Source organism: Anopheles moucheti, chromosome 3, assembly GCF_943734755.1.
Source record: "Anopheles moucheti chromosome 3, idAnoMoucSN_F20_07, whole genome shotgun sequence".
Classification (NCBI taxonomy): Eukaryota; Metazoa; Arthropoda; class Insecta; order Diptera; family Culicidae; genus Anopheles; species Anopheles moucheti.
In genome coordinates, this window is record NC_069141.1 from 1,731,649 (window position 1) to 1,787,295 (window position 55,647).

The window sequence follows — 55,647 nt, forward strand, 5'->3', positions numbered from 1 at the left end:
GCTGATGCAAAATCAAGCACCGTCTTCCACGCCGCACATGGATGGAGGGTTTAGAGCTGTTATATTGTCGGTACATCCTCCGGTATCCGGTGCGAAGTGTGTGTGGTTGCGTTTTTTCTGGCATTGGAAATCGTTATGGTGGGTCCAAGCAAAGACCAGGCTAAGAGAACCGATGTGTTTCGTTGGGGGTTTTTCCTATTGCCGTTGTTTCGGAAAATTCACCCGAAGCCGGGTTTTTGCCAGGTAGGTCGCGTAGTGCTTCGGTTTTGGCTGTCGTGGGGCACAGATTGCAAAGGAAAGCAAGGGGCGACGCTTTGGGTGGGAAAACGACAGCCGGAATCAGTTGTAGTTTTTCTTCACCGACGCTACCGGGGGCGATGGTTTCGGTTCGATCGAGCCTCAGTTTGGATGGCAACGTGAATCGGTGAAGTGTGACGGTTTCGCGTGCGAAAATCGCTTTCGCTGCACGTATCTAGAACTCGGGTGTAGAATGTGTGCAAAATTATGTGGAAATTCCCATTGATCTTAAGTGCCTCTATGCGAATGAAACGGGAGGCGTGAAAGATTTAGTTATTGCATAGTTATGATGTTTGAAAATATGCTGCTTAGGTGTTCACCAGCTGGAAGAAACATTGTACTCGACTTATGTGATTTTTCTTACAGTTAAATGAATTACAAACGTTCTAAACGTTACAGTCACGTTCACCATGTGAATAACCCTTCCCAGTGCAAACAGTAACAATGTTGACTGACTCGGTGTTCACCAACAACGCCTCTCCAATTTATTGCTATTCTTGTTCAAGCTCTCGCCCAGTACGCAATGATGGAAGCTTTTCCATAAAACCAATCACCACGACGCAAACAAAGAACCATCACGTCCACCCATCGTGTCCATCGGATTGAAAAATTAATTATCGATGATTTATTGATACCGTCGAATGGTCGGTCAGACGGGTTGGGTTTGACGTGTCAACGTTCGCTGTGGCACGGAAATGAGAGCAAGTACTAAAACCCACTAATGGCGGGAAGTAGAGCAGGATTCGTTCGTGTCCTGCGTGTTGATTGATGGGTGACAGTGAACCAAACGGCCTGCCCAGCCGGTGTAAGATGAGTTTGAATGTGGTGAAATAGAGAGAAAGCTGCTGGATGATGAATGCAAACAGTTTTTGGGGTACGATCGATCAGCTGTTGGGGCGCGAAGCACAGAAGCAAAGCGGGCAGGATTCGCTAAAGGTTGCCGGATGGCTTTCGGCTTATGCAGGGGTGCGAAAAGCGACCGGTACGGGGTAAGTTAAAAAAGTGAACGAATATTACGAGAAATTTTTGGCTCTACCTTTCGGAAAATACTTTTCATAGGATTTAACATCCATTGCAATGTTTGATGTGTGGCAGGTGACTTGATAGTACGAAGGTTTTGTTTGTCAGTCAAGACAGTGAACTATAACGGACATTTGTATAACAAATGAAAGATATGTATAAACATTTGTTTGTGTCAATCAAGGCATGATCAAGTTTGAGAAGCTTGTAGCTGCAGAGAAAAATCAAAAAATACCTACATAAAGTTTTTAAATTCAAGTCCACCCAAGAACTTTTATGAATTCGTCTAATACATTGTCCAAACCTTTTCGTCGTGAATCTTTTTTTATATTGTGGGTGTACTATAACGTGTACTTGTGTTAGATTAATATTATTAGCACAATGTGTTACAATTTTAAATACGCCTAAAAGTATGTAAATGGTTCTTAAACCAGAAAACAAATTTGTGATTTGTAGTGTAAATTTCGTACACACTGGAGCGTTCACTTTTAAGACTATCCAGTAGCAAACAACTGAAGAAACATGACTTATATGACGAATATGACTTATAAGATGACAAATAAGATGTGAACATGCAAATGACGTACAACAACTTTGTTTACAGTTATTAAACTCGGGAGATGAATTTTAGAAATGTGTGTTAAATTTATCAACAAATAGTTTAACATGTATGTATGTTTCCCAGTATCGAAATGGGAATTATGTTCCGCATAAACTTTACCGCCCTTGATATTGATAGCCTGTTTCATATTATTAAGGACTTACGACTCACACTCAAACAGGAGCATTGACCTAAAACATGCCATACCTATTTGCCGTGGAAGTGCAACGAGCGTAGTACGATGCAACGGTTCAATATTGTGCCGTTGTTGCACGAAGGTTGTTGGTGTGTTTTCTGTAAGACAGGTGATGCCAAATGTGAACATATGTGTGTCATTGCGATGCATCCGAAGGCTCTTGAGTGCTGTAAGGACTACTGCTGCGTGGGTAATTGCGTGCATCATTGCAAACATAGTATAGAAAAGGACCTGGAACGTTCAATTTAGCTTTCACACAGGAATCAATCATCTGAAGTAGTTGTTGCGGTTCTAATCTTACCCGAACTGAAGGGAGTTTACTAAAGCACATTTGATAGAAAGCTGCATAATCAACTGTCCATCGGCACGCAACCGAGCACGAATAAATAAAAGAGACACCATACTAAACCCTTCCAAGGATCGTATATCCCGCGGGTACATCCTAGATGTCTAGGATGTGTCAGCAGTACGGGACCTGATCGGATGTTTCTCTGTTTAGCGCCTTGGTACGGATGTTCGCCAACACCACAATGCGCAAAATATGCAAATGCAAAAAATTCTGTCCCGATCCGAGCTATGACCTCCGAGTGAAGCACATATGGCAATGCTATGCGTACCATCGAGATGGGTGCGCTGTCGTTCGAACGATTTCCAGTGTCCTTCAGAAACCAACTGCTGTTCCGTGGTTGTCGCCTTGGTGCACGCTTTTGATTGACTTTCCTTCAGATTTGCAGGCCAAAGAAGCGGGAGAGCATTATTACGCTTTGCTGGGTGATTGTTGCCAACCAAGTGCCCACCACCAGGTCCTTTTATCACATTCTTGCACTGTGGCAGGTACCACAAATTCGTGTCGAAACCGGCATAATCCGGCATGGGAAACACACCGCCGCTATATATATTTTGTCGATATTTCGTGACATTGGAAGATATTGGGGCCGTTAAGTGTGCGGATATGTTATGGGTATGATAATCGCAATAAAGTGAGATGTATGCGTCGTCTGCTGTGTTTGCTTCGGTTGGCAGAAGCAGACAAACCTTTCCCCAATCCTTTGGTATGGGCGAGCGAACCCATAGCGGGTGAAGTGACTCCAAATAGCAACAAGTTGATGCGTTACCTACCGCCACCGTCTTAAGCATAAGCCAACCTGTTTGGTGATTACAACCGTTTGCTCGACTAAAGCTCTTAAGAATCGTCGTCGGTTGGAGGATTACTGCAGACTTGCGAAAACGAAAAGCAGGTGCAAGCTTAATCATCACTGATTGTTTCCTGTATTTTATTATCTTGTAAATTCGCTTAATTTAATGGACGCTTAACGAACGAACGAACAATAATAAATGTATCAAAAATGTAGCCCACCTTAGCTAGGATACTATACAGAAAATGTTTACAAACCCATTTTTACATTTACAAACTACATTTTTGGAGAATAAAACTCATACTCAATTTTTTACGATAGAGACGATGCCGCAAACTATGGTAGTGACGGGTTCAGCGGCCTCCCTGGCAGAACTTCCAGTTTGCCATCGATTTTCCCGAGCGGCAATCAGCTGATTCATTCCGACCAGGACGGTGGTTTTAACGGGGATGCAACCGCCAACGGGGGTGGCAATGCCGATAACGCGACGGTCGGACGCAATGGAGGAAGTCGCAAAAAAGTTCGCTTCCGTAAATCAAAGCTTCGCCAACTGTACGACGTGGAAGTGCTACCGGTCGAGTACTTGGGGCCAAAGATCGAATACAGGTGAATATGATTCGACATTAGGCAGACATTCATTGTATTTTTTTTTTACATAAATTGCATTAGGCATTTATTTAGCCATTATTTAAAGATTGTTGAACTGTCACTTTAGTAAACGTAAATTCTTGAGTTAGCGTTTTTGTATGAGGATGAGGCATTTTTTATTACAATTGTAAAATAGATGCAAAAGATAGAAGATTGTGAGATGGAATTAAAGTTTACAAAAAACCATTAAAACGTAGTGTAATATATTGAGCGGCCGTTTTTGCTGGCGAAATCTATGCTGTGCTATAATATCGAAACAGTTGCTATAAAATGTAGGCTTTCGAGCAGATGGTAAAATCTTTTCGAGCACCTAGCTCGACTTGACGTTACGCTCACGGTGAGTGTATTTTCACTCCTATTAGGACAGCAATTCTATTTTTTGTTTGCATAAAACGTGCTGCATTTAAATGTATTGAGTTGAAAGATGTATTGTATTGTATTGAGTTGAAAACATCAAATTAATTTCGTGTGATCAGTTTATACTTGTGTTAATAAAAGTAGTTATTTTTATAATTATCTAGTGCTAATATGCTGTATGCTAGCTGTAATGGTTGCAATCACATTCTTTCATAATTTACGTGATGGACATGATTCAATCTTCCGCAATCACTTACTGCCACATCACACCAAAGAATGTCTAAACTTTCTCAGTTTCAGAGTTTAGATAACCACCGAACCGTTCTTTAGCATTTGCATACCTTTAGGCGCTTTTAATCCATTGTAAAGCTTATTTGTTTAACGCGAATAATGGCCTCATTTATGACTTATGTAACGTGAGCGTTATACATGAAAATTTTAATCATATCTCAGAAAGCTTTAATCGAATAAACTACATTATACACGTTAGATACCGTAACCTCTTTAACACCTCATTGTACCCTGAATGCGGGATAAGTCGTTGTAAATGGGATCATTTTTCTTCTTTGAGATTTACAACACGAAACAGTTGTTTCCTCAAACTTTACAGAATTGTATGCGCATTCCGTGTGTAGGCACCATAAAATAAACTTTCTTACTTCTTTCACACAATCACCTAGTATACCTCGTTAGTTATGGCACACTTCCTTAAAAAACACAAGAAAAATCACCCAAATTAGCCGTGTACCTGTCAAGAACACATCAAGCAACCACCTTCGGATGGTGTGGTGACAGGAGTAAGGAGGAGTTTTGACATGCTGATGACGGAAATTGGATTTATTGGACCCGGGATAGATGATGTTGCACTGTGCTTGTTGTTTGTGGGCTTCAACGCGTGGTCAGGACAAAGTTTTGAGCTCAGTCTGTTATCACAAGGAGCTCCGCTGACACGACCGTCTTAAAGCCATCCGTAACGTCCTTGACATTGGTTTGCCCGTCTTGGGTGCAGTAAGCTATCGAACCACGGTTTCTGGTACTGATTACATCAGTAAGTTCCGGTCGGTAGGTTTGAGCTTACGGCCATAAAAGCTTGTAGTTTGCCGTTCGTGATTGATTTGATTCGATCGAAAATGTATGCTCCCCTGAGTGGTAGCCACGGTACACACAGCGCGGGCACAATGTTGCAATGTTCGTTGGGATACGGTGGGATTTCCGCTTTGTGAGCGTATCGCGTTTTGGTGTTGGCGATTGAAACGTGGGAGAAATGGTCTGTAGGAAGTAGGTTGCACTGTGTACTAAAGCTAAAAGCCTATAGCCAACGGATTTACCTTCCAGCGAACACGTGCTGGTGTGGTTGACGTTGGGAAATGTAGGGCGGGACAGATAGTGATGATTTATTTAAAAGATATTACGGACGATAGCTTACAAACGGGTTACACCAATTGATTACACACTTGCAGGAGATTATGCATTTCTGGAGCTGTCATTCATTAATATGGCACCCACTTGGCAAGCCAATTGTAAGATTTAGGCAAGCGCAATTCATTGAACGATTAAACAGCGCCCAAAGTTAGTTAGTTGATATTGACACTGAAATTTCAACCCTTGAAGCAAGATACTCTTTTAAGGTGCGCGAGAATTCAAGAACAAGAACATAATGCAAAAAACACTCTTCGTAGGTTATTCAATAAATATAATACTCTCCTCAGTATCTGAGGAACAAACTAAAACACAGAATGCCCCCACTCTTGACCTTGATTACGTCGTTACCAGTTCGAGGTTCCTCTATTTTATTGTGTCAAACTGTCATAAATCAGGAGCGGCACCTCATCGGGCCGATGTTCGGCACCTCTTCAGGCACAATACGGTTACAGATGCGCTAGCCATCACCATCTGATATAACTACCACGAACCGCGTGCCACCCAAGAACTCCTGAAGGAAGGAAGGTTGAGCTCACCGTTCGACTAGGCGAAAAGTGAATTTATGTCTTGTTTATTTCTCCAACCATTCACATTTAGCGCACCTGCTTCGTAGCGGCGGACAGTATTCACCTTCGCAACAGAGCTCCAGTCCTGATCCGCCCTTGAAACAAGGGTGCTAGATACTTTGTTATCTTCACCCGTCGTTCGTTTTGAAGGGAGAGCGGCACAAGAACAGGAACTCCACCACCGGCAGTCGTTTTACACTCGGAGCGTTTAGATTATCAGATTGGATTCTAACAGGCAAACGGTTCGTGTGACCCATTAAGGGTCGAGTTCCTCACGAAACGTGTTTGGAACGGGCTGGCAAAACGAGTGCCAAATTGATTCTGGTCGAGTTTTTCACCCCCTATTCTGCTTCTCTCCCTCCTCGGAGCCATCCGCTCATTGTGATACATTCTTTTCCTTTTCTCGTGTAGCTCTATCCAAACCCAATCCCTAACCGATGAGCCTCGTTTTATGATTCGCGTTTTCGGTTTACGTTTCTTTAGCCTGGGGTTGTTCGTCTATTTGTTTGTTTTGTTTTCAGCCCTTTCCCTTTCATGGCTCTTGCTTCCTTGCCGTTAGTTCCTTCCCGCCGCTCGAATAGGATATTTTATTTATTTCGTCTCCACTCGTTTTGGCCTTTTTGTTGCCTTGTTGCGGTGTTGAATTAGTTTTCCTCACGTCAACTACCCATCAGCACGGCATCCATTCTGGTGGGAGAACCTTCGACAGAGGTCTAGGGCTTGAGGATGTCCTTTGCGCGCTTGTGTGTGTGTTTATGATCCCAAACGAGGTGAGAACAAAAAAGAGGCGTCAATGGCGCTTGGATGGTGGTAAAGATTCGGTTTTTGACAGTTTGGCACCAGAGTCCTGAACGGTTGGACGTAGTGTGCGTTGCTTTGTTGCCTTTAGAAAGAATTTTACATTGAAGGCTTATGGACGTGGCCACGCGAGTGAAGTTGGCGGTAGGATGTCAGCAAAACAGCTGATAGAAGAAGAGAGACAGGATATCATGACAACCACCTGAAGCACTAATTGATAAGTGGAAGTGGTTGTTATATACCGAGTTAATGTGTTTATTTGAAGCAAGATTTATACGATGATCTTGTACGATGTGTAGTAGAGCATACAAGTATACGTGGAGTTTGGGACTAATGGCAGGGCAGATAAGGACGTTTTGAAATTCAACTTCTTCGTGATCTCCGTTTTGTGCTACTCAACTAGAGGTGGATCTAATTTAGTGACAGTGTTCAAGTGACTGCAAGAAGGTAGCGAGCTTCAAAATGAAGAAAGCGAATGTTGCGAAAAACCAGCTGGAGAAGATGATGCTCGAGGAGGACTTCACATTCTGCGAGTGTAATTTCGCGGTCAAACCAACGAGACGTCAGGAGTAAGTGTTTGAGACACAGGCTTAAGTGCAGTGTTAATTAATAAATTGAAATGCAAATTTGTAACTTTTGAAACCAAATTCTGCGCACCATTTTGTGCATGATATTTAGAGAGGTAGTTGATAGACTTTATGGACTTTCCAACGTAAAACTTCAATAAACTTCGTCCAGCAAATGACTAATGGATCTAGAAGTTACGGAGAGCATATTTTTAACCGTATTGCGCTTGCCAGCTAAATGTTGGACAACATTTATTTTTTACTCTTGCTTATTTTATTGCTGTCATAAGGTGCACGGGGCAGCTACAAAGTAGTGGAATAGAAATTAATTAATTAGCTTAGTGAGCTTCCGGACGTTGAAAGCGATGGGAAAACTAGTTTCAAAGGATAATAAAAAAGAAGATTTACCTGAGGCTGTGAAATTAATGAAAGCTTATACATTCCTGTTACGCAAACCTTCCTTTTTATATGCGTTGGATGCCGGGATGCACTACGAATACAAAATCAATTCAACCAGAGGTGGACAGAAAAAAGCGTTGATTGCTATTACGATGATTAAAAGCAGAATGCAAAACTATGATAATGTATCACAAAATGGAATTATCATAAAAGTTCACTTTTTATGGTATTGTTTGCACTTTCTCTATATCTCTTCTATGAGACTTAGTTGTTAAGGAATGTTAATTATCCGTATGACCCACATCGCGTGATAATGATATCATTCGCAGTTCCACACACGAGACGGTTGCAGTTTTTAATTAAAATCAGTAAAGCCGGAAGTAAAATCATAAACCTCAGCCGCATGTGCAAGCGGTGACGCTGGTGGTCGATACTACTTTTTCCACACCTACCTGTGCCAGCTGTTGATGAAAATAAATTGCCTTTTTTCCTGAGCCCAGCAAAAGCACGCGGAGGGAGTTAAAATATCATGTTTTCTTCCTTTCTCCCGATCAGTGGGAGTAATGCTTCGGATAGGTTAACTTCGGTTAAACGTGTCGTACGTCGTGTTTAAACCTACGCAAACGGAAATAGCACAATTTGGGCGAAAGGAATGCGATTGACTGCTTCCCAACATCTAAACTACCGTTTTGTTCGTTTGCTAATGGGACGAGACCTATAGTGTCAGGTGTAAATGATGCGGCCTCCCAAGGGACATCGATGAAAAACATCCATCAACAAGATAAGATTTGTATCTGACAGGTTACATTGATTATTAGCATAATAAATTGCCTATTGATATATTCTGTTTTTTTTGCTTAATATGGAAACTCTTAATTGCAAACTTACTTTTTAATCTAATTTGGTGTCAGTTTTATTCGAAATATCCTTAAAAAAGTTACAGGCTTTTCACTGTAATGTATTGCAAGTAAATGTTAATTTTTGCAATTTAAAATAAATGGGATTTTTCTTTCAATACATATGTATAACGTATATTTTATAACGTGTTTAAAATAAAAGCAATCTGAACCATTGCAAAGGAGATCCTGTATGGGAAATGCAGTCAGATTGTTTAGACCCAGTTTTATATGTATATATATTATATTTGAAAATACGGCACTGCCGTCATACTATAAATTAAATAAAAATAAATATATATTATATTTATAATTTTATTTATATATATATATATAAATATATCTTTGTTAGAATGGCCAGGTTGTATGAGTTAAATTACCACTTAGCCGGATAATCAATCCTAGTTGTTAGATTGTTTATAGATGGGTCAAATTATAAACTTCGATCATAGATTCAATATTTTAAATTATTTAATTCAATTTCATGCATAGAATATCTACAGAACTGAGCGATGGTAGAAGAGTATATGAGCTGTGAGGGTAAGATTATAATTACTTTGCATGTGGTATCATTTCGCACATCGCATGTCAAAATCACAGTCTGTAATGGTGACAGCTGGTGGCACGCTCAACTATGAATAGCGCGCATCCATCTGATTGCCCCAGGCCTTCGCAAGACCGAGCAACCGAAAATATCCTCCTGCAACAGCTGCCCTTATTTCACATATCGCATGCACCGCAGCCACAGCGTGTATATCGTGAAAGTGTGCAGCAAAAAGAACGATACGAATGTGTGGAACGTTCGTGTAATGTTAATGTTCGTGCTGGAAAATGGCTACAAAATAACGCGACAATGCAAAGGAATTTTTTGTTTTGTTTTTGGTTTAGATAGTTTTGCACAATGGAAGAACGCTAATTTCGAGCCTTCGTGATCGTAACGTTGCGGGCAGCCATGAGGAATGCAAAGCATTCGGCCGAGTGTGAATGGTTATCTTTTTGCTTGGCGGCTTTTAGGGTAGACAGTTTGCTTTAAATTCCTTTCTCAGCTAAAAATGGTAACGTCATCGATCAATATCGACTTCCATGACCAGAAGTCATCTGAATGCTGTGCAATGTCTCAATCTGTGTGCCGTTGAGGACAAGCGGCGATCAAGCGAATGCAATGGATAGTTGGGTTGCCATCGGTTGTTTGAATAATATTTTATGCATCCTCTTGTAAGCCTACCGTATCGTTTCTCCATTCTCCTTTGGGGTTCGTTGGAAAAGCGATTTAGCTGGCCTTAGTGCCGGGAGAGAGTGTGGTCCCGATGGTTCTGATCGAACCGTTCTCCACTGTTCCGTCTCCGGACGACATCGGTAACTGTGTTTATCAATTTTATGTACATTCGATGCTTCGATATTCGATTTTTGTCCAGCTCTATTTATATATGATGGTTCCAGTGGGGGTCCTCGCTGCACACGTTTGCTGTGCTGGAGGGAAAATCGAAATTCCGCACCCTTTCGCTCCCAGCTGGTAACCGAAGCAGACGAAGGCTGTTAGCTTACTGGCGAAATCGTTTTACATTCGGAAAGGGAGCTTTTAGGCACGTCTGTTGTCTGGCAAACTGTCGACTACCCTGGGTAATTCCTGCCTCACCAAGCCTTGAGCAGCAAACCGTTCCCATGACCTTCGCATTCGGTAGCATCGCAAAGGACTACATCCATTGGACGAGCGCTACATTAATTGAACGGAATAAGCGTACGTTCCTTCATAAATATGGTTTCCATTTATCGGTGGACATGTCGTTGCTAGGCGGCAGAAAAAGCCTTCCTTCGGTTAGGTTTAATTTTAATTTGTTTCCAGTCGTGACCGGGCCGTCGCTGTTGGTGCTAGTTGTGTACAGTGCGTTGCTATCGCGGAGGTCACTTCACTTTCACGCGAGGTTTTGTCCGAGTGCTATTAACGTTCAATTGTTTTTCTCACACCCTGCTCGGTGTTGTTGGGGCGGGCAATGGAAGTGAAATGAGTTGAATAAGGCAACATGAACCAGAACTTTTTTCACTAGTTTCGAGGTATGTAGCTGAGAATTCGTTTTAGAAGAATGCATTTTAAAAGTAAGCGCTTATTTGCATTGCCTACGTTTAGGCGCAAAGTTAACGTCGAGTTTAAATTGCGGAGCTGTTTTAAGCAGTTTCTTCGCGTAAAAGTATGCTATCTGTAAATTTTAGTTGCCTTCTTGGATGTTTCAGAATAAAAGCTTGTGATGTGTGTCTTGTCTTGGATTCTAAATTGTCATTTGAGATGATTTGCATTCAGCCAGGTGGAATACGCTTCGCATCATCTATATTAAACTGTTCTTATGTCTAATTTGACTAATTTGTTTTCATTATACGGTTTTACTGGAAACTTTGAATATGTTTCAATGTAGTAAAAGAGAAATTAATGTTTAAAAAACTTTTAACCTAATAGCAATAATAATGTTCCAAATCGACATAAAACTGTAAAACATTTTCCCCACAGAGCCTTTGGTTTCACCGGGTGTTCTGTTTGGTTGTGAAAAATATCGCAACTATCGTTTCGTTTGCAACAATTTGCAAAAGATACACTCCACAGTGCCGGCTACCCAAATGTGGGGCTCATCCGGTCCCTTCATGCTTCAGCAAATCCACCATTTTTATGGCGTCTCGTAAAAATATGTTCACGATTATTATTGCGTTGCCTGCTGTTGGCTGGAACGCTAGCGTTACCCGGTTAGGGTTGGTCGGCCTCACGTCCTTTGCCTTGAATCGGTAAAGCTCTCTCTTTGCTCAGTGGCAATCGATTTCGTGTTTCCCTCTGCCGATGCCGAGCATGCTGTCATCATGGAATTTGCTCACCAACGTACCACGTGGACTTGGGGAAGATTCGAGGGTATGTTTTGCCAAATTTTCCACGTGCGCCTTTAGCTAGAATCGGCATACAGGTTAGGTATGTTCTTTTTTTCTGAGGAGGGATACGTTGCTGTTGTTTTGATTTTCTCTTTTCGCTTGTAAGCGAGAAAGCGAAACATAAATCGAAGCTGGGCCCCCCTATTGTGCCAAAGAGACGTCAATATCACGATCGGCTGTCACGGATTGTATTGTTCTTTTTCCTTGAAACAACAGCAGCAGGTTTCGATTTTCTTGCTTGCAATCGAGAGCTCTCGATGGTTGAAAAGGGGTAGAAAATAGTACTCCACCCTTACCTAGGTCTACAGTAGCACTAGCGTACTTCACTTTGCATTTCGTTGCTCGCTTGACGCCGTGCAATGTTTGGAACCGAAGCATTAGTCAGAGTGCGCCATCGTACACCAACGGACGGCCAAGCTTCCGGATTGAGTGTTTCGTTGTCGCTAGCCCGGTCTTAGCCAGGAGTGTCATTATCTGAGCATTGCGTTAGAGATTGTCCATTATTTCCGGTTAGTATGTGAAGGTGTTTGGGTGGTACTGGAAGGTGTAAGAGATCGGTGCGAATTCTTCGCTCTGCGTGATTAATGTGTCCATTTACGCTAGTGCTAAATGCGCTGTTGGTACCCACATTTTCACCACCATGCAAACTACTGTTTGGCCGTTCGTTTCAGTGTGAACCTGCCCCGAGTAACCGCGCAACTGGAGAAGTTGATGGGAACCAATGTGGTCCGGCTGACGGATCGCAAATATATGCAGGAGCTGCAGCGTCGCATCCAGGAAGACTACAATGTCACGCTGGAGAAGCGGATCAGCGAGCGAGAGGTAAGTGCAGCAGAGCTTCGAACAAACCGTTCGGACCATTTTGGATAATGATGGATGCCTTTTTGGGAATTGGAACTCTGTGGTATTGGGAAATGGGGGGTGCTGTCACGTTACTGTGGTTTCCAAAGGATTGTTTTAATGATTCTCGTTAGGTTCACACACTCCATCGTTAATTGACCCATCCCACAGGTAGGCAAAAACTTTGTGATGTGCCTAACATCACAAATCTTCAAATTCACCAGAGAAAACACGTAGTTCACAAAGTCTAGAGTACGTGAGGGTACCTCTACCATTATCAGATCTCATTTCGTAGTCATTTAATTTGCTAGCATTGCTTGTCTCCTAGCGCTTACCATGTAGTATTTTACGCGTTTGCAATTAACATGTAACCTTGATTGCAGAGGTTTGTTTGACTGTTGGATGATCAATATCCTTTAATCAGATGGCGAGGTTGACGTGGGACAACTTCAAGATATCCGTAATGTGCTTTAAAAGTTGTACAAGTAGTACCTTTACATTCCTAATGTTTAAAAATCATCGTGAATATTTTCTACGTCGTGTCTTTCAACTTTCTCTGTTCAGTTCAGAGTGTTTACATACGTGGAATCTGTTCCTAAACAACTACAAAAAGGAAAATTGTCGAAAATTGTTATCTTTGCACGACTGCGAGCTGATTATCTCCGAAACCGCACTATGAAAACAGACCCGGCATATCAGCCACTGTGCTCAGTACGAACTTCAGTTGAGTTGTCCAAGTGTGCCGCCAGCAGAATGTGCGCAGTGTGGGAATAGGTGTGCTTCTTGTGAAATCGATAACCGTTTTGAGTGATACCTCGCACATAACACTAAAACACACGGTATACACCAAAATCAAACACACACACACGTTCGCACACAAGTATATCATGGCAGAAGAGCACCATCTCCCTTCGACACAAGGTAGCCATCGCGGTAGGGTTGTTAGGCACACTGTCCTCCAACGTGATAGCATGTTTAGGTGTCTCTTTGGAGTTCGTTTCCGTTTGTTTGTTTGGTGTTTTACTTCGAATGTTGCCATCCAATGAATGTTAAATTGTGCCCGGGGCGTTGATGCATCGCCTAGGAAAGCGGGCTTATCGGTACAGGGCGCGTCCAGGGAGATCGATAGTGGTAATGGTGATAAGCTTTTGGCACTAATATACTACTGATAACAGCGTTTGCCATCCGATTGGATCGGTAAGTGTCCCTACTTGTCACTTTCCGGTGCAGATTAAAGCATCGAATGAAGCACCAGAAATGGGTCCAGGGGCAGAGTTCACCTGACGTTCAAGATGATGCACCTTTTCCTGATGTTTGCTCGAATGGGGAGTGTAAGTTTCACCATGAGCGGAGACGGCTCCATTTCCCCATTGGTTGACATTCAAAACTGAGCCGGTTGACAGGTTTGACACAGTTTTCCATGATAAAGGTGGGGGTCTGAAGTCATCCGGACTAATCATAGTATATTTGACCTCAGTTTTGACATTAGTTTTGGAGATGGTAGCTCTTATTTGAGTGCTTAAAGCATTCTATAAATAAGTGTGGTAAAAATAGTACTTGTGAAATTGTTTTTGGTCAATGGTAAGCAAAGTCACAGGTTAAGAAGAGCATTAACATTCACGTCTAGACTTGTTGTACTAAACCGATATCCCAGCTTTTTCCTTTGCGTGTAGTCTTTCGGGTGTGCGCTTTTAAGAGGCCATGTTCACAGATCTGTTTTTTATTTCGAACTTTACTGGAACTTACGGAGTGGGTAGCAATGGTTTGATTTTCTTTACCGTCTTTCCTGTACGTGTTTTCTCTGACCGCGTTGACGGTGTGGCTACCAGCTTAAGCACTCCGTAAGAAAACGACGAACTGTTATAGCAGTGTCTCTAGGAAATATGGATAATGTGGCATTTAATGTGATTATCATAATCGTAATCTGCGTTCGCGCATTTTATGCTACCGATTTTACGACCGGAATGTGTCGGATAAAGCACATCCGCACGCACTCGCGAGCGTGAAGTTTATGAAGAATGTGAAGTTTGTTACGACTTTTGGATTGTCTTTTTTTGTTTTGCTGTCTTGTCTCTGGTGCACATCCTGGTAAAAGGGAACACACAGCCTGATCCTTGCAATGAACTCGGCTGCATACGTGACTGCATTTCGCATATCGGCAATCGGGCAACGTAGAGAAAACGAAAGCGCTTCATTGCGAATGCTCCCATTGCGACAGGTTCGTAGATATTTCAAGATTATGTGAAACCTGAGTAGGTTTCCTGAATGGGTGTCATGGTGGCCATCTATGCGGGAGATGAAATGAAGCATCTTTAGGGCATAGTGCATTACAGTTTGCAATCGAGCAAATTGTAAAAGCCACTTGCAAAGGGCAACATTTGTCGCATGGTATTTTAATATTTTTGAGCAAAGTGTAATGAAGAGCATAAAATTGTTTGTGGTACAAATTCAATTGCGATTGTGTTTCTACATTTGGCTGGCTATCTCTAGATTGCACCTTGGTTAAATCATCCTGACTGTATGCGATGTATTCAATAGAAATATTAGGTACAAGCTTTGAAAGCTTTTAGTGAAATAAAACTCACAAATCATGTGTAAACAAGTAATTTTCTTCAATTTTCTATTTGTTTGGGTTTGAAATGTTGGTTTTCAACCGAGTAAGCTTTATCAATTGCATTACTCCATCATTGTTCTTGAAGCTATTGCAAACGCCCCTCATTTATAAACCTTTATAACGCTATAATTTATTTTATCATTTCTGTTTCTCACCACTGTGCTTATGAAAACTTGTGTTCAAAACATACATTCATCAACCCTCACCCACGGTCATACACTCATCTTCAACGCATCTATCCATTGCCTGGCTGGACCGTCTCACAAACTTCCTCACATCGTGGACATCCGTTCCTTACCATAACCACGCGCACATCAATCAAATCGCGGAAAAACAAAACCGTGCACCGTAATGAACAACTGAAACACTCGTACTCATATCGTACCAGCACCGAGAATGGCAGCGACAGAAGCAACTAATCCTAGACGGCAAGTATGGTCTCGAAAACTGTCCTCGGTCTTTGATTCCTCTGCACAGTATCGTGCTGGTAAGCCAAAGATATTTTATTGAGTCTCATAAGGAATCTAAAACGCAAGCACGACGGGGCAGGAGCGTGTTTAAGATGCTAGCTGAAGCAATATTAGCAGAAAAGAACGATATCCAAGATCTCATATAGCGTCCATTGCGCTTCGCTACGTGTTGATTATGTTTTGCTTTCACTAACTCTTCCTTTCACGGGGTTTTGTTTTTCACTGCTTATCGGACTACCGGTGCTGCCATTCTTCAAAGGCGAAGGAAATCGAGCGTGAGCGTAACCTGATCCTATCCGGAGCGGGCGATAGCATACCGGAGGAGATGACCAGCTCGGTGTTTCTGGTGAATCAGAAAACGAACGTCAACATTCTGAACAAGCGCGAAAAGGTGCGTTCACGGAGGTTGAGAAAAGGTTGAAAACTGTTGAAAAGAAAATCCTTCGGTCACTTTTTCCTTTACATTTTGCAGTTGAAAACGATCCGTGAGAAAAATGCTGAACGATTGATCAAACAGGGTCATCGCTGGGAACGGGAGCGTCTGCAGATGGAGGAACAGAGTCGGGAGCGGGAAATTGAGCGACGCACCAAACGGGAGGCACTGCTCGAGGAGGAAAAGCTGTACATGATAGAGGAAAACGATCGTTCGCTGAATCTGCTTCGAATGAAGACGAAGAAGGGTCCGTGTCGCGATATGAACCTGCGCTCGATGTTGATGCTGCAGCGCGAAGAACTCGGCCGAACGATTCAGAAGCGTGACTTCGACATGAAGGACGAACGGACCGGGATGGGCATGGAGCTGGAAGGTGGCAAGGGTGATCGACGGCGACAGCGACGGGGCATGCGCAAGCAACGGCAGATGCAGCGCCAGAGCGAAGTGAACGAGTACCAGGAGTCTTCCTCACCCGAGGAGGGTTACATCTCCATGAACAATGCCGACTCGCCCGAAGATCTGGAGACATCGATCGCGATCAAGGTGGCGAAGGGGGCGAGTAAAGATTCGGGCGACGAATCGGAAGCCGAACAGGACTCGGACCAGGCCGCTCCGGAGAGTGGTGCGGAATCGAAAAAGGATACAGTGGAGCCTGAGGATGGAGCATCCGAAAGGGAAGCACTTGCCGAGTTGGAACAGCAAGAGGCCACCGAAGCGGAACTGGAAGCTGCCGAGGAGGCGCGACTCCGCGAGGAGCTGGACAAGACGTTGATGGAGAAAAAGAAGGCTCGTCAGGTGCGGAACGAAGATCCCAAAATAACCAAACTTAAGGATGCTGACGTAAGTGTGTGGCGATTGAATCACAATTGCAAAATCAGCTGATACCCAAATGAGATATTTTATGGGGGAGGGTAACCTTTTTGTTTTATTGCTCTTCGTTATTTGCAGACTGTGGCAGATATTTATAACGTTGCCGATGAAATAATTGTGCTGGAGAAGAAGAAAACGAAGAAAGGATTCGGGAAGTAAAAACCACTGTTATAAGTGACCCACACGGTTCACCAAACCACCGACTCTTATGTGTGCATGTCGACGAGATGAAGAAAAAATGCTGTTTTTAATGCCCCGGATACATCACAAGCTATATCTGTGATCTGGTTGTTTCTGGCTCTTTTCTTGGAGTTTGTAATCCTACGGTTTCCTTGGCATCAAAGCCAAAGGCTTGGTAGTTGTTTTTGTGTTTATTTTTCTACCTAAATATGCTGTGTGTTGAATGCACTTTGTGATAAAAATGAGAATGTTTTTGTAGTCCAAGCGAACCGTCTCAATAAACTGTTGCCATAAATGAGTAGTAAAGATGCTGTTAATAATCAGCGTAATGTGAATTATTTTAAATACTGTTTTATTGATGATGACAATTCTGTGGGATGCAGTTCGAAAAGTGTTTAAAAGCTATCTATATACCCTACTCCTAACCCATTACATACCATCGTATGAAATTTCATGCACAAACAAACACTTTTTCAAAAAGCTGCATGGATCCATCTAAAAATGACAGCTTGTTATAAATGATACCATGATAAGTTAAGAATTCCTTTAGCATTTTAGAGGTTATCATATTATTATAATTTGTGATTACATGATTAAGGACATCCTTAAGCATGTAGTTTTCCACATAAATAGAAGAAAAGTAAAGTAAGAAGTAAGTAAAAAATTTAAAAAAAACTAAAAAAAAAACTTTGTAAATGCATTACAAAGTTTCATGGATTATGGAACAAGTTTTCGTACCCCAGAGATGTAATACAATGTAATATCGAACACGTAACACCGGAAAGCGGACACATGAATGCAGTTTATAAATAATATGTTAACATGTTTAAAGATCATTGTAGATTAGCAGTTAAAGTAACTGCATGTTTATAGATAAAAATAAGAACAATCATAATAGCAAAAGCATATCCTTGCCTGTTCGCCCGAAGTGTCCCGAGTTTCGATGAATCCGTTGTTCATCGTGTCCCGAAAAACACCGAATGCAGTTGAAGGATTTGCGCTCGTACCGACTGAAACGGCATTTTATGAATGAAAACGCTTCCTTACTATCCGTAGTAAAACCCTTCGTTCCTTCACTACACAAACCGCGTCCGTGTGGGAGTGGTACAGTAGGGACAACAACATCAAAAACCAAACACTCACACAACACTCTATGGATAGTGATGATACCCAAGAACAGAACTTTCACAACGAGCAGCCAGTCGAACGGTGAATCCTGCTGCTGAGGTACTTCGGCGCAAAGTGACGTCCCGGTTCATCCGAAACGAAGCCGAACAGTCGTGGTGGAAAATGAATTTTCCCACAGCAGTGCATGTGATGGTGCGAAGGAAGGGGTTGCAACAGGGAGCGGGGAAAAGCTACGGAAAGCGAAATCATTTTGTGCCGGCAAAAATATAAAAGCCAGTGACGGTGGCGAAACTTCCGTCAAACGCACTTTCAACAAGTGGTCGTCGGTTGGACGTTTCAGAGGGGTCGTGCTCGTGTACGAACAGTGAGCTTGTGTCATATTGAAAGTCAAGAGGTGGGAGGGAAAAAAGGAAACCGTAGGTTAGTTGACCGTTGGTAGTACGAATTGATGTGATGGAGAGTGTCAAGTTTGTGGAATTATTTTTACATGAAAAAGTTTCATGATTCGTTCGGACAGTTCGTGCTGTGAGCTTTCTAATGCAAACGAAATTAGTTTCAAATGAAGTGGAATTTTACTAGACTGAAGGGAACTGTCAATATAGCTAGCAGAGAGTGTAGAAATATATTATGAAATGTGCTAAAAAGTGAAGAATATTAAATTATAAATCGTGCTACGAAAAAAACAATACACTTTAGTGCATAAACGCGTATAGACAACATTCTAGAGCACTGAATAACTTTAGACACTTCTCTGGAAAATAAAATCAAATTGCTTTTCCGTGCGGTTTGTTTGATCTTAAAAGGTTCAACCAGAACGCCAGAACCAAACTGTAATTTGTGCAAAATAGAATCATCCGACAGTGCAGTGTCTCGTGTGCGCGGGTGAGAAAAGATTATTAGATTTCGACCGTCACCGACGGCTAATGGACAGTCGACCAGCGAAAAAATAGCACCACGGCCGGACGGCGTTGGATGCAGGATGGAAACCGATTTATTGATGGTGCCTGCATAATTCGATTCGTTTTTAACGCCATTTGGAGGATGGTACAGATTGGCAAAAAAAACCCTACCTGAAAGCAAAACGAAAGAGAAGTGTAATTTTTGTTTGACGAAATACGTAAAAGTATAGGTGAACTTTTTGTGTGACACTGGTTCAATAATAGTACGAACTGGTTCGATCCTGTATTGCTGTGGCTCTATTTGGCCACAAGGGGGAAGGCCCCATTCCTGCCGATGGTCCATCCATTTTCCATAACCAATATTTCCTTATCATTCGTTGCAGTTCAGTGGACAAACGCATAACGTAATAAAAAAATAAATTGCTAATCATTTTCCGATAAATCGATACTGTAAGCGATACGATAGAAATAGAGAATGGGAATGTATTTTCTCACATTCATGCACGGCAAGACCTTAGCGGTTGGTTGTATCATTCTCTCTGATGGGCGTTTGGCGGTGCATTATGGCGAACCACCAGCTCATCGAACGTCCGTGATCGGTAGAAGCGCGTTCGATTTTTTTCCATTTATTACACAACGATTCAATGCACGCTTTGAAGTTTTGCACCTTTGCAAGCAGATGCCCCAAGATCTCAGGTCTGAGATCTGAAGGGCCTAGTGCAGAAAGCTAGTGAGTGTTTCTGTGTGGATTTGTAACGAATTACACGTAATAGCTGACGACATTTCGCAAACAGTACGTGCGCTATCTGGCTGAAGGTTTTTGTTGAATAATTCAAATGTATCGGTATATGTTAGGCGCAAAAAATACACGTTACACATTACTGTTTCCACTGTAATGAGCAATTTGTGCAGTGAAGAAAAAAAGATAAACGCAAAACATGAGACATCATTATCCTGCTTATCGAGCACAAAGTCAGCACAATATGAGTACATTAAAGATACATGCTTCCATTACGCATAGAATGTATTATGAGATTTTTCCATTTTCAGTTTTCGATTTTTGAAAGGTACAGAAAGAAGCTTGCATTTCCCAGATTCTACCAGTTCCAGGGTACTGCTTGGGTAAAACGAGGTGTATTTTTTTCTCGCATTAAAATTTGAATCCTATCGCAGCAACCCATCTCTAGACAGCGACAATTTATTAATTTTTTTCCGGCACAATGTATTCAAAACGGTATAAAGTCCATTAACTCTTTGCCGAAAATGACAGCTTTTGTGAATGTTAATGGACCTTGGGCCATATTTTGCCTTCATTTAGCATTTTCGAAAGAGCGATAAAAAATGATAAGCGATTGGCAGCACAACACAATGACGACTACTTGTGCTATGATAGATAATGAAAATGTGCAAGCTGAAACATACAAAAAGGTTCAAACAATTTTTGGGCAATTTTCACGCCGTAAGCCTTGCATCACTTGCAGTAGGATGGTGCTATTCGAGCGTTTTTGATAATGTTTTTCCATCAGTGTCATCTAAAGTGACCGTATGAAATAACTTTGAATGATCCCACGTTGTAGACAAAAATCCAGATTGGTACAATAAGTTTTCATGAAAATTGCCTTGACGCCTACGGTCAAAAACAGAGAAACGTACACAAACAGGCTGTGCCGATCGTAGTTGGGCGATAATGCGAACTTAACGAAGTGTTACTTATTTCAGCTTTGTTGCTTCTCCCACTTGACATAGACGCCACGTTGGAATTGAGCTCATAAAACTATTACAACGGTTCGTTAGTGACTTGACGAAAAATGTAGAGCCCACTCTGCAACTCGATTCTTTTTTTTCCAAAGTACTACAACTTTGTTGCTGCTTCTCGTTTATATCACCGTTCGCAAAATGTGATATTTCCGGAGTGGAGATTTTTGCAAAGGACAACGTTCAGGTTGGAATAATTACCGTGTCCAAAATTTTCACTCGTTGCAAATGGATGTTTCCGCGAAGTTTTTATTGGCCTTTGAATGTCGCAAATTACAAAACAATTTATACAATTTATGTTCTAAGCACAGTTCAGAACAGCTTCCGAACGCTAAAGGGGTTGCAAATTGTTACTCATTTATTCAATGTAAGCGTTGAGTTTGTAGCTTCGTGGAAATATTTTTGGAATATTTGAGTTTGTACCGTTGTGTTAGAAGATGGAAAAAAGTCATGAAAAGTTTAATATTTATAAATATCTAGAACTGCGTACGCTGGTTTGGAATAGATAAATAATATAATTTAATTTCAAGGGTTGCACTGTACCCACACGTTATTACCCTCATGGCTTTACAAACAATTGAAAAGTTTACATTCCGTTCTATTTCAAGAGTTAAGTAAACATTCCTTGTGTTTTCCTGTAACTGTTAACAAAAAAAGAAATTCTTATGTCTATATCCTTCAAACATATTCATTTAATTTAGTGCAGTTAATGTAGCATTTTCCTGCTTCAACACACTATGAGAACAGTAAACCTATGTTAATTGTTTCAAACTCATCATGATAACAATCAAAAATAACTAGACAAATAAATCTGTGTCCGAAGGACTGTATGGAGACCAACACCATTCTTACTAAACCACCGGGCGCCTCCATCGAAGATCGCAATGATTAATTTAATTTCAAGAGTTTTAATGGTTTTAAGTTAAACATTATTTTGATAACTGCGTTATATTTTTAAATAATTAGGAAAGTATGCAATACGACATGGCCGTTTATTTGAATAAAAAAAACATTCATGCAGATACGCAGTTCTTTTATACGCGGATTACCCGATACCCGATTTTAGGAAATTTGACAACTGAGTTAAGGTATTGCGCAAATTCAATGAATTATTTGATTTCTCTTTTATAGCTTAAAACATTATGTTCAGAATTTAATTACTCACAGCTATGAATCATATGATTCAATTGGGTTATTCCCTTAATAAAATAATGCGCAAAATGAAACTGTTTTGCATTTGCTCGTGCATATTCACGCTTACACAGATGCTAAGCTTTTATGAGATCGAAATGAACAGAAACCCTACCAAATCTAGATGATGGCTGCCGAGTATCAGTTTTCGGCAGTACTCCATGCACGCGAATTTGAATGGGTTGTTCTGTAAATATCCTTCCGCCGAATTGAATTTGGACTAACGATACAATAATCAAATATCGCTGCCCGCGATACACGGCGTTTCCCTATCTCGATCATCAGTTAGCGAGCGTAGGAAATTGGCCATATCATCCGCTTCACTGGTCCAATCTCGACACACTTCATCGGATGGGTGGGTGTTTCTATTCCGGCTTTTACTGATTTTTATCAAAACCACTGCTCCGGTTAAGGGTTTACTGCGATGGAGCGGTGTCACATTCTCGGAAACATCAATTGAACCGCGATTGCGAAGGAAATCCGGCTCCCGAAGAGTGTAAGCAGTGATGCTTTGCTTCCCTTGTAAGCCGTGTACAAGGTGCCAAAAAGGTAGCCGACACGGTAAAACCCGAAAAGGAAGCTAACGAGTAACGATATACAGTAATAATAAAAACTGTTTGTGTGAAATATGCATGAAGATTGTCACGGAATGTGTATGTTTCCGGAAAAGCAAACACCATTCTATGTACAATAGATTTCGACCACTGTGAAACGGAATCGCTCAATCGATTGTGGTGATTTTATTTGATTACGAAAACTGAAATGGTTCCTTGACACCGTCACCGATCAATGCATTCAGCTGTGGGAACGATAACCGTATTCCATCAATGAAAATTTAATAAATCCATCCTCCAGCATTGGATTTCGGTGTAGGAAACCGTACCACTGCACACTGGAGAATGGTGAAAACGATGGCAACACCACCGCCTGCGCCACAATCAATACTCGATCGGCCCAACAAAAGTGAAATCATTTCAACCATTCAGCGCCCATTGACATTCTCGGAGTGGTCCTTAGTTGAATTCGCATTTGAATGACCGTGGTTACGAGCTGAAATGAAATAAACGTTACCGAAAAGTAGCTTCTGCAAACAAGCCATGGATGGAAATGCTTAGCCGTGTGCTTTCCCCCAAGCTACGCGATGCAGTAACGAGCCATTCAACGGTACGGTCAATTTTTCTCCACGGGCATCGCGGGGTAAAACGGATAGATTGGAGCAAAGTGAATTGATATTAGCTAATCTTTGCACTGTGACTGACGTCAGAATATTTTTCCTGTCTGTCGAAAATGATTGCACGAATGTATTTATTGAGTCGTTTTTTCACTGTCAAAAGAGAAGATGAACCCTGCCAACCTGATGAAGCCAACCCGATGGTCGAGAATGTGTGTATAATGCTAAACAATCTTTAAAATGTTGTTTGCAGCTGTTGTGTATGTGAACTGAGTGATATTTACTCTGATTTGCGTGCTGTTACAGAAGAACTGAAGCAACATGTGCAATTATAACTTGGACTTGTGAAGTTATGGGTTATGTTATCACGAGATTGTTCCGTGCCATCGATTCATTCATATTGAAAGTTAAATAAACCGTTAAACGTCGAAATAATGCGAAATAAACCGCTGTAAATGTCCATAAACACCGTTAAATGAGATTGTTCAAATTAAAAAAAGCGAAGCTCTTTGCAGCTTAGCTATTCGTTTGTAACTAACCCTTCATGTAGCTGTAAATAAACACGATCTATTTGCCGACCCTTTGATTAGCAAAGCGAAACAGTTGCTCAATTAGCACCCAATTTATAACCATTGCCAGCCGCTCCCTTTCGAAAAGGTATCGTTTGTCCATTTCAAACCAGATTTCAATTTCAAATACCAATTCTTTTAAACTCTCTATTCCCGCCCAAATGAATCAAGTGGAAATGAAATTGCCAAAAAATGTCACCATCATACTTATCGCCAAAATCCCAAATCGACAACTTATCGATTCCTAATTAAACGTTCTGACCTTTTCGACCGGCCGGTTCGATCTCTGTGGGTGAACGTAGCTCGACGATAAAATGGCGATATTGCCAGTGTGCTCCAAACATATACTTTGGCGCATTGATTTCTGCCAAAAGGAGTGATTTAGCTGAATTCGTGGAAAATCTCATCCCTTCTGTTTTTATGTTGTCGAATAGACGGAATGGTTCGACGACGAAACTCATTAGTTTCATAAATCTTAGCTACATAGCCGGGGGGGAAGTTTTCCTTTTTTCCCTAAACTCTGTGGGTTAAGTAAGAAGCAAAAATAGTAACACAACAGCAGCAAAATACGCATCACCCTTGGAGGAGATGACAATCAAGAACCCAATAAAATGGGACAGTTGTCTGAAGTCAAGTAACAAAATTAGAACGATCCCTGGCTGCTGTCGTTTGGATCCTTCACACTGGCCGCGTCTGGTTGAATATTTGGTTGTGTGCATGATTGGGTTGGACCTAACTTATCTAATCCAAAGCGAACACGACCGGCGTTGTGGGTTGATTTGTAGAGATTGTAAGCAACTTAATTTAAAATTCTTTCCTCCAGCACGTGCAACATAGCGTTGGTGTGGTATTTAACCAATCAGCGAGCCAATCACCCGGAATAAACGTCAGCTAGTATTAACTGGCCTCTAATTGATTGACAGCGGAAACAAATCCTCACCGAAGAATATTTTTCCGGTACATAACACTATGTACATTGGAACCAGCTACGGGCAAAAGGGATGCCCGAAAAACAACAGCTACAGCTGTTAGCTGTGGACAGATAATGAATATTTAACAATATGGTACGATGAATATTAACTACTATTTATTAAGCAGGGAGGCGAAAAGGGAGAAAAATGGGTTTCAATATTCTTTTTAAATCGGTTACGTACCTTAATGGGTGATCGGTTCGTTCTACAGCAGTTAGCTAACATAAAGCTTGTTTGAAACATCGAAAGCCTGCTATGAGCATTTATTGTTAGAAATTTCAGATTCTAGCTTTATATGTACACATGTTTAATAACGTTTATGTACAAGCAAAATTACAAAGATGGTCTGGAGCTGATTTTTATAAGCAATTGGAGCAATTGCATATGCTATACATAACACATAGAGAAACCTACCCCTGAATCATAAACCACGAAAAATCATTACTATAACATATCACTATCATTGTTACCTAAACATTACGATTGGTTTTGTATTTTGTCTACTTTTCACATGCAGCGCCTTCTGTGCGGCAGTTTCAGTACTTCAAACTGAGTGTTAAATTATGTTAATATTATGTTTTTATATATGTTTCTCTTTAAACCAACAATTATTACTGCATGCTGGGTATCCTTTAATTACGACATACGAGCGACAAATTTCGAAATCCTCTTTCTACATCGATTTTTATTTCCTCGAAGTAACTATTGTCAACTAGCAAAAGTTTCTCAAATTCACCATCATTTGCCTTACCTCGCTAGGAAAATGTCTTGGGTAACATATTTTCTGCTCTTACCGTTTAAATTCCATACCGATCCTTATCCATTCCGTTCGCAGATGTAGAACGAAAAAATAAACAGTTCCACTCGGTCACAGTTCGGTGTACCCTTGACGGAGCAAGCAGCATATACGCACCCACGTACAAAGCCTCTTGCGGGCACATTCCTTCACACGGACACGAGTCAAAAATAACGAACTCATCTCCGGTGCAAGAGTGTTTTCTAGTGCCCGGACAGCAACCAGGGGAAGGGAAAGCGACCTCTATCATCCGGACAAGTGGTGACTAGTTTGATGACTAGACATTGCAACACGTTTCCGTCTTTCTTTGCTATACGTTTGTTTTGCAAAAGATTTTTGAGTTCACGACGTTCACGAGTTCGACGTATTCCTGTTTTTTGTTGTGGTTGTTTTTGGGTTTGGGATCCCGAACCCACCAGGAAAAAAACTGCAAACGTTTGGGATTTTTAATGTGTTTTCGCCCGAGGTGCCCGGGTGGCGTAGCAAGAATGCTTAGCTGATCTACACGAACTGTTTACCGTCTGCCCTAATAGTCCTTCTTGTGTAGGCGTCTGAACGGTGGATACTGCAGAGGAGAAAGGATCGTATGACACTTTAGTGGAATACATTTTTATATTTTTTTCTTGTAGTGGAGTTACTTGTTTTTTATTTAGCTTTTTTTCTATTTCACTCTCACAAGCCATTTTTCGTTATAATCAGCAGTCAGTTTGATTTCGTGACAAATAAATTTTCTAAATTGCAAGTACCAGCTGCAGTAGGGGTAGCGATGGGCCCTGACTTCAATATTTTACTTGAAAGAATGGTAGGCTGTCAATGGTCTGACATTCGTGTTCTTGTGTGCCGACACGTAACGCCTGCACAGCTCTGTAAATAAATATGGAAAACCCTACGCTCCTGGTCTCTGACAACGACAACGACAAAGAGCTTAACAGTTCAACAATTAGTGTAAAGCATGATTTCCATCGTTTCGTGTTCGAGACGGTTGTTTTTTTCTTTGCGCCCCATGCGACAAACATCGGAACGACTAACTTAACCAAGCTAGGAAGTCATCGGCTACCGAGAAGTATCGTTACCACAAAGCGAGCTAACAAGCTCCGAAAAGATAATTGCTCTTTTGGTGTATGTAATTGGTGTTTACAGGAAAATTGATTTCCTTCCGCACGAATTTCCCCCAAAACCAACATTGTTGCTTGGTGTTTGGCGAGGATTGTGTTTCATTTTGCCTGCTGCATTTTATTTGACCTTGTAGTCACTGGGAAAAACCCTCCGATTATGGTGTACCATTACAAAGGAAAACCATTTATGGGGCAAGGTGCATGCATTCGTTACAACGGTAGGTATGTTTAGTGGTTAGAATAAGACGTTTAACTTTCTACAAAACGCTTGTGCAATACAAAAGGAAGAAATGCACTTAACATAGACATTTCATACTATTTGAAATAATATAGAAAACTCCCAAGAGATTTTTTCTAAAGATATGCCTGGTGAAGTAATTGAAAGTAATGATTGGAACTTTTCAGAAAGTCGTTCTTGAGTGTATTGGGGCAGGAGTCCCGGTGGGCAGGACCGGTCCAAAATCCCGGAGCGGGACGAGTGAATAAAGTCACAAAAATCCTTAAATGCCAGCTCAAGTCCTCTTGAGGTTATTCCGCCGTTAAAGAAGAAGAAAAACAGTATTCCATCTCTAAACTAATCCAATGTTTGTGTCAAATTGGATACGCCTGAAATTATGCAAGTAATAATTGCACGGTTATAGAATCGTCTATTGAATAAACAAAAACATTCCATTGCCTAGCTTTAGGCGTTTATTGGAACAAGGAGAAGCATTCTTCTAATTTTATCTAATTTCAAATGGAATTGCAATTGCAATTACATAAACAAAATATATGATCAACAGTTTCATGTAAACAATCATCAATCAAACGTATGATGCCTGTTTTCATTTTTTAGTTAGTTGTTTTTTTTTTCATATTTATGTTCTGTAATGGTTTTGTTAAAATTTGGCGACTTTGGCGACCCAGCACTTCTTATTTGTAACGTTTTCAAGTCTATATCATGCTTTAAGAACCCACTCGAATAGTTAAGCACATTTTCCACGATACTCAAAACCGTTAGGCGCATTACAATAATGATAAAAATCGATCTCAAAACGTTCTCGTTTCGTTAAATCAATAATACTTTCAATCGATAATCATTAGCAATTTTTGCTCAAGATACTCTACGGTCCGTTACGCTTAATAGTTATGCGCGTGAAGGTATAATACATACTGTCGGCCGAGCGTGTTGGGAAGGATTAATTTCTGGACCATTCGTAGGGCATCTTGAATACTAAGGTATTATTTAACGGACCTTGCACTTGCTCATTATTTTCTGAATGTTAATCGTCATCCGCACCACTCCGAGGCAAGCATCTTACCGGGACGCTGGTTCTTTTCGTCGAGCTTTTATTAGATTTTAATTGTCGGACTTCACTTCTAGCGTGCGCTCAGCTGGCAGAAAGAATTAAACCATTCAACACCCACATTTTTTAGCCCTTTTAGCTCGTCCACGTGTTCCTGAAGCGTAATGAAGACCAGCCAGCATACCAATGCTGCCAGATTCTTCCGAACGGATTGTTTTCAGTGAATCCTTGTGAATCCAAAATTCACAATCAGTGGCACCAACAAAGCGTGCAAGAGCACACACAAAAAATCCATCTCTTCAAACGTCATCCCACCGTTTGGGTTAACCCTGTCGAAAGGGAATCAATCTTTGGCCGTACGAAATGTCACGGCTGTTGACGTGTACTGGCGTCTGTCTGCTTCTGCTCAGTAGCTACGGTTCCATCGTTTGGTGTTACGAGAACACTGCTCCGTACACCGTGCGTCGTCCGCTGGACACACTGTTCCGGGCCGGTTCCTTTCCGCAGAAACATGCCGGACCTGTTCCGGCCGTGGGGCTCAATGGTAGTGGTTCACACGCTGCGCACGATGCTCACGGTTCATTAGCGAACGATCAACAGCACCAGCCACAACGACAACCATCCATCGCTGGACAGTTCCAAGCGGCGGGTCCTCTGGAGCAGCATCGGGCCGTACTGCATCGGCGTGTAGAGCCGGGAGGAGGTTCGACTGGGAACCATCATCGTTGGCACGCAGATCAAAGACCAGACGTGTTCGGAGTCGACACGGTGCCAGCATTCCAACGTGCCCTTCCGGCAATCGATATCGGTAGTCCGGGCAGCGACAATGGTAAGTGATTGAAATTAAATTTACCGTTGCCAATTTTGCCATCTGCCCGAAAAAGGGGCTCGGAAATGGGGCGAAGGTGTATCGATGTCTTCCCAGAGTGAAAATAGTACCAGAGGGAGAGACACTTGCTCGCGGAAGTAAGGTTAATATTTTCAAAGGGCCAGTATGAACATCTATATTGACGTTTAATAAACGTGACGGAAACTTTCATAAACCATTATGGTCCAAGCCCATGTGTCGTACGAAGCAACAGGTCAAACGGAAACAGACCGGTGACACCGAACGTTTAAGCTTGTTACCCTAATGCCAGGATAAATTGCATTTTGCTCAACGTTCACTCATCGTGTTTGCGAACAGATCGTAATTGAGATTGATAACGGATATCATGAATGGATATTACGGTGCACATAGCATACCTAGAGCCGTTGGTAATGGACCATTGCTGGAAGGTTGACTCATTGGACGTGTGCACGATAAGTACATATTTACCGCCTTTTGTACATATTGTGAAGAAATAAATCGGACCAGAACCGTATGAACAACGAAACATACCATCTGCTGTCTAATTCTGAAACCGAAATAGCATAGAAGTCGCAGAACTCGGTAAGGGCACGCATCAAACCGTGCAAGAGTGGGGGAAAGCTACTTACGTCAGTTCGTCTCGTTGCGTGAGACATTTATTCGAACGGGCTCCCGGCCTGCATATCTTTGTGACGGGTAGTACATTAAGGATCAAAGAAGCACAATACAATCAACACGGGTAGGCCCGAGTTAGTTGGGCACGGCGAATTCCCCGAACGAAGGTTAATCATTAGCCGTACCTAATCCGGCAATCAATTTCATTAAACGATTCGATGAAGCTGACATTCACGTGAACGTTGAACTCTTGTGATAGTGGGATGGAAGAATCGGTTTCTATTCCTTGTAGCCATCTTCCGGTGCACGCCCGTCAACAGGTAACGCAACTTCTTTAGTACGCTGCTTCGAACATCTGTGAGGTTTACCCTTATATAGTCAACAATGTTACGTGCTTATTGATTTCACTCTCCATCACGAACGAAAGGAGGAAAAAACACTTATTCTGCTGTGTCGCTTTAATGGAAGCAACCTGGATGGATGTGAAGATATTTGGCACATTTTTGACAGTTCACACAAAGCGTCACGTTGCGAAGCGGCACTCTTCTGGAACAGATAACGGAGAGTGTTCTAAGCAATAGGCCAACGTTCAGACAAGAGCTTTGTTTACTTCAAATCCCGAAGAAAGAAACAGTGCAAAATTGTTGGACGTGGGTTGGCACTTGAAATGATGTGTGAACACTGTAGGTTTAGACATCTAGGTCACGATGTTCCAGGATGTTGGCGAGTGTGATCGAAATGGGGGAAATACTCGTTGTTTTTCACAAACAATCTGTTACTTAAATCGATTTTCAAATCTGATTTGAAACGGGTTTTCGTTTAACATCTTCAGTTGGTTTTTAGAACAAGCACAACAGTTGTGTATTTAATGAATCGTGGGCATTTCTGGAAATATAAATGATTGCAAATAATCATAAGAATCCTACTGCACTGCGATATTATGGTTTTTTTACATATCATCTTTCTTTAAATTTATCATAACAACAATCACACAAGTTTTATAAAATGAGTCTTACAAAAAAATATTTTAAGAATATTTCAAATAAGGCAGTCCCTCAAGTAAGCTACAAGACTTCACAAATTTAAGTAATCGAGTATAAGAATACATTTGAAATGAATGTTAAATCTCAACACTTTAAAAGAGCAATTTTAACCACTTCGTTGTATTTCTGGAGATAGTTTTCAACACTTATTGTTATTCGCCTTCGAGAAGAGTCTTCCTCTTTTTCCTCTTCAACCAACACTTTCAATTGCGAAAAGGTGCTAATTCTCAAAACGGAAAATCTTTTTGAACGAAAAAAAAATCATAAATTTAAAGGACATTGATGCACGCAACAAAAATGCTCACTTGCCCAAGCACAAACAACTTGCTTGATTTACCCGCGGAGCACAATCACACGCAGACAATCGTTTCCCTTCGGGGGGAACTGTCTCGGAATTCCCTACTTACAGACACCATCAAAATCATCCTACCTGCCCTCAAATTTCAGATTTCATTGGCCACGGGGGACAATCACCACTGGACATGTTCGAGTCGTCCGTACCGGACGCAGCACTCGACCCCACGGACAACGAGATCGGCGACAATCCGCTGCTGGCCGCACTGGGTGCGATTAGTGGACCACGGGTGGTTGACCACGAAGAGGTGGTACCACCGAACCAACCAACAGGCCGCATGATGGAAAGCATCGATCTGATCCGGGAGCAACTGGAGCGCATCAAGCAGGAGGAGGACATCGAAATCAAATCGAATCTGCTGATGAAGCTGTTGACGGAATTGCCCGAGGGACCGTTGCCGATTGTCTACATTGAGGATGCGGCCGGTAAAGCGGGCCCAGCACGGCGTGTGACGGAAGAGGACGAAGATGACACGGTGGATAACGGTGCGTCGGAGCCGGGAGATGAGGACGGTGACGACGGACAGCTGTCGGTCGATGGTAGGATCCGAGCGGAACCGTTCACACCGAACGGTGGCAAACGATCCGGGCGCTACTATCGGCGCTATCCCTGGAAGCGCCAGAACGCACGAAGCCGAACGTAAGTGTGCGATGCTGAGGAATGGGAATTGTAAATCGAAATCTAAAGATATGACTATGGCGATGCGATAGAAAAGATTTCGCTTTGCTTTGCTGGGTCGATTTGGAAAACGAATCTAAACAGCCTTCTTTGTAGGGTTTGTTTAGGTTCTTTGAAGGCTTTTAATTAAACGGGAGAGTTCTTTCTACTAACGCTCACTTTTAGCAGGAAGGCTGGGTTTTGATGACTAAAAACTGATCTATAGTCAATGCACGAAAGTTCAATGAAAATTATCTACATGAGTGGAATACAATAATTTAGTTGAAAACATTTCTGACCCTTTTCAGAAATTCAACCATTTTTTTTTATTAATTCAAAAGAAATTTCTGTCATGAAATTTGACTAAATAACCTTAAATGAACCATTCCTGATTTAGAATTAACAATTAATAATAATTAAAAAAATGATGCTAATCAAAAAAGTACCTAGTTGTTTACGAAAACAGCAAATTGATAGGATATGACGGACCGATGGATCATGTTCACCCGAAATGTTGCAAACAGGATTTATGCGAATTAACTGGTTGTTTAATGGTGTTGACTACATTTAGGCATATTATTTTCATCCGTAACCTGAGATGTTCGTTTCTTTTGTTTGAAATGGCTTGTCGATTCTAAGTGAATTTCTTGGAATTTCTAACCGGAAAAAGGATATCCCACATTCACTTCATCATCGACAATATTTGCGTAACAAATGTACCCAAAATAAGCATACTCTTTGCACAGCAGCTGGCGACCTTTTAACGACTATCATCAGGAAAAAGGATAAGTATCCATCGATTTACTTGGTGGATCCCTGAAACTACATGCAATGCAAGGAAGTAAAATCCACACGATCATACTTTTATTGATTGCATACTTTCCGGCGTTAAAGTAACAGAAACAAATTTAATCGAGCGAATAATTGTATCAATTATGTGTTACCTGGGAAATATTTGCAGTTAATTACACGGTCCAAGATATCTCATGATTTATGAGTTTCTTACAAAGTTATTGTCATATTACAACCAATACAAGTGTGCGTAATATCATCCCTTATCGACGTAATTGTATTTCGCGATAGACACTATTGTGTTGTCAATGCCCACATCATGCTCAATGCTTCGAATCCATCAGTTTAGGGTTTCATACATATCAAGTATCCCTACTCAATTGCATGTTTCTAACAACTTATGAAAATATTTAAATTTTCGCCAAAAAATGGGTATTCTCGATCAGATTTCGATTTTATTTCTCCGAATCAGACCTAGTTCGTTACGATTTACATATTCGCTAACCTTGAACATGTCCATGTATTTTTACTCCTCTTCCATAGATATGATGCCGAAGCGCGTTACCTGTGCGTACCGAGCCGTGAGGACGTGTTCAAGCTGCTCGTCGGGCTGCACGAAAACCGAATCGGCAATCACCAGAAGACGGTCAACTTCTGCAACCGAAAGCGTCCGGCAAAGGCCATCTTTACAAACATCCGCTTCCTGGGCTAAGTTTTGAAAAGGAATTTTGCAACAAGGGGAACCGCACGGGAGATGTCATCGAACTGGACCATCAGAATGGGGAAATTCGATCAACTCTTTCGGCGTGACTTTCCCCGTCCTGATTTTACTGGGTTTCCCCCCGGTTTTATCATACGGCGTGATCCGACAGCTCTTTGACAGATGAGACAGCAAACCAAACAAATGAAGTAAAGTTTTCCATTGTCCGCATTGTGTCCATACAACGTTAACCTATCGGTCCGGGGACTGGTTCTTGCTCGATTAGAATTAACCCGGTACGGTCGAAACGGTTTTTTGCAGTGATTTAGTGTGTAGAAGGGTGAGTGTTGATTTCGTGAAAAGTAAGGAAAGAGAACACACTGAAACTCAATCACCCACATAATTGTATACATTTATACCCCACCCTTGGAACAGGATGGAAATTTAAAATGAAAAGAAAAACCATACAAAAAAATCGTACATCCTCAGCACATGGCGCCTATCTTATCGTATTAATATCCCTTTTCCTCCCTCATGTTGTCATTAGATAAGGTTTACCACGTACATACACGTACACATTTTTCCTCGTCCTGGTCTCGGCGAGCTTCCCGGTAAGCTGGCAGGTGGGCAGGGTTGCTCACACCGGACCGGAAGAGGGACTTGGGAGAAATAGACTTTAGAGCGGCTGGCGGGATGGGCGAAACACAACAGAGTGGTACAAAAGAAAAAGGGCTCAAAACACATATTAGGCACACTAACCCTGGTTCAACCTGTACGATAGGAGGCTCTGTATGTAGGTGTATTTGTGTTACCGATCAATCTCCAATGTCCTTCCATTTGGCAGCATACCTTCTTCTTCCCACAGTTGGGGTGAAAGGGTGAAGAATAAAGGTGGTGGTTGGTGACGGTGACGGGACGGGTTAACACTTCCGGTGGCTGCTGTGTGGGATAATTTGTAATATTGTAAAAAAATAACTCATACACACACTGACAACATTGACAACCAATTAACGTCCTAACATGGCAACGGTTAAAAATAGCAAACAAAAGAAAACAGTAAGAAAAAAGGAAAAAAAACATAAAACACACCCATAAGTAACTAAGTCAATGCCCCAAACCCATCCTCACACTGTAGTTGCGTAGTTGTGAATAACAAAAAAAAATAATAAAACAAAACGAATAAGCGAAGTATGAAAAGGAAGGAAATTAAAAATCACTACATATATAACAGCATGGCGCTGTAGATGGCGAAGCTGCTAAACAAGGCAAACGCAACAACACACGATACAATACAAGTTTCAATTTAACAAATAAAAAATAAAGTAAAGAATAAAGTTGTGGATAAACTCCTGTACTACATACATTCAGCATGGCAGATTGTGGAATAGTTGGTTGATTTACTTTGTTTTCCTTTCCGGTTTTGCTTCCATTTACTACCGACTTCTAAGCTTAAACAGCTTTACTTTCGCCGCGGTGCAAACCAACATACATAGCGGCTGGCAAATTGTGATGGCGGATGGAAAGAAAATGGAAAAAAATAGTTCCGAACAAGTTTTATGCTATGGATTTCAAGCGGTTGCTATGGCGATGGAGGACGCCTGGTGGTCGAAGTTAAGATCTGAAGCTGATAGCTCGCGGTAGTGATGACAGGAACGCTGCAATCTGATTAAAAAAACACACACACTCCTGTCAATGCAACAGTAAACAACTTTGACCCTAATTAGATCTTCCGTGGTTGTTGGTCCTAATTTTTCGATTCGAGGTGAGTTTGTTCTTAATTACAATCCTCCTTTGGATGATGAATGTGATGGAATTTGTTTGCTGTCTTCATTGAAATCCAGCGGCGGAATAAACGGTAGGCGGAGTAGGCGGAGTAGGCGGTCGCCTAGGGCCTCGCCGTGTTGGGGGCCCCAAACAACTTGTGCCGACTGTTCGATTTTTGGAAATATAGCAGCAGAGTTAATTTATTGCACAACATCTAATTAAAAAGGTAGATTAAAATTGATCGAAAATATCCTTAGATTTTATATATCCTTGGTTAGATTTTTCTTTATTTCATTAGCTATATCGGCCCGGTTACACCACAAGTGAATACACAAGTGAAGTATGCAGTGTATTCAAACTCCTTCTTCGTTATCGGCACGACATCTTTAGGATGTTTAAGCCTACCATTTCTATGTTTATTGTTACTTAATTTACCCGTAGGATAGTCAGAGCTTTAATCTGTTCGTAAATGATCCTACCGTTAGTTGCTAAAATAGAAACCATGCTTTTTTTCTCTGGAATACCATTTCTGTCTTTCTTGATTATTACTTATTCGAAGCTGGATTGTAGGTTCAGCTTATGTCCACCCATCCCAAACTGTCCAAACACTTCATCATATCCCCGTGTAGAATACTGTTCAAACTACATTGTTGTAATCTCGGTAACATTTGCATCGTTGTTAGACTGAAATTGTTTTAAAATTTCCAATTCTAAATCCATACGGTTCAGCGGCGGATCAAACGGTAGGCGGAGTAGGCGGTCGCCTAGGGCCTCGTCGTGTTGGGGGCCTTAAACAATATGTGCCAATTGTGCGATTTTTGGGAATTTAACAGCAAGGTAAATTTATAGGAAAAAAATTAATCGAAAAGGTAAAAAATTGATAAAATACATCTTCCTTGGTTATACAAAACATTTGTTTCTATGTAATGATTTAAATGCAAAGAAGAAAATCGACTTTGTGACTTTAAAGTATAAACGAAATTACACCAGGACCGGGGCACTAATTTTCCCGTTAATCGCGAAAAATTTCTTTGAAAACTACCAGTTTTCGAATGTATAGTACCAGGAGAGCATCCACGGAAGAGGTAGCACCTAGCATAGCAATTTTGGTCGAAAACCGCCGAAAAGTATGCAATATTTAAACACTAACTTTCCCGTTGGTCGTGAAAAATTTCTTCGAAAACTACCAGTTTCCGAATGTATAGTACCAGGAGAGCATCCACGGAAGAGGTAGCTCCTGGTACTGCGCCGTAAGGTATGCAATGTTTATACACTAACCTTGCAACCAATTTTCCGCCGTAAGGTATGCAATGTTTATACACTAACTTTGCAACCAGTTTTCCGCCGTAAGGTATGCAATGTTTATACATTAACTTTTCATACAAACCAGCTGTTTTCAAATTTCCGATACCAGGAGAGCATGTTGTTCAAGAGGTAACAACTTCCATCCCCCTCCCCCCCTTCCCCATCTCGATGGCGACCAAGATGGCGGCCAAGATGGCGGCCAAGATGGCGGACACAAGATGGCGACCAAGATGGCGACCAAGATGGCGGCCTAGATGGCGACCAAGATGGCGGCCAAGATGGCGGACACAAGATGGCGGCCAAGATGGCGGCCAAGATGGCGGACACAAGATGGCGGCCAAGATGGCGGACAAGATGGCGGACAAGATGGCGGCCAAGATGGCGGACAAGATGGCGGCCAAGATGGCGGCCAAGATGGCGGACAAGATGGCAGACACAAGATAGCGGCCAAGATGGCGGACAAGATGGCGGACAAGATGGCGGCCAAGATGGCGGACAAGATGGCGGACACAAGATGGCGGCCAAGATGGCGGACACAAGATGGCGGACAAGATGGCGGACAAGATGGCGGCCAAGATGGCGATCAAGATGGCGGCCAAGATGGCGGCCAAGATGGCGGACACAAGATGGCGGCCAAGATGGCGGACACAAGATGGCGGACAAGATGGCGGACAAGATGGCGGCCAAGATGGCGGCCAAGATGGCGGACAAGATGGCGGCCAAGATGGCGGCCAAGATGGCGGACAAGATGGCGGACACAAGATGGCGGCCAAGATGGCGGACAAGATGGCGGACAAGATGGCGGACAAGATGGCGGACAAGATGGCGGCCAAGATGGCGGACAAGATGGCGGACACAAGATGGCGGCCAAGATGGCGGACAAGATGGCGGACAAGATGGCGGCCAAGATGGCGATCAAGATGGCGGCCAAGATGGCGGACAAGATGGCGACCAAGATGGCGACCAAGATGGCGGACACAAGATGGCGGCCAAGATGGCGGCCAAAATGGCGGACACAAGATGGCGGCCAAGATGGCGGACACAAGATGGCGGACAAGATGGCGGACAAGATGGCGGACAAGATGGCGGACACAAGATGGCGGACAAGATGGCGGCCAAGATGGCGGACAAGATGGCGGCCAAGACGGTGGACAAGATGGCGGCCAAGATGGCGGCCAAGATGGCGGACACAAGATGGCGACCAAGATGGCGGACAAGATGGCGACCCAGATGGCGGCCAAGATGGCGGCCAAGATGGCGGACAAGATGGCGGCCAAGATGGCGATCAAGATGGCGGCCAAGATGGCGGACACAAGATGGCGGACAAGATGGCGGCCAAGATGGCGGCCAAAATGGCGGACAAGATGGCGGACAAGATGGCGGACAAGATGGCGGCAAAGATGGCGGACAAGATGGCGGCCAAGACGGTGGACAAGATGGCGGCCAAGATGGCGGCCAAGATGGCGGACACAAGATGGCGGCCAAGATGGCGGACAAGATGGCGACCAAGATGGCGGCCAAGATGGCGGCCAAGATGGCGGACAAGATGGCGGCCAAGATGGCGATCAAGATGGCGGCCAAGATGGCGGACAAGATGGCGGACAAGATGGCGGCCAAGATGGCGATCAAGATGGCGGCCAAGATGGCGGACAAGATGGCGACCAAGATGGCGACCAAGATGGCGGACACAAGATGGCGGCCAAGATGGCGGCCAAAATGGCGGACACAAGATGGCGGCCAAGATGGCGGACACAAGATGGCGGACAAGATGGCGGACAAGATGGCGGCCAAGATGGCGGACAAGATGGCGGACAAGATGGCGGACAAGATGGCGGCCAAGATGGCGGACAAGATGGCGGCCAAGACGGTGGACAAGATGGCGGCCAAGATGGCGGCCAAGATGGCGGACACAAGATGGCGGCCAAGATGGCGGACAAGATGGCGACCAAGATGGCGGCCAAGATGGCGGCCAAGATGGCGGACAAGATGGCGGCCAAGATGGCGATCTAGATGGCGGCCAAGATGGCGGACACAAGATGGCGGACAAGATGGCGGCCAAGATGGCGGCCAAGATGGCGGACAAGATGGCGGACAAGATGGCGGACAAGATGGCGGACAAGATGGCGGCCAAGATGGCGGACAAGATGGCGGCCAAGATGGCGGACAAGATGGCGGCCAAGACGGTGGACAAGATGGCGGCCAAGATGGCGGCCAAGATGGCGGACAAGATGGCGGACAAGATGGCGGACAAGATGGCGGCCAAGATGGCGGCCAAGATGGCGGACAAGATGGCGGCCAAGATGGCGGACAAGATGGCGGACACAAGATGGCGGCCAAGATGGCGGACAAGATGGCGGACAAGATGGCGGCCAAGATGGCGATCAAGATGGCGGCCAAGATGGCGGACAAGATGGCGACCAAGATGGCGACCAAGATGGCGGACACAAGATGGCGGCCAAGATGGCGGACAAGATGGCGGCCAAGACGGTGGACAAGATGGCGGCCAAGATGGCGGCCAAGATGGCGGACACAAGATGGCGGCCAAGATGGCGGACAAGATGGCGACCGAGATGGCGGCCAAGATGGCGGCCAAGATGGCGGACAAGATGGCGGCCAAGATGGCGATCAAGATGGCGGCCAAGATGGCTGACACAAGATGGCGGACAAGATGGCGGACAAGATGGCGGCCAAGATGGCGGACAAGATGGCGGACAAGATGGCGGCCAAGATGGTGGACAAGATGGCGGCCAAGACGGTGGACAAGATGGCGGCCAAGATGGCGGCCAAGATGGCGGACACAAGATGGCGGCCAAGATGGCGGACAAGATGGCGACCAAGATGGCGGCCAAGATGGCGGCCAAGATGGCGGACAAGATGGCGGCCAAGATGGCGATCAAGATGGCGGCCAAGATGGCGGACAAGATGGCGGACAAGATGGCGGCCAAGATGGCGGACAAGATGGCGGCCAAGATGGCGGACAAGATGGCGGACACAAGATGGCGGCCAAGATGGCGGACAAGATGGCGGACAAGATGGCGGCCAAGATGGCGATCAAGATGGCGGCCAAGATGGCGGACAAGATGGCGACCAAGATGGCGGACACAAGATGGCGGCCAAGATGGCGGACAAGATGGCGGCCAAGACGGTGGACAAGATGGCGGCCAAGATGGCGGCCAAGATGGCGGACACAAGATGGCGGCCAAGATGGCGGACAAGATGGCGACCAAAATGGCGGCCAAGATGGCGGCCAAGATGGCGGACAAGATGGCGATCAAGATGGCGGCCAAGATGGCGGACACAAGATGGCGGCCAAGATGGCGGCCAAGATGGCGGCCAAGATGGCGGACAAGATGGCGGACAAGATGGCGGCCAAGATGGCGGACAAGATGGCGGCCAAGACGGTGGACAAGATGGCGGCCAAGATGGCGGCCAAGATGGCGGCCAAGATGGCGGACAAGATGGCGGACAAGATGGCGACCAAGATGGCGGCCAAGATGGCGGCCAAGATGGCGGACAAGATGGCGGCCAAGATGGCGATCAAGATGGCGGCCAAGATGGCGGCCAAGATGGCGGACAAGATGGCGGACAAGATGGCGGCCAAGATGGCGGCCAAGATGGCGGACAAGATGGCGGCCAAGATGGCGGACAAGATGGCGGACACAAGATGGCGGCCAAGATGGCGGACAAGATGGCGGACAAGATGGCGGCCAAGATGGCGATCAAGATGGCGGCCAAGATGGCGGACAAGATGGCGACCAAGATGGCGACCAAGATGGCGGACACAAGATGGCGGCCAAGATGGCGGCCAAAATGGCGGACACAAGATGGCGGCCAAGATGGCGGACACAAGATGGCGGACAAGATGGCGGACAAGAAGGCGGCCAAGATGGCGGACAAGATGGCGGACAAGATGGCGGACAAGATGGCGGCCAAGATGGCGGACAAGATGGCGGCCAAGACGGTGGACAAGATGGCGGCCAAGATGGCGGACACAAGATGGCGGCCAAGATGGCGGACAAGATGGCGACCAAGATGGCGGCCAAGATGGCGGCCAAGATGGCGGACAAGATGGCGGCCAAGATGGCGATCAAGATGGCGGCCAAGATGGCGGACACAAGATGGCGGACAAGATGGCGGCCAAGATGGCGGCCAAGATGGCGGACAAGATGGCGGACAAGATGGCGGACAAGATGGCGGCCAAGATGGCGGACAAGATGGCGGCCAAGACGGTGGACAAGATGGTGGCCAAGATGGCGGCCAAGATGGCGGACACAAGATGGCGGCCAAGATGGCGGACAAGATGGCGACCAAGATGGCGGCCAAGATGGCGGCCAAGATGGCGGACAAGATGGCGGCCAAGATGGCGATCAAGATGGCGGCCAAGATGGCGGACAAGATGGCGGCCAAGATGGCGATCAAGATGGCGGCCAAGATGGCGGACAAGATGGCGGACAAGATGGCGGCCAAGATGGCGATCAAGATGGCGGCCAAGATGGCGGACAAGATGGCGACCAAGATGGCGACCAAGATGGCGGACACAAGATGGCGGCCAAGATGGCGGCCAAAATGGCGGACACAAGATGGTGGCCAAGATGGCGGACACAAGATGGCGGACAAGATGGCGGACAAGATGGCGGCCAAGATGGCGGACAAGATGGCGGACAAGATGGCGGACAAGATGGCGGACAAGATGGCGGACAAGATGGCGGCCAAGACGGTGGACAAGATGGCGGCCAAGATGGCGGCCAAGATGGCGGACACAAGATGGCGGCCAAGATGGCGGACAAGATGGCGACCAAGATGGCGGCCAAGATGGCGGCCAAGATGGCGGACAAGATGGCGGCCAAGATGGCGATCAAGATGGCGGCCAAGATGGCGGACACAAGATGGCGGACAAGATGGCGGCCAAGATGGCGGACAAGATGGCGGACAAGATGGCGGACAAGATGGCGGCCAAGATGGCGGCCAAGATGGCGGCCAAGATGGCGGACACAAGATGGCGGCCAAGATGGCGGACACAAGATGGCGGCCAAGATGGCGGACAAGATGGCGACCAAGATGGCGGCCAAGATGGCGGACAAGATGGCGGACAAGATGGCGGCCAAGATGGCGATCAAGATGGCGGCCAAGATGGCGGACAAGATGGCGGACAAGATGGCGGACAAGATGGCGGCCAAGATGGCGGACAAGATGGCGGCCAAGATGGCGGACACAAGATGGCGGCCAAGATGGCGGACACAAGATGGCGGACAAGATGGCGGACAAGATGGCGGACAAGATGGCGGCCAAGATGGCGGCCAAGATGGCGGACAAGATGGCGGCCAAGATGGCGGACACAAGATGGCGGCCAAGATGGCGGACAAGATGGCGGACAAGATGGCGGCCAAGATGGCGATCAAGATGGCGGCCAAGATGGCGGCCAAGATGGCGGACAAGATGGCGGCCAAGATGGCGGACAAGATGGCGGCCAAGATGGCGGCCAAGATGGCAGCCAAGATGGCGGCCAAGATGGCGGCCAAGATGGCGGCCAAGATGGCGGCCAAGATGGCGGACAAGATGGCGGCCAAGATGTCGGACAAGATGGCGGACACAAGATGGCGGCCAAGATGGCGGACAAGATGGCGGCCAAGATGGCGGCCAAGATGGCGGACAAGATGGCGGCCAAGATGGCGGACAAGATGGCGGACACAAGATGGCGGCCAAGATGGCGATCAAGATGGCGGCCAAGATGGCGGACAAGATGGCGACCAAGATGGCGACCAAGATGGCGGACACAAGATGGCGGCCAAAATGGCGGACACAAGATGGCGGCCAAGATGGCGGACACAAGATGGCGGACAAGATGGCGGACAAGATGGCGGCCAAGATGGCGGACAAGATGGCGGACAAGATGGCGGACAAGATGGCGGCCAAGATGGCGGACAAGATGGCGGCCAAGACGGTGGACAAGATGGCGGCCAAGATGGCGGCCAAGATGGCGGACACAAGATGGCGGCCAAGATGGCGGACAAGATGGCGACCAAGATGGTGGCCAAGATGGCGGCCAAGATGGCGGACAAGATGGCGGCCAAGATGGCGATCAAGATGGCGGCCAAGATGGCGGACACAAGATGGCGGACAAGATGGCGGCCAAGATGGCGGCCAAGATGGCGGACAAGATGGCGGACAAGATGGCGACCAAGATGGCGGCCAAGATGGCGGACAAGATGGCGGCCAAGATGGCGGCCAAAATGGCGGACACAAGATGGCGGCCAAGATGGCGGACACAAGATGGCGGACAAGATGGCGGACAAGATGGCGGCCAAGATGGCGGACAAGATGGCGGACAAGATGGCGGACAAGATGGCGGCCAAGATGGCGGACAAGATGGCGGCCAAGATGGCGGACAAGATGGCGGCCAAGATGGCGGCCAAAATGGCGGACACAAGATGGCGGCCAAGATGGCGGACAAGATGGCGACCAAGATGGCGGCCAAGATGGCGGCCAAGATGGCGGCCAAAATGGCGGACACAAGATGGCGGACAAGATGGCGGACAAGATGGCGGCCAAGATGGCGGACAAGATGGCGGACAAGATGGCGGCCAAGATGGCGGACAAGATGGCGGCCAAGACGGTGGACAAGATGGCGGCCAAGATGGCGGCCAAGATGGCGGACACAAGATGGCGGCCAAGATGGCGGACAAGATGGCGACCAAGATGGCGGCCAAGATGGCGGCCAAGATGGCGGACAAGATGGCAGCCAAGATGGCGGACAAGATGGCGGCCAAGATGGCGATCAAGATGGCGGCCAAGATGGCGGACACAAGATGGCGGACAAGATGGCGGCCAAGATGGCGGACAAGATGGCGGACAAGATGGCGGCCAAGATGGCGGCCAAGATGGCGGACAAGATGGCGGCCAAGACGGTGGACAAGATGGCGGCCAAGATGGCGGCCAAGATGGCGGACACAAGATGGCGGCCAAGATGGCGGACAAGATGGCGACCAAGATGGCGGCCAAGATGGCGGCCAAGATGGCGGCCAAGATGGCGGACAAGATGGCGGCCAAGATGGCGATCAAGATGGCGGACAAGATGGCGGACAAGATGGCGGCCAAGATGGCGGACAAGATGGCGGCCAAGATGGCGGACACAAGATGGCGGCCAAGATGGCGGACACAAGATGGCGGACAAGATGGCGGACAAGATGGCGGACAAGATGGCGGCCAAGATGGCGGCCAAGATGGCGGACAAGATGGCGGCCAAAATGGCGGACACAAGATGGCGGCCAAGATGGCGGACAAGATGGCGGACAAGATGGCGGCCAAGATGGCGATCAAGATGGCGGCCAAGATGGCGGCCAAGATGGCGGACAAGATGGCGGCCAAGATGGCGGACAAGATGGCGGCCAAGATGGCGGCCAAGATGGCAGCCAAGATGGCGGCCAAGATGGCAGCCAAGATGGCGGCCAAGATGGCGGCCAAGATGGCGGCCAAGATGTCGGACAAGATGGCGGACACAAGATGGCGGACAAGATGGCGGCCAAGATGGCGGCCAAGATGGCGGACAAGATGGCGGACACAAGATGGCGGCCAAGATGGCGATCAAGATGGCGGCCAAGATGGCGGACAAGATGGCGACCAAGATGGCGACCAAGATGGCGGACACAAGATGGCGGCCAAGATGGCGGCCAAAATGGCGGACACAAGATGGCGGCCAAGATGGCGGACACAAGATGGCGGACAAGATGGCGGACAAGATGGCGGCCAAGATGGCGGACAAGATGGCGGACAAGATGGCGGACAAGATGGCGGCCAAGATGGCGACCAAGATGGCGGACACAAGATGGCGGCCAAGATGGCGGCCAAGATGGCAGCCAAGATGGCGGCCAAGATGGCGGCCAAGATGGCGGCCAAGATGGCGGACAAGATGGCGGCCAAGATGTCGGACAAGATGGCGGACACAAGATGGCGGCCAAGATGGCGGACAAGATGGCGGCCAAGATGGCGGCCAAGATGGCGGACAAGATGGCGGCCAAGATGGCGGACAAGATGGCGGACACAAGATGGCGGCCAAGATGGCGATCAAGATGGCGGCCAAGATGGCGGACAAGATGGCGACCAAGATGGCGACCAAGATGGCGGACACAAGATGGCGGCCAAAATGGCGGACACAAGATGGCGGCCAAGATGGCGGACACAAGATGGCGGACAAGATGGCGGACAAGATGGCGGCCAAGATGGCGGACAAGATGGCGGACAAGATGGCGGACAAGATGGCGGCCAAGATGGCGGACAAGATGGCGGCCAAGATGGCGGACAAGATGGCGGCCAAGATGGCGATCAAGATGGCGGCCAAGATGGCGGACACAAGATGGCGGACAAGATGGCGGCCAAGATGGCGGCCAAGATGGCGGACAAGATGGCGGACAAGATGGCGACCAAGATGGCGGCCAAGATGGCGGCCAAGATGGCGGCCAAGATGGCGGCCAAAATGGCGGACACAAGATGGCGGCCAAGATGGCGGACACAAGATGGCGGACAAGATGGCGGACAAGATGGCGGCCAAGATGGCGGACAAGATGGCGGACAAGATGGCGGACAAGATGGCGGCCAAGATGGCGGACAAGATGGCGGCCAAGACGGTGGACAAGATGGCGGCCAAGATGGCGGCCAAAATGGCGGACACAAGATGGCGGCCAAGATGGCGGACAAGATGGCGACCAAGATGGCGGCCAAGATGGCGGCCAAGATGGCGGCCAAAATGGCGGACACAAGATGGCGGCCAAGATGGCGGACACAAGATGGCGGACAAGATGGCGGACAAGATGGCGGCCAAGATGGCGGCCAAGATGGCGGACAAGATGGCAGCCAAGATGGCGGCCAAGATGGCGGCCAAGATGGCGGCCAAGATGGCGGCCAAGATGGCGGCCAAGATGGCAGCCAAGATGGCGGCCAAGATGGCGGCCAAGATGGCGGACAAGATGGCGGCCAAGATGGCGGCCAAGATGGCAGCCAAGATGGCGGCCAAGATGGCGGCCAAGATGGCGGCCAAGATGGCGGCCAAGATGGCGGCCAAGATGGCGGACAAGATGGCGGCCAAGATGTCGGACAAGATGGCGGACACAAGATGGCGGCCAAGATGGCGGACAAGATGGCGGCCAAGATGGCGGCCAAGATGGCGGACAAGATGGCGGCCAAGATGGCGGACAAGATGGCGGACACAAGATGGCGGCCAAGATGGCGATCAAGATGGCGGCCAAGATGGCGGACAAGATGGCGACCAAGATGGCGACCAAGATGGCGGACACAAGATGGCGGCCAAGATGGCGGCCAAAATGGCGGACACAAGATGGCGGCCAAGATGGCGATCAAGATGGCGGACAAGATGGCGACCAAGATGGCGACCAAGATGGCGGACACAAGATGGCGGCCAAGATGGCGGCCAAAATGGCGGACACAAGATGGCGGCCAAGATGGCGGACACAAGATGGCGGACAAGATGGCGGACAAGATGGTGGCCAAGATGGCGGACAAGATGGCGGACAAGATGGCGGACAAGATGGCGACCAAGATGGCGGACACAAGATGGCGGACAAGATGGCGGCCAAGATGGCGATCAAGATGGCGGCCAAGATGGCGGACACAAGATGGCGGACAAGATGGCGGCCAAGATGGCGGACAAGATGGCGGACAAGATGGCGGACAAGATGGCGGACAAGATGGCGGACAAGATGGCGGACAAGATGGCGGCCAAGACGGTGGACAAGATGGCGGCCAAGATGGCGGCCAAGATGGCGGACACAAGATGGCGGCCAAGATGGCGGACAAGATGGCGACCAAGATGGCGGCCAAGATGGCGGCCAAGATGGCGGACAAGATGGCGGCCAAGATGGCGGACAAGATGGCGGCCAAGATGGCGGACAAGATGGCGGACAAGATGGCGGACAAGATGGCGGCCAAGATGGCGGACAAGATGGCGGCCAAGATGGCGGACACAAGATGGCGGCCAAGATGGCGGACACAAGATGGCGGACAAGATGGCGACCAAGATGGCGGCCAAGATGGCGGCCAAGATGGCGGACAAGATGGCGGCCAAGATGGCGGACAAGATGGCGGCCAAGATGGCGGCCAAGATGGCAGCCAAGATGGCGATCAAGATGGCGGCCAAGATGGCGGACAAGATGGCGGCCAAGATGGCGATCAAGATGGCGGACACAAGATGGCGGCCAAGATGGCGGCCAAAATGGCGGACACAAGATGGCGGCCAAGATGGCGGACACAAGATGGCGGACAAGATGGCGGCCAAGATGGCGGACACAAGATGGCGGCCAAGATGGCGGACAAGATGGCGACCAAGATGGCGGCCAAGATGGCGGACAAGATGGCGACCAAGATGGCGACCAAGATGGCGGACACAAGATGGCGGCCAAGATGGCGGCCAAAATGGCGGACACAAGATGGCGGCCAAGATGGCGGACACAAGATGGCGGACAAGATGGCGGACAAGATGGCGGCCAAGATGGCGGACAAGATGGCGGACAAGATGGCGGACAAGATGGCGGACAAGATGGCGGACAAGATGGCGGCCAAGACGGTGGACAAGATGGCGGCCAAGATGGCGGCCAAGATGGCGGACACAAGATGGCGGCCAAGATGGCGGACAAGATGGCGACCAAGATGGCGGCCAAGATGGCGACCAAGATGGCGGACAAGATGGCGGCCAAGATGGCGATCAAGATGGCGGCCAAGATGGCGGACACAAGATGGCGGACAAGATGGCGGCCAAGATGGCGGCCAAGATGGCGGACAAGATGGCGGACAAGATGGCGGACAAGATGGCGGCCAAGATGGCGGCCAAGATGGCGGACAAGATGGCGGCCAAGACGGTGGACAAGATGGCGGCCAAGATGGCGGCCAAGATGGCGGACACAAGATGGCGGCCAAGATGGCGGACAAGATGGCGACCAAGATGGCGGCCAAGATGGCGGCCAAGATGGCGGACAAGATGGCGGCCAAGATGGCGATCAAGATGGCGGCCAAGATGGCGGACAAGATGGCGGCCAAGATGGCGATCAAGATGGCGGCCAAGATGGCGGACAAGATGGCGGACAAGATGGCGGCCAAGATGGCGATCAAGATGGCGGCCAAGATGGCGGACAAGATGGCGGCCAAGATGGCGACCAAGATGGCGGACACAAGATGGCGGCCAAGATGGCGGCCAAAATGGCGGACACAAGATGGCGGCCAAGATGGCGGACACAAGATGGCGGACAAGATGGCGGCCAAGATGGCGGACACAAGATGGCGGCCAAGATGGCGGACAAGATGGCGACCAAGATGGCGGCCAAGATGGCGGCCAAGATGGCGGACAAGATGGCGGCCAAGATGTCGGACAAGATGGCGGACACAAGATGGCGGCCAAGATGGCGGACAAGATGGCGGCCAAGATGGCGGCCAAGATGGCGGACAAGATAGCGGCCAAGATGGCGGACAAGATGGCGGACACAAGATGGCGGCCAAGATGGCGGACAAGATGGCGGCCAAGATGGCGGACACAAGATGGCGGACAAGATGGCGGACAAGATGGCGGACAAGATGGCGGACAAGATGGCGGACACAAGATGGCGGCCAAGATGGCGGACAAGATGGCGGCCAAGATGGCGGCCAAGATGGCGGCCAAGATGGCGGAAAAGATGGCGGCCAAGATGGTGGCCAAGATGGCGGCAAGATGGCGGCCAAGATGGTGGACAAGATGGCGGACAAGATGGCAGTTTGCATGCAAGTTTGTATGCAAGTTTGTATGCAAGATTGCATGCAAGTTCTTGCATGCAAGTTTGCATGCTAGATTGCATGCAAGTTTGTATGCAAGTTTGCATGCAAGTTTGTATGCAAACTTGCATGCAAGTTGCATGCAAGAAATTGCATGCGAAAACTTGCATGCAAGATTGCATGCAAGTTTGTTGCATGCAAGTATGAAGTTGGGCGCCATCTTGCAAGTTTCTTGCATGCACCAAACTTGCATTGCAAGTTGGTTGCAAAGTTAGTGTATAAGCATTGCATACCTTACGGCGCATTGCATTGCAAGTTGGTTGCAAAGTTAGTGTATAAACATTGCATACCTTACGGCGCAGTACCAGGAGCTACCTCTTTCGTGGATGCTCTCCTGGTACTATACATTCGGAAACTGGTAGTTTTCGAAGAAATTTTTCTCCACCAACGGGAAAGTTAGTGTTTAAATATTGCATAACTTTCGGCGGTTTTCGACCAAAATTGCTATGCTAGGTGCTACCTCTTCCGTGGATGCTCTCTTGGTACTATACATTCGAAAACTGGTAGTTTTTGAAGAAATTTTTCTCCACCAACGGGAAAGTTAGTGTTTAAATATTGCATAACTTTCGGCGGTTTTTAAGCAAAATTGCTGCAAAATTTTACTCGACCAACGGGAAAGTTAGTGTTTAAATATTGCATATCTTTCGGCGGTTTTCGACCAAAATTGCTGTACAAGGTGCTACCTCTTCCGTGGATGCTCTCCTGGTATCGGAAATCGGAAAACAGCTGGTTTTGTTTGGAATTTCGTACCAGCCGACGGAATGTTTGAGCGAAATGAAGGATGCTTTCCGTTTTATTGATCTTACTTATTAGCGATCGTTCTCACGTGTTTGATAGTATGCAATAGCAATTGTGATATGCAAATTTGTCCCAAGCTGCAGATGTCACCATGACGTGAGCGAATGATCATGGAGGTAGTCTTTCACCACGAAAACTTGACCTAGCATTTTAGTTTTCAAATGCTGAAAGCTATGCAAATCTAACCGACTGTGCATAACACAAATTATTATTATTATTTATTATTATTATTATTATAGGCTCATCCTACCTCACGAGCACCTTTGTGCCCCACAGTCGCTCTGCATGGCACGTTGGCAGAGTATGTGGGACATGGATGAGCTCGGGAGGTTTTTGTATTCCATCACTCCTTGTGTTTCCTTAAAGCCTTGGTTCTCTGGCATCTCTGGAGATCGAGCGTTCATTCGAATGATGTCTAGACTTAGGTCTAACCACTTCGCATTGGGCGCACATCTCCAGCGTATAGGACAGGTCGACTCCAAAGTATGTGGCTGCGGTGTCGGATTTCACGATGTGGATCATCTTTTATGGTCCTGCGTGGAATACGAGGCTGCAAGACCTTCCTTATTGGACGCAGTCCGAAGTATAGGAAGAGTCCCTGATACCCCAATTCGAGATCTGTTGGGGGGCTCGGATGTAGCTTACCTCAAGGTAATTTTTGATTTTTGCCGAGCTAATGGTTTGTCTGTGTGACCCTGTCTTCCTTATGTTTGTTTTTGTGTTGTATGTTGTACCTCGCTTGTATGTATGAAGATGTATACGTGTTTGTATGAACGGAAGTATGAATGTGTTTGATGCGTGTAAGTTGTGGGTACGATAAAGCAGGTCGTCCGCTGCAGAACCACCAGAGCGACCTGCCAATGCGGACAAAAACATGGAAGAAGAAGGATCACAACCCAAATCACGATACAGACCCTCGCAAGAAAAAGGACCACTCTTTAGGATGACGGAATATACGAAGCAAAACGACCGAGTACACCCGGGATAAGGTGACCTTTCACCGTTTGGAGAAGAAAATGTCTTCAAACGAATGTGAATTGTACAATAGATTAAGTTACTCTTAGTTGTAAGCAATACGGCCTGGCCGTTCCAGAGTAAATAAATAAAAAAATAAAAAATTATTAGTATTATTATCATTATTATTATTATTATTATTATTATTATTATTATTATTATTATTATTATTATTATTATTATTATTATTATTATTATTATTATTATTATTATTATTATTATTATTATTATTATTATTATTATTATTATTATTATTATTATTATTATTATTATTATTATTATTATTATTATTATTATTATTATTATTATTATTATTATTTGATTGGATGAATTTTCCTCTGCATTCGGCTCCATCTGGGGATCATTCTCATTGATGACGTCACCACTATCTGTGTTTGTCCCCGTGTTCGATGGTCTCGGCTGTCTTCCTCGGCGACGTATCTTAAACATACCATGAGTCCAACCGGCTTCACCCTGTGGAAACAGGATCGGGTACTGTAGTGGACGCATCATCTGGCGCATCATCGCATCATCTCATACACTGGCCTTAAGGATCCTGTAGCACGATGTTGCAGCACAATCTCCCGTGTATATTCCGTGCTACCGGTGATATCGTCACAAACACACATGACCCACCTCACCTGCAGTCGGTGCGTTGTTTCGGCACTGGTCAATACCTGGTATACGTGAAAGGAGGCAAAGGCGCAGTTCATCGCGAACAGCTCATGCGTTCATACGTATGACTGAACATTCATGTTAGGAGATTGCGTGTGATAAATACTCGCTGCAGGACAGACAATATCGTTTAAGTCCACCACCAACTACTGGTGCTTGAGTGTTTTGCAACGTTAAGTTAAGATCGAAGAAGTATAACAGAGTATAACAGCATGGCGAATATCCCGGAAGCACAGCGAGCGAACCAATTCGATGGCAAAGTGCTCCTTGGATGCTGTAGTTGTAAATTCCACCACGTGCAGCTTCTCGAAGTTGGCGCACGTATGATTGTAGCTCCATTTAGAAGAGTACAGGTACTGTGGTAACTGGTGTTGGTGGTGATATAGCCAGTTCCGATATTAAATTCGAAGATGGTGAAGGCCATGGTCATTGAAGAACATGGTTAGGGACGGCCCAGCGGCGGATCAAACCGTAGGCGGAGTAGGCCCCTTCTTACTGCGCTTTTCGCCTTGTCTCATTTCAAGTCCCCTCAATGTCCCCCTTCTCTCCTGCATCAATTTTAAAATTAGAAACCCCAACTATAATTCCGCCCTGGGCCTCCAAGGGGATTGATCCTCCACTGTTGAAATCTGATAACTTGCTTTCTTCGACAAGGTTATTTTTCTGTATTGAAGAACTTTAAATCAACACTTGCTGTAGAAGTGAGCTAATGTTAATTAAAATTCGATTCCGCAACTCACAAACTCATCGTAAACTCATCAAACAAAAGAGATGAAAGCGTTTAATTCGCCGCAAGCCGCAAAAGGAACACCTCAACCTTGACTTACTGCTGTGTGGTGTAATTGACTCACTCTTGCAGTATTTGTCACTGTGGGCAAGGGTAAACAAAACGCGGACGGAACGGAATGTTTGAAGAAACATTTGTGTTTCCCTGAGGTCCGTTGTTGGTTTTATTTCGTTTCTTTTGCTCCAAAAACTCTCAATTGGTTCGTTGGTTCATTGGATCGTTTGTTTGTTTGCGGCTATCACGTTTCATTCCATTGTTTACTCTAGCGTAATGCCATTCCATATTCATGCCATTTCTTCATGCAGACTTTACTCTTCATTTCATTTCCATGATTTGGGAAGTAACGATTAACACTGTCCATTAGCTACACCCAACAAGGTTCTTCTTCACGGGTTTTTTTTTACTTTTGTTTTCATTGGTGACCATCTTAAGAGGCTAATAAGTGTTCTATTTATGGCTACTAGATCCACCACTTACCGGCTAATCATGCTTCTCAAGCAAAGTTTTCCGTTTGACAAAAAATCATCACTGAACCTTTTCAAAGCTTAAGGCAATATGATCGTTCCAACCGTGACGCTATTTGAACTCATTTTTCATAAACGCAATATTGTAAGAAAGTAACCGCCATAAGGAAAGTGTTGCTATTTAATCATTGTATCCTATTACCCTTCAACAGTAGTGTCATCACTGATGAACTATGTCCATTTACTGCACAACCCAATTACAAGCCACTACGTGTATGTGAGAAGAAATAATATACACCAACGCCTTCCGACCACGTCCCTCGGTCTCATCAAGAGCTGGGGTTGAGGATCTCCTCGGTGGCATCTTCTTAGTTCGTATATTATGCATGAAATTCTGCTACTGCTAATGGCGGATGACAAATGCTCCGTTGCGACAATGCCTCTAGTTGCTTTGGGACAAAATACAAATTTATCGTAAAACACCGTACGTGCGCTAGCTGATGGGCAGAAAGGGTTACACAGAACAGAGCTGACAAATGGCTTAAACCGATGAGCCCCGGGGAGGAAAAATGAAGCCACCGAGCGTAAACACTGTTGCTAACGCAAAGGAGCAACGAAAGTTGAAAGCACACAACAACAATCCTACATACTTTCGTTACTTGCAAAGCAAACATCGCGCGTTGGAGTTTTAGGAAAGATATTATTTTTATTTGCTTTATGATAGCGACATGACGTGAGCCTCGGTTCACGCTAAGCATACTGGCTTAAAGATCCACAACCAGTCCAGCTTTAATCGTAGCCAATCGAGCGTGGTAAACAGGCAACGGTTCGGTCCGGTTGATTGCGAAGAAGCTGGCAGTTGAACGAATTTCTGCGAATCCTTTACCCCTGGGCGATACTGCACCACCTGCTGTTGACTTTCTTCGGTCACGATTGGGATGTCCTGCGGGCGTCGGATTGGTTTCGCATCGTCCAAATTGTACACGTAGTACTGATGTGTGATCTGTTGCGTTGTGTTAGTGGTTTGGACGGTACGAAGCGGAACGGCAAGCTGTCTTCCCTCAACTCGACCCATTTCGTAGGTATATCGGTTGTCCTGCGGTTGTCTGTATTGCTGTTGCCGTGGTGGATGCTCAACAAAGCGTTCTCTGTCGTAGCTGTCGCTGCGCTTAAGCGGGAACCTTTGCGGACATTCCTCCTGATACACATCCAGCACAAATCCTTGCACGGTAGGGAACCTTCCAGCTCGGGTGTGAATGCGTATCGTCTTGGACGGGTATGGACCAAAGTCTGCCGTGCGGTACACTTGTCCCGTTCGGCAGCCACATATACGCTGCCCATCGATCTCCACGAACCCACCAGGACATCCCGGGAACTGATCGTTTCCTAGGAGGAAGAATTTGAACGAAATCACCAAACGGCAAATGTAGGGAGAGTTCCGGTGTATCTGCACGACACAGTCCTGATTGACGGTCGTCAGAGAAGGGAAGTTGGCGCTGGTAAGATAGAACCGACGCTGGGTGAATGCATTCCTGCAACAAGTTGGGCCAACCCCAGGCACAAATGACACCTGGTTCTCCGGTTCAACGCCTTCCGGAACACGTTCCGTTGTGGGCTCTGGGAATTCGGGCTTGACTTCCGTCTTTGCCGGTTCGTAACCAGGCGGTGGTCCTCCAAGAGAGGTTGTTCCTTCGGTCCCCGTCGTTGGATATCCTGGGTAATATGAAGGATACTGAGGATACTGTGGGACGGACGGTACGGGAACACAAGGAGCTATGGGACAAGCCGGGTTTTGTGGTTGCACCGGAACAGGGTGCTGTGGATACGTTGGATAGTTTGGGTAAGAAGGCGAACAGGATTGAATTCTTGGATCACAAGGATATCTTGGTGGAGGAAGTATTGGCATTACTGGATAGTTTGGTACGGAACATCCCCACGGTGGATACGAACATGGCGCCCGACAGGGAAACGTTATTGGTGGATAGGTTGGCGAAGGGTACGTGGGAGTAGGAGAAGTTGGTGGAGGTAGATACCCATTGCCGCTGGGGTTGAACTCGGGCGGAATATCTTGTCGACTGCTCACAATTCTACCATCACCTGCTTCTGGTGGGTCCGTAGTCGTATCTTCATTGCTGTCATCTGGCTCATCAGCAACCTGAATCGTGGTGAACACGGAATATGCCGTCGATGATTCGGCAGCCTCGCTATCCTCACTGCACGGTTGTCTGGTGACAACGAGACGGAAACCCCGTCCCGATCCCCAACCATCAGTGATGAACTTCATGCGCAACAATCCGCCGGGGGCATCGTACAGCTTCGAACCAATCACCGTCCCACAGAGGACCTCCACATCACCGATGACTAACCGATCCTTGCTGCAGTTACGCGATGGTTCGAGAGCAAAATCAACGAACTGAAAATGGTACTGACTGCTACACACGAACGGTGACTTGAAGGTGTACTCGCAGTGCAAATGTCCCTGATAGTCGTCGGGGAAACTGGGCGACCGAATCTCACTCTGCAACCGTTTGTAGACTCCACCACACTCCACCACACTGCGACGATCACTCGAGAGCGTAAAGACATCGGAACGATCACTTATTCGCTGCTCCCCAAGACGATCCTCACCCATATGCTCATAATCATTGATCATCTTGAAGGAATCGGCGCCCGCCGCGTTGTTTGTGGCCGAGTAAACAGGATCAACCCCCTTTTCTTCCGCAGCCTGCACAACAACCCAAGATGACTTGATTGCCAATTGTAGGATACCGAAGTGCACAGCGAACTTTATAATTGAGTTTACGATTAACTTTGCCATGGTTCAAGTCACCGCACTTCAGGCGAAAAAGGTTCCAACGATTATAGGTAATTATTTCCTAATGCGTACACACCCGCTCACACTCTCGCACACACACACACTTGCACATGCCACTATTCTTTCTAACGTCTTACCGAGGCGTTTTGTGTTGATCTTTTTTCTTCGCCTGTCCAACTAACTTTTCACTTAAAATTGGTCGGGTTTGCCGTAAGAGTGGGAAGTTCTTTTGGACGAAAACCCTGGATAGCGGCCACACCGATCCGCTGCGCGTCCAACGCTCTACTGATCGAAGTATCGGATAAGCGTTCAACTTTTGAGCTCATCAATATTTTAATGAGCGTAGTGTGATGCGTTTGTGGACGCGCTAGACCACACCACACTTCCGTAAGTCGCCAAAGGACGATTCCGCCATTCGCTTTCGCTATCTCGTTTGCACTCACACATTCCTTCACCGAGCCGGGACTGTCTTTTGCAATTCGATGACGGTGACGGCGACGTCGACGACGACGACAGGAAGGTTTTAAAGTTAAGCCTTTGTTGACATTGGAGTTTACTTTAGCGCGCGGTATGCTCGTAACCATCGTAACGTCCCACTGGCCCATCGTCGTCATCCAACATTCCAAAAATGATGCCACCCTCTCTTTGTCGATCTTTACGCATTACTGTGTTGTGTCACTTCCGGTCTGTGCAAAAGTGAAACTTCTGGCGCGTTTTTCGCTTGCCACAGTGCCCTTTCCTGTTTAACTTCCCCACATTCTCCGTGGCTTCTTCCCCTTGGCTACATCGAGTGGATGACGAAATAAATGACCCATCCGTATCCATCCTCCCCGGTAACGTTGCGGTGGTCCAAGCCTTGTTTGACTTTGGCGCGAAAGCGTCCAAAAGCCCTTCACATACAACGTCTGGAATGGTTTTAGGGCGAGCTTTGGGTGGGTACGATAGGCCGGTGGGATCGTAAAACCGTAACCACACTGTGGCTGCGAGATCGAACCAGAGGAACCCTGTGCGGAGACCAACCTGTCGATGGCATATTTATCGCGAGAACAATTACGCATCGTTTACTGCACCATAAACGGGGATGCTGAGATGCTCGGGAAGCGAAGTA

General features: G+C 46.1%; 3 protein-coding genes across 3 annotated transcripts; 2 read left to right on the forward strand and 1 right to left on the reverse strand.

Annotated features, from left to right (window-relative positions):
• The first annotated feature begins 1,149 nt into the window (after positions 1 to 1,149).
• On the forward strand, positions 1,150 to 17,500 carry LOC128303876 (uncharacterized). Its single transcript, XM_053040956.1, has 7 exons — positions 1,150 to 1,286; positions 3,572 to 3,856; positions 12,481 to 12,631; positions 15,652 to 15,750; positions 15,993 to 16,124; positions 16,206 to 17,006; positions 17,115 to 17,500. The coding sequence occupies exons 1-7, from the start codon at positions 1,150 to 1,152 to the stop codon at positions 17,193 to 17,195; spliced, it is 1,686 nt and encodes a 561-aa protein (XP_052896916.1). The 3' UTR covers positions 17,196 to 17,500.
• A 10,960-nt stretch (positions 17,501 to 28,460) lies between these two features.
• LOC128302288 (uncharacterized) lies at positions 28,461 to 34,476 on the forward strand. Its single transcript, XM_053039079.1, has 3 exons — positions 28,461 to 28,926; positions 31,053 to 31,599; positions 32,953 to 34,476. The coding sequence occupies exons 1-3, from the start codon at positions 28,461 to 28,463 to the stop codon at positions 33,119 to 33,121; spliced, it is 1,182 nt and encodes a 393-aa protein (XP_052895039.1). The 3' UTR covers positions 33,122 to 34,476.
• A 17,993-nt stretch (positions 34,477 to 52,469) lies between these two features.
• On the reverse strand, positions 52,470 to 54,542 carry LOC128304444 (uncharacterized). The gene has a single exon (XM_053041632.1). It carries the CDS (start codon positions 54,540 to 54,542, stop codon positions 52,470 to 52,472), a length of 2,073 nt encoding a protein of 690 aa, XP_052897592.1.
• Positions 54,543 to 55,647: the final 1,105 nt, after the last annotated feature.

Bases quoted from the DNA above. Each gene is read 5' to 3' on its own strand.
- LOC128303876 (XM_053040956.1), top strand. From the start codon at position 1,150: ATGAATGCAAACAGTTTTTGGGGTACGATCGATCAGCTGTTGGGGCGC. The intron at 1,287-3,571 runs GTAAGTTAAAAA...TTTTTACGATAG, and splicing joins CGAAAAGCGACCGGTACGGG to AGACGATGCCGCAAACTATG. The intron at 17,007-17,114 runs GTAAGTGTGTGG...CGTTATTTGCAG, and splicing joins CCAAACTTAAGGATGCTGAC to ACTGTGGCAGATATTTATAA.
- LOC128302288 (XM_053039079.1), top strand. From the start codon at position 28,461: ATGTCACGGCTGTTGACGTGTACTGGCGTCTGTCTGCTTCTGCTCAGT. The intron at 28,927-31,052 runs GTAAGTGATTGA...CTCAAATTTCAG, and splicing joins TAGTCCGGGCAGCGACAATG to ATTTCATTGGCCACGGGGGA. The intron at 31,600-32,952 runs GTAAGTGTGCGA...CCTCTTCCATAG, and splicing joins CAGAACGCACGAAGCCGAAC to ATATGATGCCGAAGCGCGTT.
- LOC128304444 (XM_053041632.1), bottom strand. From the start codon at position 54,542: ATGGCAAAGTTAATCGTAAACTCAATTATAAAGTTCGCTGTGCACTTC.